At 38.6% G+C, this 55630-nt stretch overlaps 4 protein-coding genes across 7 annotated transcripts; 1 reads left to right on the top strand and 3 right to left on the bottom strand.

The window, feature by feature from the left end:
• The first annotated feature begins 1961 nt into the window (after positions 1-1961).
• si:dkey-234i14.3 (fibulin-7-like) lies at positions 1962-7023 on the top strand. Its single transcript, XM_066667571.1, has 7 exons — positions 1962-2168; positions 2600-2765; positions 3031-3201; positions 3862-4044; positions 5476-5613; positions 5954-6089; positions 6469-7023. The coding sequence occupies exons 1-7, from the start codon at positions 2103-2105 to the stop codon at positions 6827-6829; spliced, it is 1221 nt and encodes a 406-aa protein (XP_066523668.1). The 5' UTR covers positions 1962-2102; the 3' UTR covers positions 6830-7023.
• Positions 7024-7919: 896 nt separating this feature from the next.
• glg1a (golgi glycoprotein 1a) lies at positions 7920-27788 on the bottom strand. 3 transcript variants are annotated; one of them, XR_010802151.1, is made up of 28 exons: positions 27374-27788; positions 22276-22305; positions 21896-21982; positions 21435-21650; positions 20715-20918; positions 20544-20615; positions 20250-20436; positions 18965-19176; positions 18575-18696; positions 18247-18348; positions 17843-17996; positions 17342-17371; positions 16838-16975; positions 16434-16520; positions 16183-16245; positions 15958-16071; positions 15591-15679; positions 15296-15413; positions 15107-15199; positions 14610-14747; positions 14131-14254; positions 13546-13688; positions 13330-13431; positions 13121-13228; positions 12649-12769; positions 12465-12571; positions 11263-11513; positions 7920-8699 (listed from the first exon to the last, which is right to left on the bottom strand). XR_010802151.1 is itself a non-coding variant. In XM_066667569.1 (28 exons), exons 1-28 carry the CDS (start codon positions 27710-27712, stop codon positions 8612-8614), a joined length of 3552 nt encoding a protein of 1183 aa, XP_066523666.1. In that variant the 5' UTR covers positions 27713-27787; the 3' UTR covers positions 7920-8611. The 3 variants fall into 3 exon arrangements, 2 of the variants coding, with proteins under 2 accessions (XP_066523666.1, XP_066523667.1); XM_066667569.1 differs by having other exon boundaries at positions 11350-11513; positions 27374-27787; XM_066667570.1 differs by lacking the exon at positions 17342-17371 and having other exon boundaries at positions 11350-11513; positions 27374-27786.
• Positions 27789-30120: 2332 nt separating this feature from the next.
• Positions 30121-39513, bottom strand: rfwd3 (ring finger and WD repeat domain 3). 2 transcript variants are annotated; one of them, XM_066668368.1, is made up of 14 exons: positions 39409-39513; positions 38522-39306; positions 36291-36508; positions 35706-35962; positions 35492-35550; positions 35112-35327; positions 34671-34762; positions 34460-34574; positions 33735-33957; positions 33220-33370; positions 32772-32948; positions 32120-32334; positions 30951-31168; positions 30121-30863 (listed from the first exon to the last, which is right to left on the bottom strand). In XM_066668368.1, the coding sequence occupies exons 3-14, from the start codon at positions 36506-36508 to the stop codon at positions 30720-30722; spliced, it is 2085 nt and encodes a 694-aa protein (XP_066524465.1). In that variant the 5' UTR covers positions 38522-39306; positions 39409-39513; the 3' UTR covers positions 30121-30719. The 2 variants fall into 2 exon arrangements, with proteins under 2 accessions (XP_066524465.1, XP_066524466.1); XM_066668369.1 differs by having other exon boundaries at positions 38522-38756; positions 39472-39489.
• A 198-nt stretch (positions 39514-39711) lies between these two features.
• ticrr (TopBP1-interacting, checkpoint, and replication regulator) lies at positions 39712-53209 on the bottom strand. Its single transcript, XM_066669626.1, has 22 exons — positions 52161-53209; positions 51333-51579; positions 51007-51239; positions 50632-50860; positions 50255-50396; positions 50000-50130; positions 49548-49739; positions 49318-49463; positions 46519-46619; positions 46266-46356; positions 46062-46144; positions 45746-45973; positions 45560-45647; positions 45323-45398; positions 45079-45213; positions 44897-44987; positions 44725-44783; positions 44499-44633; positions 44185-44321; positions 42141-44040; positions 40923-41051; positions 39712-40613 (listed from the first exon to the last, which is right to left on the bottom strand). The coding sequence occupies exons 1-22, from the start codon at positions 52827-52829 to the stop codon at positions 40483-40485; spliced, it is 5373 nt and encodes a 1790-aa protein (XP_066525723.1). The 5' UTR covers positions 52830-53209; the 3' UTR covers positions 39712-40482.
• Positions 53210-55630: the final 2421 nt, after the last annotated feature.

Here is a 55630-nt window from a genome sequence, read left to right as displayed (position 1 = left end):
GATCTAGCTGAATGGCTTCCTCTTATAGGTTTAGAAAATCTCATTATTCAACTTGCCTTTTCCAACTTGAGTCTCATTTGCACTAAAAGGAAAGGCTCTCCTCCCTCTGCTAGCCGCCAGTCACTGGGGAAAGACGTGTATTAAGCATTTGTTAAATAGCAGCAGAAACAGCCTTGGGCCACGCTATTACTCATCTCCACGTCCCCTCTGCTCCTTCTGCTGGGAGATACGACACACTAGGAGAGACAGAGTGAGGATGAAATTCATTTTAAAATGTTTTGAAGATGCAGATGAAATCTAAATACTCTGTTGTGTTTACTACCGTGTCATCTGTAGTGCTCGAGTCTATGGGGATGGTGTTCAAGGCTATTCCTAAGATTATTGCTGGGAAACACATATGATATATGGAAGATATGATTCAAACATAGACTTCAACAAGAATTTGTAAAGTTAGTGTAAACACCAATAATCAAGCAATCATCACAGTTAATCACTTTTTCAGCCTCTCATTGATTTGTGCATATGAATGATTACTCACTCACATCCTGTAACATAAAACAACCTAGCCAGTTTGTATGGTCTGCCTAAGTTTGAATCTAAAGGATTGAATGAGTGGTTCTAACTTTTCTCTGCTTCTGAAATCAGGTGCAGAGACTTTACAACTATAACCTGCCTCCCCCTCTTCTGAGTGTCTTTAAATCACAAAGCTGGACCCATGGTTATCTGAGAGAGGGGAAAAAATGTTAAACAGAGAAAGAGAAAAAACAAGTAAAAATGGTAAACACGAGAACAAAGAAATAAGAACCAAGCAAAAATATATAAAAATAGAGCTTGCTCACTCCTGGGTTCTTGCACTGAGCTGTGTCATTTAAAAGAACAGGATCTGATCAGAGCTGTTAAGACAGAGCTTAAATCACAGAGGGTAAATCACAGAAGGAAGGAGCACCCCTGAAAACTTGGATAGCCAAGAAGATTGGGACAGTTCTGACAACCCACAGGAGCAGCGAGGGAAGCGATGTGTATGTTTTTGCTGTATTGTACAAAGATCAGCAGTCGTTCTTCATAATTATATACATTGCCTTGCATACTGGACGGAACACATCGCAGCACTTTGTCACCACCTTGCGGAAAATTGTCACACTGCATTCAACCTTCTTTTGTATGTAACGTTAATGAAAAAACAACGAATCACCCTGCAAATAAGGCATTTATAAGGACCGGTTTCTAACCGCAACAATAAACCAATGTCTCAGGCATTCAGGAATCCATTTTAAATACTGCTCTGGAAATTTTAAGAGCATTTAAAACAGCTCTCGTTCCCACGCCACCCTGTAAACACGTTCTGACTACGTTTCTGTAGAACGGCATATTTCAACACAGACTACTCAGCATTTTTGATTACACACATTAACGCTTTAATAATAGCCTAGACGTTTCCAAATAAATGTACTTTAATCCAGTACTTTAGAAAAAGCCCACGAGAGACAAATAATCCTAGTTCGAATGATATGAATATATCATTTATTAGCTGTTTTTTTCTTGTTCTGCTACAGTAGCGCATTTATATTCAGTGGTGAGAGCTAGTCATGATGTTAATGTTTTTCGAACTTTAATGGATTTAATGATTAATCTGTTTATTAATACCACTTTATTTGGTTTTATACAACCGTGTAACACGTTTAAAAAACTTCGCTTTAATCGTATAATGACAGTGGTGAAACGTGGCGACCGTTACGTGAATTTACCTCAGTTTTCTATTTCTGTATCTACGTCGAGAATGGTTTACCACCACCAGATTAAAGACTGGAGACTCTCTCTCTCTCTCTCTCTCTCTCTCTCTCTCTCTCTCTCTCTCTCCCCCCCCCCCACACACACATACACACACGCTCACTCTCTCTGGGTTGGGTTGTTTTTTTTTCTAAAAGGCCAATACACAGTTTCAGAGGGATACATTCAAGGCTGTCTCCGCCGAGCTGGGCTACTCTCTCCTCTCGTCGTTTTATTTTTGGTGTTGTCTCGGGGGTTAAGTTCTTGTTGTTGCTTGTTTACCTGGGTGTCTTAATGAATGTAGTGAGTCTGTAACGAGGCGGACTCTCAGCAGGATGTTCGGCGGGATGCTGTTGATGTGGGTAGTGTTGTTATGTCAGGTGTTCGGCTCTCAGTGTCAGGTGAGTGCTCAAACACACAGAGGACAAATAAGAACAAGGAGAACTCAGTTATGTATTTATCATTTAAATGCATTTTAATTTAATTTACTTAAACTAGTCCAATAGGTTTTCTAATCCTGAGCAGGTACAGAGACTGCACAGGCCAGAATAGGACCCCTGAGATTGATTCTTACTGTAGATTATTTACAAAGAAACAACCTCACTTTTCTCATCAAATATTCTGTGCTATTTGGGAAGATTTACATGATTTCAGCAATGACAGCAGATAGCAGTTGTAATGTGGTGAAAAAAAGGGAAGTGTGCTGGCGGTTAAATTTATTGACACCTTTTATAAAGCAGTCCAATAAAGAAGGTTAGAAGATGTAGATGTGGTATGGTTAGTTTCATGTTAAATATCTCTAACTGTATACGGTATGGTTTGGACTCCACAGGACTGTGTGAGCCGGCAGGAGCTACAGATTGCTCTTCAGCAGGTCCACAAGCTGCTCTCAACTCATGAGACTTCATTCTTACAGAATCTACGCACTATCCGTAAAAAATTGAACTTACTGCAGAGCAGCACCTTTAAACCCAGCGCAGGCAACAACACCAGCACAGGCAAGAAAAGCACACAGCACCACTACATATTACATCAAACACAGATAACGCTAGCTACGACTCCTGTACAGGGAATACTGCACTAACCCCATCTTAGAGATGAACATGTCTCTTTATTTTAGATGGGAAACACTTTATTAAACTGTCCTAACTCACTCACTCTCTCCTGCACATTTTAGCGAAGACTCCACGAGAAGCGCTATTCAGCTACACTGTGTCCTTGTTTACTTTCATAACTCACTTCATGTTTCTTTTTGCCTAGCAGCAGTATGTCCACCCCCAGAGTCAATAGCCAATGGCAGGATGCTGGGCAGAGTGTTTGGAGTTGGTCATGAGGTCCACTTTCTCTGCAGCCCTGGTTTTAAGTTGACAGGGGCACAGACCAGGGTGTGTCTAGACTCCCTCAACTGGAGTGGAGAGAGGGCAACCTGCAAAGGTGCAAACAAATCTATCAATTACTACATAGAATTTAAATAAGTGAGAATTACACTAATTCTATTTTTAGTAAATAATAAACTGGATAGTTCAGCTGTAAAAGAGGAACAGTTGTAGTTGTAATAGTATGTTGTAGGTCATTCACTTCTCAGCCATGTGTCTGGGATTAGACCGTATATCCCTAAACATATGATATTATCACTTTCTGTGGTGTAGACAAACTCTTCAGATGTCTTTTTCTGTTCTCCCTGTGTCAGCATGGGTTTCCTCCCATGATCCAAAAACACATGATAGTAGGTGGATTGGCTGTTCAAGTCAATGTCCCAATGTGTGAGTGTGTGATGCCCTTCGATGACCTGACACACTGAACAAGAAGAAACTTTTACAGAAAATTAATTAATAAATAATGTCTGTTTCTTATCAGCACTTCTGGGAATAATTCTGACAGTGTAAATTTCTCTGGAATGGAGTGTTCCACAGTGGAACAGCGTAATTAAACATATTTATATCTACAAGATCAAATAAAGAAGACATATGGAAAAATTAGTGGAATTCTCTTCATTATATGTTATTACACATTTTATTGCAGAGACGGTAAATAGTCTGATCATTTTGTTTTCAGATGTGCACTGTATAATACACCTCTATTTCCTTCCTTTAGCTGTAGCTTCTGGGATAAACAATGATGCTACTTCCTCAGTGCTCATATCTACTTCATCCTCGGCTCCATCCTTAATCTCAACCTATGTGCGTCCATCCCGCTGCATTGAGTTCCAGGGATCCAAGCACTGCACCTGTGAGCAGGGCTACAGCATCTACAGCCAGGACAGAGGCCTGTGCGCAGGTAACATCCTGGAAGAAGTTAATTGTTGAACCATGGGCTTTACTTAGATCCTGAAACAGTTTACTCCTTTGAATTTGCTCATGTTTATTAATTTGTATATAAACAGCAGAAATCAGCAGCTCCAAATCTGGACAGAGAGTAGATCTTAGCTCATAGATTTCATTGTGAACCTTTCTCACCTTTTCATTTTTCTGAATAACCTTCAGCAATTCCAGAGCACTTCAGGTTCACTGCTCCACAAGGAAAGGACCAATGTGACTTGCTTGAATTTGTTTGTGGCATTACACAATGTTTTTCTTAAATTACAAAAACATTAGAATACAAATAACTAGGACTAAATTGAATTTTTTAAACTCAATTATACATATATGTAATATATATATACTATTTTATTATTATTCTTTTTAATTAAATAAAAAACACGGAGAGGCCAATTTAATATTAAGTGTGCACTTTAATAGGCGCTTGAAGCAGGTGCCCATGGCCGCTCTCAGTGCTACAGTCAATAATTAATTAATCTGGTGTACCACCTCTTGCTGCTTCATGTACCACCAGTGATACTCATACCGCAGTTTGAGAACCATTGCTCTAAATCACTGGAATGCCACAGCTTGATAAATCAAGCTTGAGGTGCTGAACAGCTCACCTTCAAACACCACTCACACACATTCATTCATTCACATACACAGGGTGATGTAGTAGACAGGCAGGTAAGCCATCCACTCATTTTGTTCTGTCTGAGTGTAATGATTGGACAGGGTTTTTAAAGTCCTTTTACTTCTGCAGGAATTTTCTTTATGTCATCAGTGCATTTGTTTATTGATTACTTTCAAGATGTAAAGAACAATTGTAAATTTTGTTACGTAAATGTAACAAAACCTGTTACGAGAAATCACCTACTCCAGCTTTACAGGGGACATCAGAAACAAATAACGTGCATTCAGTGCATTACCAACCCACAAACTGTGAAATGAAATAACCCAGCTTATTGTTTCTCCAATCACATGGACACGTTTATATGTGACACAAAGACAAGGTTAAATAAAAGAACAACAGGCACAATAGTATAAAGCACCAAGGACAAATTCCAAAAACTAGAACCAAGCTAAAATGGTAAAAAACCAGAGCTTCTGCTTCTTGCTCCTTACTGCTGAGTTCTATCACTGCACGGAGCTTTGGCTCATTCCCATTTAAAAGAACTGGCGCAGGAACTGGTTGTTTTGAATTGGGCTGTTTACGCAAGGGAAAACTGTGCTGTTGTTGATTACTGTGGTATTGTGATCATTGTATAATGTCCACTTTTGAAGTACTGGAAATAATTCAGTATAGAGTCAATGGTATCTGCAATCTTTGGACATACAGTGCACATGCCCATCCGAGAGGAGTGCCAGTTTAAATGTGTAGGCCAACTTTCATGTGCCTGTGTTTCAGACATTGATGAATGTGAACTCTTCCGTCTGACTCAACCTGGACGTCTGTGTTTACACTCCTGCGTGAACACAGCTGGGAGCTACCGTTGTGAATGTCCAGTGGGTTATACTCTTAGCAGAGACAGCAGGAACTGCCAAGGTCTGTGTCCACCTCCACTTGGGTAACTATGTGGTCTCCTCCACTGTTTTCAGAGGTGTCCAACATGCTTGTGGAGATTTAACTGCTGTTTAAACATTGAGTGGGAAGGGCACCATTCCAAGTGTATAGCTGACACCTCTGTTTTAGTTAAATGTTCATGTGAAAAAAGCTTTACTTAGCACTGTGGTGGTTGCTCATATAAGAAGATTATTGTTTTATTTACTGTCAGCAGAGTGGGAAGAAATTCAGCACATTGCACGTGTTTTGCTGTTAGCCTAGTAGACCTGTTAAAAAACATGGGAATAAACACCACTTTGTTTTCAACACATTTCTATCGTAGATATTGATGAGTGTGAGAGGACTGCTCACAACTGTTCAAGTGCGCAGGTGTGTGTCAACACATTTGGAGGTCACCGATGTGTGGAAATAGACTGCCCTGTCTTCCAGAATGCCTCCTACGTCAAAACCTCACTCCTGTAAGTTGACGCGCATTTAAAACAACCTATTTCATTTCAGGGTTATTTCATTCAACTTTCTGCTATAGCCATGGATAGATACATAGTACTGTTGTTTACCAACCTCATTGAACAAGTAAAACACATTATTTAGATGTTAATATTTTTATGTGGAAATCAATTCATTATGAAATTTCAAATTCCGTCATAAATATTAATAGAATAGTTTTTTTTAATGACTAATATATGAATGGATGTCAAATCTATTACAGATAGTTTCTTCTCTAATATTTGGATAAGCTTCCAATTGTCCAATACATTGTCACAATAAATGCACCATTTTATAGTCTAAAATTTTTGACAAAAAAGATCACAGTACTTCCTTATCTCACCTCTACAGGCGTTGCGAGCGTAACCCCTGTTTCGAGGGGGACAAAGCGTGTCTGCAGGCCCCACTCTCCGTGAATTTCCACTTCATGTCAGTGGTATCCAACATGAGCGCTCCCCGAGTGCTGTTCCGTGTATCTGCAGCTCGTGTGCTGGGGGACACACTGCGTTTCAGCCTTCTGGGAAACCGAGGAGGAGCGCGCTTTGCCATTCAGCGCTCAGGAAAGCAGACTGGACAACTGCTGTTGGTGGAACCTGTCCAAGGCCCTGCCACACTGGAGGCTGAGGTAGAGATGACAGAACTGGAGAGGAGAGCAGTGCTGGGGCGATACTTAACCAAAGTCACAATATTTGTGTCCCCATATACCTTCTGAAATGATGAGTGAAGAGGACATAGACTGGATGATATATTTCACTGGAGATCAAAGCGAGGACAATGTTTTTGTACTTGTCGTACAGCTGACTTCAAAATTTGTTAAATTTGAAGGCACCATCTTCCTTTTGTGTTTTTACTTTACAGTATTACTTTACTAATTTTAATCTCTCTCTAGCTATATATACAAGAAATGTGTGCATATATATTTCATCATATTTTAAAACAAGCATTTTACCTTGTCTTTTTTAAAGCATATATGGAAAATCTAATTGCTGTTTTTGTTAAATGTTTCAAAACAAAACACAATGGCTTCTTAAATTTTAAGTGGTCACTTTTCATTTGCTTGGAAATGTCACTGCTGCCAAACCAAAAACACTACTCTACATTTTGGGTACAGTAAATCAGAACAGAAGCAGTCTCCAAAAGACATGTGCTTGGCTGCACTAAAAGAGGCAATGGAGATGTTGGTTTGAAAAAGAGAAGCCCACCAAAAGGAATTTTTCACCATAGTGCCAGACTGCCCAGGCACAACCTCGCAGACCTTTCCTCTACCTGTGCAGAAAGCTACATTGGGCATTCAGTGACACAGCTGAACTCACTCTCTCTAGACACTTACACACAGTTTCTAACTGAAACACCCATAACCATAGCAGTTCCCAAAAGAATGACCGAGTTCTGATGTTCCTGCCATACTTGTTACAGGAGTATAAGATTAAACATAGCTATGGTGGAAAAGCGATGTGGTTGATAACAACAAATCAGTGTTCAGATTGGTTAAACAAGCCTCGCAATCTAACGGTTAGAAAAGAGGGTTTGGGACCGGAAGATTATGTGTTCGATTCCTCCTCCTTCAGTGCACAGCTAAGGTGTCCTTGAACAACCAAATGTACACAATTCATTGTACAACAACAAATCTCATTTCAACAAAAGATTTAACGCATTCTTTGAAAATTATGAAACTGAACTGAGATTTATAGAGAATTTTAAGATATGGGTTATATTTGCACATTTGTAAGTATAAATATGAATGTGAAAAAATTAAATCCAAAATACAAACCAACAAATTGATTTTATTAACAATTCTCCAATTCAGTTTGTACAGAACAAAAGGAAAAAAAAAAAAAAAAAAAAAGACAAGAAATCATTATATTTGTATAATACATGGCTTAATTAGATCGGAAGGGAAAAATACTTTCACAAATCTGTTCATTAGGGGGAAAAAAGGCAAAATGGGTCATTGCCATTGCATTTTTTTAAACATAATTATGCATTTCCATAACCGGAGGGGGTAAAAAAAAAAAAAAAAAAAAAAAATCAATCAATCACATACAGCAGATGGTAAGCACTTATTGTATGACTATTCACACTGGCTGTGGATGTGCGTTAAAAAGGATATTTGAATAAGCTACTATGAAGCATGATTGCAGTGCCAGAATTACACTTAAAAAAGTAATTACTGAAATATATTCCACTGAAATCTGCCCCCTACTGGAATGGGTGAGAGCGGATGGTGTGCTTATAGATGGATTGACATTTACAGCTGAACCTAAACCTGAAGCAAATGCAAGTCCACTGACTCTAAATCTAAGATGGGTGCATTCTGAAGAAACCTGAAACTGAAAGCTCAGTGGACATTTCAGTGGACCAGACCTTTCCATTCAAATATATTTATCATACCACACATTTCCTTTAGAAATGTTCAGAGAAGAAGGAAACTGATTAAAGCAGAAACTAGTGACAGAGCTTTCAAGTTGGCCATGAGAGTTTGCAATACCAGTACTCAGTAAGACTGATCAAGAGGGGTGTAGTCCTTACGATTTCTTGCCTGTGAGAACAACCCATTAACTGTACAACGATCTCCAAGTTTTCTACAAGAAAAGAAAGAAAAACACAATTGAAGCCAGTTTCCTATTGGGGGGGGGGATATATATCACAGCTATATACAGTATTTGGACAGGTATATTTTTCCCTCCCCATGGCACAACAATATTTTGAACATGGACAGAGTATTATCCAAAGCATAGAATGAACTAAACCTTAAACCCCAATCCACTTTTATTTGTACAAAAATATACAAGTCTGACACTGCAAAATAGGCCGGGATGAACGGAGTCCATAGTAAGGCTCTTTTTCCACCAGAAGTTGGATAAATGTCTCCCCCTTTACAGAGGATAAAAGTGTTAAGTGGTGCAGCTGCTGTGGCTGTTAAATATGTACAAACATGGGTTTTATTCTTTTAAAGCTTCTACCCTTAAAAATGATGTTTTTCCAGATGTACGCAAATACCATACACGTTGTGAAAGGTTTAATATGCCAAGAGACTTGGACAGGATACAACAGTAACCTAATAACAGTAGTTGTGCGTGAACAATAGCAGGGAACATGGGAGCATGCAGATACTGAAGTGAAATGCATGTAGGGCAATATGTTTAGCAAAGGACTTCAGAAGTCTGGAGCTTTGCAGGCAGTAATCAGTACTTCAAGACTCACGGAGTTTTGAACGCCATCCTTACAATCCTTAATAACTCCTGCTGAACTGAACAGAATGGAAGCTTAAAATGCTTCAATTTCTCTCACCTTCAATGGAAAATAGTAAGACTACAACCAGGAGATACTAAGAACAAGGCAACCAGAAAACATTCCAATCAGAAAATAACCCAAAATCTTAAAGTAAATAAAAATAAATTAAGGCTACGATTAACCTCAACAAATACATAAAGACAAGGCTATGCAAGTGCACACGTACACATGTGCGTGCACAATCACCCACACACGCACGCACGCACACACAAACAAAATGTGCATTTGACCCATAGAGTTCAAAACAATGTGCTTTGCTGGGAGGCTTTGAGGATTGAGTATGAGCTTAATACTATTAGTACTGTCTTGAAACATGGCACTGTGAAAATTTCACTCAGCAAGCAGCAGGTCTTTAAAGGAGTTAGACACTTATTACGATAAGCTGACAAGACATGAGCATAAGAAATCACCCCATGCATCTATTCTACCTAGAAAAATATAATAATAAACACCACCACCACAGAATCCTATAGGTGTTTTGCAGTGCAGTGGGCAGGCCCCAGTCCAGTTCAATACAGGGTCAATACATGTCGGCCTGAGCTCCATGAATGCCCTTGTATCCAGTTCAAGGCCTTGCTCCATTCTCTAATACATATCAAACACAAGAGTGACGATCTCCAATCATATCTGCCTTGTTCATGTCATATTTATTTTCAAAATGTCTGAAAAATAAAGCATTCATTCTGTTACCACACTTCACTGTAAATTCCATTTATGACACCTGCATCCTGAGTTCCTCTGGCTCAGATAGTAATAGCTCCTTTTCTCCTCTGCTCATCTGTCTGTCAGTATTTATAAATACAGTTAGACTGAAAAGCCTTAAAGCCGATGTCTTCATTCAGCAACAACCACAAAACAATCCAACTTCAAACTACAAAAAAAAAAAAAAAAAAAAAGACAAACAGGTATCCTCCTGCAGAAAGTCCAACAGAAAAAGTATAAATTGAATGCTTCATGAAACACTTAAAAAGACATGATGTTTAACTAACCCTAGAACTGCATTAAAATAAAGCATTTTAGTCACTCAAACTGGAAACACGCACAAATAATTAACCTTTATCATAGCTTTGACCTCTGGAATTGGCTAATAGTAGAAGCTTAGTAGTTAAACCACCACCTCAAAATCAAACATGTCTACTTATAAATAATACCTTCAAGCAATGAAAGGTTTCATTTTCCATTGAAAGTTATCTGGATTTAAAAAAAACAAACAAACAAACAAACAAAAAAAAAACACATATTTACACACACTGTGCTGTGACGGCACTGAAAGCAACAATCTCTGTTAATGGAAATGGATAATCAAAAACATGACACCAGTGATATATACTGCAATTGGTGTAACATTCCCACCAATGTGGTGACTTCCCAAAGAAACATCAAAATATTTCTGGAATTTAGTAGCATGAACCTGCTGCTTCTGCCTCATCACCTCAGCAAACCACAAAGGAGCACATGAGCACTACAAAGCTTAAGCACATTAGTAAAAACTCCTACAACATCCAATACAGCAAAAGCATCAAGCACATGATAAATACACACTTTGCTTAAAAAGAAAAGAAAAAAAAAGCAACAGACCTTCACCAATAGGTAGAAAACAATGTGGCAAAGAGGACTTTAGCAGAACACACACACTCGCACGCACGCACGCACGCAAACAAGCCACAGTGAAGCAGAAGGATGATGAAGCAGGTGTTAGGCAGTCAAAAACATTGACAGTTTGAATAGAATAAAATCAGGTCCCAACATGGTCGTGGTCGGTACCAGGAAAAAGAACACAAAGTCTATACCCCCTCTTCACCATGCCATCACCAGCAGTCGGGATGGGTGGGGGTTGAGAGAGGAGCACACCTGCGTTTTCCCCCCCATGACGATTGGGGTAAGAGAAGTGGAGGACAGCGGTCAGTCCCTTCTCCTGCCCCTGGCAGCCCTCTCTACCTGTCTTTCAGTTCCTGGGTTACGCGCTTGGTTATGCGACCACACAGCAGGCCCATTAGGAAGAGCAGCACCACACACATGCCCATCATGGTCAAGATATAGCTCTTGGCAGGAGAGGAGAGGACCTGCGTAGCCAGGTCTCCAAAGCCTTCTGCTGGTGCAACCTAGGGGACATGAAAGAATTGTTAAAACAAGAGAAGACTAAGAATGAATGAAAGCTAATGTACATTCAAATAACCAGTGTTATTCAGTTAAATGAATACTGGCTTAAATGACCTATTAAAAAACTTGCACAGGTTTTTAAAGACTCCACTTTAATTGAAAAATTGCAAAACCATAAGACATATTTAAAAAAAAATAATCTTTTCCAAATAAATCAGGGAATTGCTTTTACACTGTCTGTATGTAGGTGAGTGTGTGTGTTAGATTTTGGCAGTATTTTAAAATGTGCATGGCATCTCAAAATGAGGATTGTATATAAAATTATGACCATGTGCTGTGTCAAATTTCTGTTCTGTGTCTGACTAAGTACAAGGTCAGAGTTCATTCATGTGAACTTAAGAGAGCCACAGGCAGGGGGTGCTGTGGGTGCTCATTGACTGATGTCACAGTCTGAAAACGAGTGGGGGAGAAGAGGAAAAAACAAAAAGCCCAGTAGTCCACCGCAGTTGTGAGTTTAGTGCTAAGTTTGGGTTAAAAGAGAGGAGTGAAGCTGAAAATCAGTAGACACTTCACTCGACTTTGTGCACAAAAGGTATGAGGCTTTATCTTCTAAATGTGTGTGATTTGTGCTGGAGAATCATCTGCTGTCGTGTGCTAAACCACAAGTGCCTGTTAGCTGGCCAGCAATGCATCTAAACAGTGTAGACCCTGTCTTATTTCATTTGTTTTTTCCAGCTATTCACCATTGCTTACTTGCTATCTCAGAAACAGGTTTTTATCGTCAACAAACGATGGTGTGCACTGGGCAGTGCTAAGCTGAAGTGTACTTGATTTTGTGCTCACAGATATGACCACATACCCCCCCACACGGTAATACAATATACTGCGTTTTGAGCCTGTATGATGGTATGAAAAATGTGGATAATCGCCCATCCCTAGTGTGTTTACAGTACCTTGGCAGCATAGCTCCACATGTCAATGCGGTCCTGTAATCTCTTCTTACACTCAGGTTGCAGTCTCACACGCTTATCCTGAAGAGCTTCCATCAAACAAGACATCTCTGAGGAAGAGAGCCAAGTTAGTATTTTCTGATACATTTTCAGGCACGTGCAGTACTCTACATTGTTATGTACTCACGTCTTCCTCTGCCAGGTGGGATAGCAGCACACTGATGCTTAATGTCCAGAGCACAAGCTGTATGTAGCACTGGATCCACAAATATATCAGCCTTACTCTCCTTCAGGATGTTTAGTACCTCCTACAAGCATATGAACAAACATTAATAGTCGTGATAAGAATTAAAATTCTAAGCTGAGATCAATAATAAATAAAATGCAAAAAAGTTGGGTATTTCTTATGACATTACTAGTAGTTGTTGCTGGTGGAGACATTTCTGCTTCTGTTTTGCTGAATTACCACCATCATTTATAATATTTTTAAAGTCATACAGACCTTTGCTATTATTTGGTCAAAATATTTTGCCAAAAATCCAAAGTGCCATTTAGCATGTTAATTGGCCAAGGTTTCTACACATCCCAAATTTATACACACTCAAAAAAAAACACAAGACAATGTTTTAAAAAGTGGATTTTCATAAATGATCACAAACCTTCTTACAGCCTTCGTGTTTGATCTTCAGTAAATTCACTTTCAGACACTCCTCCACCTGACCTGTCTGCTCCTGTGCAGCTACCTCTTCTGCACATAGCCGAGGGATCTAAAAAGAAACACATACCATTTTGTTGTATAATTGTTTGTGTATGTGTAATTAACATGATACATTAATGAGACAGTGCTGATTAAAAGCTAAGGGCTGACCTCCTCAGTGCACTGCATCTGTAGCTGAGGGTCTAGTCTATAGTCCAAAGCAGATTCCTGCAGAATCACCCTGATCTGATCCTCACAGTCTGGAGACAGACGCTGCACATAGTTTCAGAAAAGGTTATAATTACCACCACCAACCAAGTACTACAGGCCAGTACAATACTGAACTATTGTGTATAAGCCAGCATAGTGGAAAGCACTGGAACAGACCTGGTCAGCATATTTAAGTTTAAGGCAAGAGATGACCTGGCCCTCCAACTCATTGTCATCTTTTGCTTTGTTCAGAATGGGTTGGCAGAACTTAGGGATGTCAGCCTTGCAGGCCTTCCTCAGCACAGGGTTCAGTCGATAATCTGGACACAGGAAAACAAATTTCAAAATAAGCAAATAAGTGTTCACTAAAGCTGTTGGGGGGGACAATTTTATCTTTGTGAAGTATGAGTGAGTCTGCGTGCCTTCAGACAAAACAGATTAATTGTTTCACTGACAGTGCTTTTGCATATAGAAAAGGTGTTTCACAATTAGCTCCATTTTGCTGCTCTGCTACAGCGCTCAAAGTTAACTCTGACTGAAACATTCAGAGGATCCTCTAGTCATACCATGACCACAGGCATGTTTTTATGTTTTAAACCGAGATACATCTTTAAACTACATGCAAATCAGTTTAACAGTCTTTTGTGAGTGCATTCTGATTACAGCACTGCTGAAATGCAGCACACACAAACTCGCAGTAAGAAAGCTGCAAAGATATCTTAAATGTCATCTGAATGCTACCATACAGAGGCATGGACTCACCTGTGTTCTGGGTTATCTGTCTTTTGGTGATCATTTGTTTGCATTTAGGATCCATGAGCTCACTGTTCTTGTTCTGTTTCAGGCACTGCAGCATATTCTTAGAATCGGATTCAGAGCAGAAACGCTACAAAACAAAACATCACATCATTCACTGTACTATTTTCTGATCATGCCTCCAGTACTGCAATGTATTAGCTGAGATTTGAGAGAGAGAGAGATCCTCAGAATATTATTTCTGTCAATATTAAGTTTCTAAAATGTTGACATCAAAAAGTAATTGGCATCTATCACCGTTTATTCTGTATTTAATTGTTTAATGTAGCAAATGTAATAGCTTCTCAATTGATTCTATAGAATATTCCAAATGACAAAAACAAATAATAAAAAAATCTCATTGCAAACCAAATGTAGCAGACTTCAATTAATCACTGCAACTCAAAAATAAATGCAAAGAAAGTCTTTTACTTTTTCTTACTCACCCTGATCATTTGTTTACACACTCTCATGAGCTGAAAGTCGAGTTCAGGGTCTATCATCTCATTCTCCTGAAGTTTAAATATTTTCTGGTGACAGCGCTGGGTCAAATGTTTCTTACTTTCCTTCAAACACTCAATCACCTGCACACCCACAAAAAGAATTATTAATAAAGGCAGTGTCTTGTCCATACACTTTCACAACTCAATGTAATGCTGCCTTTTTTCAGTAAAATACTGTAGAGCACAACTTAAAATTTAACTGACCAGAATAGCCCCAAAAGCTGACGTTTTACATTTTGTATTGTTCATTTGTTTTGATTATCTTTATTGTATAACTTAATTGTGGTGAAGTCATAACATTTATTCCCCTTATTACTTATCACAAACCACGCATTTCTGCTGAGCAGAGACAATAACGAAACAAAAGCAGTGCTTAAATGAACATAAACATCCCTAACTCCATAAAGTGTATTCTGATGTGTTCTTTAACAAAGACTGACCTGAGCATTGCCAAACAACACATTCTGACAGTGATCTTTAATGTCCTGCCTGCAGCTCTCGTACAGATCAGGGTCCAGACGGATATCCTCTGACTGCATCAGAACAGAGTACCATGATTAGAATACATTCATTTACTGCACACCATAAAATGTTCCATAGAAACATTTCTAATCAGACAATGAGCTGACCATCTCCAGCTCTTCCACTCTGAGTTGCCTGCGGCATTTCATCGAGACACGCTGGTCTTTCACTTCCTGCAGGGTGTCATTCCTGACCGTAGTGCTCAAACAGATAACTACATCCACCCTACAGACACAAACATTACACTGTCATACTGCAGAAAATGGTTTCATTTAAGGGTAAAGTACTGACAGCAATACAGCCTAAATGAGAGAGAAGAATAATGTTGTTTAAGAAATGGGTTTTCATGATACACACACAAGATTTAAATATAAAAATAAAATTTGAAAGCTCCAATCTCACTTCTTCTTGATGTTGGGGCAAAGTTTGAGAACATCCTCCTTGCAGGCCATCTTGAACTTATAAGAGAAGCGAAAGTCTTTCATTTGGATCTAAGGAAAAAGACAGCACCAAGGAGTGAAGAGGATGCAAACTATCACACATACAACAAGCATACAATACAAAGGATATAACATATCCAACTCTTATAACACTAAGTCACTGGAAATATTTTTGAAATGTTGGATACGTACTTTTATGGCTAGGTTATTTCAAATTTCAAATCATTCTTGGCTGTTTGTATTCAAAATAGAAAATAAATCCACCAGAGCAGATACATTTTGCATGTGGGAATTTTACTGTATATTTTTTAATCTGTTTGTTGTATTACCAGCTGAAAGTGAGTCACTCCAACTGCACACTTTTCATTCATCTCCTTTTGGTGTTTGTTGAGTATTAAACACTCCATTAGATCTCCAGTGTCTATCTGATTGTCTGCTACCTCCTATAAAGAAAAGAAGGAAGAAGAAAAAAAAGGAAAGAAAAGGGTAAAGGGCTTTGATGTAGAAGTATAGCCAAAACAAAGCTTAAGAAGTGACTGGCCAGTTCGACTTACGTGGCAGTGTGACTGGATGACTGGTTCACAAGCTCGGATCAACAGGGCTTCGATCTGAATGTCCTGAAAAAAAAAATTATTATAAACTTTAATCAAAACAAAATTCATCAAGAACCATGAATCCACAGAAACATAACTATCACAGACAACAGTCAGCATAACCTTAGCTTCATAAAATTACAGTAATAATAATAAAAAAAAAAAAAAATAATAATAATGAGGGAAGGAAGAGGCATCTGGGAACTTCTTACCTCAGACTCCAGCTCAGTGAGGTTACCCACAACATCCCTACATTCAGAGCCCAGGTCCTCCAAATGATCCTGCAGACACTCCAACTCCTGCAAAAGACACACACTTTAGTTTACTGAGATTTTGAGAATAACTGAAGGTAATATTAATAAGAGACCCATGAGGGAGAAATTTTAGCATGACCCTAAACACCAAAAAAAGTAAACAATCCATTAATAGAGACCATGAAATATTTTCTTCTAACATTATGAATTACAATAATTATAGCCAATCAATAATCTGCAAGAGAATAATTGTAAAATATAAAATAATGATTCAAACACTCTCTGCATTACAGCTTTCCTTGTACTGTATGAATGAATTTTCCAGTTGCAAATATCCCTCTATGTATTTATTTATTACGTACCTGTCCTGGCTCTGTTTTTTCACTACACCACTTGCCCAGGTCAGTCATACAGCGCCTCTGCAAGTCTGGATCTAGCTTCACATCCAGTGCCCTCTGATGGAGGATTCGCTGAACTTCTGTCTTGCAATCACGAGACAACTGCAGATACAAAATGTAATTTTTAGCCCAACACTGGCATGTACGCGCGCACACGCCAGACTTTCTCTTTTAACTGATCAGTACAACACCAAAAATCACCCACATTTTATACTTGACTACTAGGAGGAGTGAACATGTTTGTTTATTGATTAGTCAGGATCACCCTATTTCCCCACAGCAAAATCACACTCAAACTACATTTAAATTGATATGTTTTTCTGTCTTTGCAAAATTCAAATAAATACACATTTGAAAATTTGTAAAGACAGAAGACTGACTTCATTTTCACCCTTTGCTCATCACAGCATGCATAATTTAGCCTGTGGACGTCTACATGAGCACCCGCACCACAAATATTGTACTTACAAGGCCATCACTTTGAGGTTCAGAGGAATCCTGTGGTTAAATTTGAGGTTAGACTCAGAGAGGTCCATCAACAGTGTTATATGAAATATAATCTGACATACAGCCACAGCAAATAAGTCTCCAAAAGTTGATTACACATATACGGCCTCTGTGCGTCAAGGACAGCATGGCAACACTGACTACAACCTGAAAATGTCAGCCACTCACACACAGCAGATGGACTGGGGGACAGTACAGTTGCCTTATACAAAAAAAAAAATAAAAAAAAAAATAATAAAAATTCTTCCCACTTGTAACAAATATCTTTCTAGATGCAGTGCACTGCCATGCAAGCTCCCTGGGAGTGTGTTGCTCACACCACACACATGTTGTATGAGTAAAACAGGCCTAAGCTTTACTACTTACCATTTCATAGAAGAGTATCTCTGTTTGTCTCTAAAGCACCTGTCAGATAACTGAGTCTGCTGTGTATGATGCGCGTTTAAGTTAAAGTGCTCTCACCCGTCGCCCCTGTTCCTCAGTGCGGTAGGCATGTCGGTACAAGCAGGAGAAGACAGCTCCAGGGGGCATGAACTCACTGGTCTCATTCCAAGCATGAGCATGGCAAATACGTGCAGCATCGTTTTGACACTTCCTGTACAGGATAGGGTCCAGCCTAAGAAATCAAGGAAAGGGACATATTGAGCTTGAGTAATGCTCAGTTTATTTATTTATATGTAATATATGTATAATTTATACAAGGTTACCAACATAATTTTTAAAAATTACAACCTTTCCCATTGAAATATTGGCCAAAAGTTGATAACATTACAATACTAATTGAAGTATTATATCAATCCATTAAAGCGTCAATTGCTTAATGGAGGACCACAGTATTAAAAGTGACAAAGGATTCAGATACACACTTCCAGTCTCTGGAGATAAAATACTGCAGCTCCAACAGCCTGTGCTCACAATCTTCCACCATCTTATCAGTGTAGAGGTGCTCCATCAAACAAGACAGGATCCTATCCACACACATAATAATAAAAAAAAAATGTTAATGAAAAATGAACAGGGATATTGTTCAAATTAACATAACTGAACATATCTGAGTAAAACTGTCGTTAAGAACATGCATCCTGTGACTTCTGGTAAATTTGGCTAACTACATTCTTCAGGTAGAGTAAATAACAGAAGCAGTTAGATTAGCACATGTCTGTTTGTGGAACGAGGTGGAGTAGGAAAACTCACATGGGATCTCCACTGCGGATGTGTTTACATGCAGTCTGGATGACTGATTCACAGGCCTCATTCAAGGCACGGTCAATACGGTAATCTGCCCCAGGATCTGTCTCCTGGATCAATGTCTGAAGCTGAAACATTAGTAAAACCACAGTTATTTATTGAAAGCATCTACAACTATTACATACATAATGCATTATTACATTACATACATTAACATTTAATTGGTAGTTTTTCCTCACAAATGTTTTGAACAAGATACAAAACTCAATGCTTTGTCTCACATCTAAACCTTAACTCCTTAGAACGATTGCCCCTAGCACAGTCCACTTTCAAATAATGGAAAATAATAACAAGTTACTCTTAAAGGAAGCATACACAGATCTGAACTACACTTACAGCTTTTTGGCACATGTTGTCCATTATGCCTTTGTCCCTGGAAACTCTCATGAGACAGTGGAGTGTTCGGCCCTTATGGTGTAGACCAGAGCAGTGTGTGTCAATCTCCCCCCGGCAGTGTAGCACAATCTCAGGGCTCAGGGAATAATCCTCCATCAGCATGCGCCTGTAATCCAACATTTCACCCTGGCACTCACCACTGACTGTGCGCCCTGAGAGAGAGAGAGAGACTTAAGAGTGTTCCTTTCACACATGCAGCATATGACAGGAGATTGTGTGTCAAGCATGTTCTCATCTCCATGTCAAGCATGTTCCATTTTCACAGTCGCAAACTGTTTATCCCTAACGTGTAAACACCAGAACATTTCTTGTTTATCCTGCATTTTTACCTTAAAATTACTGTAATTAAAATTATTGTAATGTTCCACAGAGCTGTAATAGGGTGAATAGAGCCTCTGTGGCGGCTACGCCGGGTCCTCTTTACTGCACTAAGCAACTTCTGAATGAGGGGGCGGAGGATTCTCGCAAGAAACGGGTAACATTTAACGGCACATAGCTCACGGGTGGATGGTTCCCGAGATACAAGAAAAATTTTGCTCGGTATTCAGAACATTGGACATTGATTCTGGTAACAAGTGCTGTACTGTTGATTGCTGTGGTTACAACGGCTAGTGTACCACCAAAGTTACACTTTATGATTGTAATAACACAGTCCAGTGTGTATTATAAGCCACATATGGGTTTTATCATATGGTAAACATTATTTTATTCAATTATACACATTCCCCGGCTCAAAGTCAGCTGGAGCCCCAGAGCCATTCACTACTTTCGTAAACATCACTCGATGAGCGAGTAGAGAGACAGAGAGATGTGTGCTCAGGGAGTGTGTGTGCTCAGGGAGTGTGTGTGCACGCGCACAAGTGAGTTGGTTGTGTTTAAGTTAGTGTGCAAGAGAGGGGTGTGCATGAGACTTGATTTCACGACATTACTGTAAATGTGAAATGCACCCAGCAGCATGTAGGGGAGTGCTCAGGAGACAAAAGCCAATTCTTACATTGTATTCCTTTAAATGTACTTTAAATCAGTTATAATAATATCAAAAATGTAATTTAAACATTTCCCAGTTTGAGCATTATTATTTCCAAATCTCAAGACCGAAACAAAAATGTCAAGCTATCTTTGTATGTGCACATTCTTTTTATTTTTATTTTTTTACATTTACTACATTTATATAAAGAAAAAAATAAATCATGTAGGAAATACAATGCAAAGTTTGCCACCCTACCTCTGTGCACAGCAGACTCCAAGCACAGAAGCAGGTAGGAAAGTTTGGCCTCTCTTGCTCGGGGCAGTGTTGTGTCTACACTGCACCGGTATTTGCGCAGATCCTGTTTACAGGCCTTGGCCAGTGAGTAGCTGACCTTATAGTCCTGGGCTATCAGCTTCTGTCTGGTGGAGAGGGCTTCTCTACACTGTGGACCAAATTTACAAAGAAAAGTGCATATTGTATCTCAATAAATAAATAAATATCAATACCCAACAATACAAAACAAACGACACAAAAAAAAAAAGTAAATACCTTTCCAGACATAGTGTCTTCAAACTTATGGTTGAACAGACATTTGTAGACCCGTCCCTCTCCTGCTGCAGTCTAAATAAGAAAGGACAATAAGATAAATCTGTACCCTCTGTTTAAAGCATTTGAAGATGTTAATAAAAAAAATTAATGTGTGAAATCACAAGAACATACGTTTTCACAGAAGCGCTCTCTGTCATCTCTGCAGGCAAAGTAGAGGTGTCTGTCCAGGTGAAAGTCATCTGAAGAAAGCTCAGCCACACGCATGATGGCCTTTTTACACTCTTCTCTAATTGTATAATGTCCTGGTTGTTCCTCCACTTCACTCACCAGACCTTTCTCTAGACAAGCTACCACCTCACCCTGAGAGTGCAAATCCTGAGAGAGAGATAGATTATTATTGATGATAACTGACAGCATTAACATTTTTAAATTGCCTGAGGGGGCAACCCAAATTTTGATAAACTTACAGAGAATACAAATATTTCAAGGTAGCAATAATTTGATAGCTTTCAAGCACTGGAAAGCTGCAAATAATCCTGGACAACATCTTTCTACTTTCTAACACTGACTGAATGAAAAAATCATGGGTAAACTATGCTCACGAGAGAGAAGTAGAAGAAAAGTAGAAAGAAAGAAGTAGAAAGAAAGAGAGAAGTAGAAAGAAAGACTTGTGTGTGGGGGAGGATGAAGGCCACATGAGGCCAAGAGACAGACAAATCCATTTAGAATCTTGTTTCTACACTTGGGTGGGCCATATTCATTCCCTCTGTTTAAATCATGATCTATTTCACACAGAAGATTTGATTCTCACACTCTTCAATTGAACAGTATTACTTGTGCACTATGATTAATCTATGTCTGACAAAGTCAATCCTCAGGTTTTAGACTCACCTTCTCGCCAATGTTAACGCTTCCACAGCGCAGGGTGTTAATGTCATCCATGCATTTCTCCATGAAGCCACAAATAAAGCGGTAGTTGCTGAATATTATGCTGGTCATCTTTGTGATGTACTGACTGCATTGGTATTCTGTAATGTTAACACGGTGATCCACCAAACATGACACCAAATATCCTTTCCCCCGCTCTTCTGCTGCACACTCCTTAATCTATAAGGAAGGGATACCTTAATTCTTGTTGACTAAGATCATTTAAATAAAAATTATATTGTTCCTAGAAACAAAGTAAAAGGTGGGCAACATGGCAAAAACATAATATTAAACCTCCCCAATTTAGATTTTACTGATACCCTACATTATATAAAAATAATAAATATACTATAAAAATAATAATTACAAAATAATGATAGCATATGAACCACTCATACTTTAAAGACAGATATAAGGGTACTCACCTCACTGATGGAGCTCTTGCACACCTCCACAGCCACAGACTCAAACTTTGGGTCTTTTGTCAGATTTAGTTTATAGTTCCACAGTAGCTAAAAGTAACAGCATTTAAATGCATTAAATGAACAGTTCATGCATACCAACAAGATGCACCTTTGCTAGCAAGGTTCAAGGGTACTATGAGGCTACTAACAAACAAGCCTGCATCATCTAAGAATAACTGAAAGAAATATTCAAGTTTAGAGAAAAAAAAATAATAATCAACACAGAACTAAGGGACCTTTCATTAGAAACTGCCAAAATAATGCACTGAGTCCACTTCAATAGGTATGAGTTATTATGGAACACACTGACAGGTAGAAAGTACTGACAAGCAGGTACTTACATGGTTGCAATCAGCTGAAATTTCAGTATCCTAGAGGATAAAGAGAGACCAAATTTGGTTACACAGAATAACAACACAGTATCAGCACATAAGATTTTAGAGGAGTTTTGCTAGATTCACACAGCAGAGGCCCAAATCCGAGCTGTTTCTTCATATGTAACACAGACATGTTGTTTGACCACACCAAAATAAAACCAAAATAAAGCATTGTATATGACCTTCAAGTGCCTGTCACTGATTTATGAGAAAATAAAACTTGTAAAAATTGGGAAGAGCTTTCTCATGAGTTCTTCATCAATTCTACATTGTTCATGTCTGTATGAAGGCTTGTGTCCTCTTTGGAGGCGTTTTTTGCCAAAGACCCAGCAATATCACTTTATGTTTTTAGTATTCTTTAAGATTTCAATTTATACCCTGGTTTTCACACTCAAGGGACGAGTGAGTGCTGCACAGTAAAACACCAATCCTCCAGTTCCTTTAAATTCAAAAATGAAAGTGCTTTAGATGAAACAGACAGACATTTCCTTCTGATCAGAGTCTGAAGCATTGTCGGTTTGCACATGCCCAATTCCTATTTCACATGCTTCTTTCTAGTCTTAAAATGCCCAATGTTCATTCTTTTTAAACAGTGTGTGGTATAACTGTGCTCCTGTTTCTGTCTTCATACTGGGAACAGTTTTCCTTTAACTTTGCAAAGCATGGTAGCTTGGATAGATAAGTTAACTGCTCAAACATTTAAAATGTTAAAAATACCCCCCCCCCCCAAACTGCATAAATATAATGATGCTCATAAAGGTCCAAATTCTGTATCATGTACATGAATAAATAGCTTGCGAATAAATAAAAAAAATAATAATAAAATAAAAAGTGTGAATAAATAGTTTCCTCCATTCCAAATAATAATATATTTCACACGGTCAGCTTTGCACATGTTGATCTTCCTCACCAACGCAAGAATGCATGGGTGAGCTACTATGGAATAATCCAAAGCCGTTTTCAGATAGGAACTATTGAAAATCTAACAAGATTTAAGTCAAATCTATGCAGAAATATTAAAAAAAAAAACCTTAAGCACCAATGTAATGCGACAAAAAAATAAATAAAATAAAAAAAGAAACTGAAATCTGTTCAAATGTGTTTTGATTCCACTTTTTTTTTTTTTTTTTTAAAGCTGTCATTACCTAAAAATTGTCTGAAAAAAAGACATTGTCTGAGATTATCTTCAGAACTAAAAATGCAGATATGAACAAGTCTTTCATAAAACCCCAGTGTTAATGTAAGGATTTAGATTGAAGAAGCTGATGTATAATCAGAGCAAGAGCGAACACCAGACACCCTTCAGCAAATTCTCCAACACCCTACGATTTCCTAGCATGGAGGAAAGTAGGATGAGAGCTGGCATGGCTCAAAGAGAGCTCAACACTCAGTAGATTACAAAGGAAGGCTGAGACCTGGAGAAATGCCAGCAATGTTGAAATTTCTAAGAGCTAAAATTAATTCAGTTACAAGCAGCTCAAGAGTTTATTGTTTAACCAGAGCCCTTTAAGGTTTGCATAATCGGTTAAGGATTGAACAAAGTTTAAAACTGCACCATGAGATGGGCACTGAGCATGCAGTGATGTCTAATGATTTTCCTCAATACATCATTTTGTTAGGAATTTATATAATTAAACTTTATATTATTGATTATTAAACATAAAATATTTTTAATTTATGAAACTATGAGACAAAATATTATTTGCCTATAATATGCATACAATGGGCATACAGGTAGTATCTCATCTGATGACGTACTAGGAAATCATGAAGTCAGATTACTTAGCTTAAGCCAATTCCAGGTTCAACAGTCAACAAACAACACCCTTACATGTCCGACATGGTGGCACATTCACAAATAATGCACATGACTCTGTTCCACAAGATCAATCAAAAAAAGACAAAACAAACAGTCAAAAATCCTTAAACCAAAAGCAGGTGCTAAACTGAATCTAGAGCTTAAATTGAATCTAGCAGCTAAAGTGTGCAGCCTTGGCTAAATACAGCTGTGGGAAATCTAGTCTTAGACCCCTGGCACCAGAGTGATCTCACACAACACCAAGCTCCTCTTACGATCAAGACCTCTATCCTAACACATGACAGTTCTCTAAACAGCTGAGGATCAACAAAAACACTCCACAAAGGCACCAAGAGGAAGACACAAGCAGCAAGACTGGAGTAAAGGCCTTGATGAGTAGTGCCTTGCTGCTAAAAACAGCACACAAATCCTATCAAAAGACAGAGCAACTTGTTTTGACCCCATTTACATTCTGCCAATTTCAACTCATTCCAGCATAAGTTATGGAAGACACAGCAAAACAATTTCTGCCACTTTAACAAGAATCTATCAATCAAGCCCTATACTTGATATTTGGCAACATGGGAGATAAATAAATAAACCCTCAGAAACCCCACAACCAATAAGGTACAACATTTTAATGTAACACCTACAGCTGGTTTACTTCAGTAATTACAGACTTGCTGCATTTCTCTGTTAAAATTTAACTTTGTTTTGAAACCCGTAATCAGTGTTATGGGTAAAAGTAGGGCAATGGGTCAGAAGGCTTATAAAACCTAAAATACTGAGTGACCTCATGACATGTGACATATGAGCAACAAGTTGAGACCAAGTCTCTACAGTTTTCCAAACTGGCCTGAGCATCAAAAAGAATGCAAATCAATTCCATTTTAGAAAAGATGTCTCCCAAAATGTTTCACTCGCTTTCCACAACCCTGCCAACATCAAACACTTTTCAGTAACTCCCTCAGCGTGTGCCAAAGCCTCTCATCAAGACAACCCCCTTCTTTTTATAGATTGCTGAGCTCCATCTTCGAAAGCACGGCAAACAAGAACAAAATGACCATCTCAGGCAGGAGAAGACAGTGAATGAAGCTTCACAATCCAACTACACATGGGTAGCAGTAACTCATCCCAGTTCTAGAAAAATGACTGACTGATTTAAGTCCCAACAGGACAACACACGCATGCTAAAACAAAAAAGCAGTGTGTGTTATATAATTATTATTATTATTTTTTTTAATGGAGAAAATTCTCCAGCAACACAAACTGATTCTCTACAGTTGCAGACATTAACAGGACACCATACAAACACACACAATGTGGGTAACAGTAGGAGTTAACACAGTGGTTTAACATTCACTGGCTCACAGACTTCCCATTTGAAAGAAAAACAGATACAGATGAACATCTAGCCCAAAAATAGCACATTCAAATCAGGAAGGATTCGTTTATATTCTGGGAACTTCAGAAGCAAATGATTTGTAAGATTATCCTGACAACATCTACTGAATGACTTTCAAACAGGTAGGTTTAAATGTCTGTCACTAAGATCTTTATATTGCCACACGTGAAAACAATATATAAAACTGACTGGACAACTTGTAAAGGTATTATCACAACATTCATCAATGAAATATTTGACACAAAAAGTAGGCCTTCACAATTCAGCAGCTGGGTGCACTTCATAAAGTTTATTAATTCTCATCCCGGACGCATTGTAGTCAATGAAACGATCACCGTGATGTTCCCGTTCGGATGAATCACACTCACAGGGACAGATTACAGTGTAGTGTCAAGATCATGTCGCCTTGTGCTTACCCACATCATTTGATGAAAACAATTTTTGCCTCCCTGTAGAAAAACAGGCTGATATCAGGGAGGAAAAGTGAATTAGACTTTTGGAAAAATAATAGAAATCACCCCTTGTATTAGAAATAACAACGGCCCAGTTTGACGAAAATGGTCGTGTTGAGCATCTGAACTTTGGTGAGAGAAAGAGAGAGAGAGAGAGAGAGAGAGAGAGAGAGAGAGAGAGAGAGAGAGAGAGAGATGCATGCTCTTTTTATTTTTTTTAATGTATTTATTATTTTTACACTTTGGTGCTTTGAAGAAGCTCTAAACACCAAATCATCAGAGTACGGTGCGGACTGGGCTGGACTAATGAAGTTACTGACGAGCTGAATATCCTTAGCGTTTCAGAAGTCAGACACAATGACAAGAGAGGCTCTGATTTCCACTGCCAACGCGGCAGTCGAGTCCAGTGAAAAAAATACTAGTGCAAAAGGAAAACAAAACTAAAAGGTTACCCTCGATCAAGACGCTTGACTTCCTCCTGAAAGAATACAAACACTTCTTGTGGTTAATTCTCGTCATGGGGAACCGCAGTGCTACCATCTGTAGCTAAAGCTGCAGGATCCAGTGGTCAGTTCTGAGTCAGAGCTGCAGCAGGCCTGGTCCTAGCCAGGTTAATTGTGGGTCTGGACTAGCCTTAACACATTAAACATATCGCTGTGCCTTTTTCTAACGAGAACATTAGCCAGGAAGTGGTTTCGCGGTGCTAGCTAACATTTAGCTTTAGCACGCTAAAGGTATTTGGACTGAGTCTCCGGGCTATAACCCAACAGCTACACGCTTCACACACATGAATATACTAACACAGGCAACGCCAAACAGGGACTTCCAAAGTCAATATCAGCCTTGAAACGCTACACAGGGTTGTTTCGATTATCTCGTGTTGACTGCGTTATCTTCAGCAGGACTCATGGACACCGACACTGACGGTAGCCCTTAACTTCCTCACACAAAAGAGGCACTATAAACAACCAACAGAAATAACATTACCGTCAACGACTCTAGTGCAATCACAACGGGCATTGTAGTTAAAACTACTCAGAGAACAAAGACGATAATATTAGGTATGCTGCATTTATATACACACACTTCAGATGTGATTCATACTGGAACCACTGAGCTCTCTCCTTCCAGCAGACTAGCACCAAAACACTAACATTAGCCCACATTGTTCTTCTGTTTGCGTTAATTATGAACATTACGTTAGCTTATAAAATCGAGTATTTCCACATCAAACGCCAGTGTAAACAGTGGTGAGGTGTGGTGCTGTTCAAGGTGAAGCGGAACTATTTGAATAATAAGCCTATTTCAGACTCACACCCTTGCCCGTTCATTTCCACGGCACTCCCCGGTCTGAGAGTCCACCGCCTCCATTCCCCCAGTCTCTCTCGCCGTGGCGTTTTTTCTTACCTCTTTGCGGTCCTGCAGGCACTCCAGCACTGCCAGGTTGTTGCTCCATGAGTGTTTGGGGCACAGTCGGGTGATGTCCTCCCGGCAGGCCTGCTCCTCCGACAGTCTCCATCCTCCTCCTCCGCCGCCCCCACCACCGACGCCGCCGCCGCGCCGGGGCTGAGAGGCCGCTGCCAGCCGCCCGTCCTGCAGCGCCGCTCCCCCACTTTTAATAATTTCTCCGGTGTCCGCCACATTGTCGTTTACGCCACCCTGGGACTTCGCTCCCTCGGTAGAGCAGATAAGAGCTGAGAGGGCCACGAAGAGCAAGGGAAGCTGCACACGTCCACACGCCGCCATCTTTCGTCAATTCAGCTAACGATAGTCAGCTACGGCAGCCGGACTACAGACAGCGTAGGGAAGTGTGTGTGCGCGCGTATACGTGTATTAGCGAGACACACACACACAGGCCACGTAGTGCGCGATCAGCTCGACTCCCACTTGACTTGCTCTATCTACTACATACACAGACAATTATACCCCATGACCGAAAATGTATGAATATTTCACCTGAGCTACATCAATTATATCAATATGGAGTCTGTCCCTTTTGCTGCAGCATGACCTACTGATCTGAAAAGTTTTATCGTATATTTCAAAACAGTTCTTCCAATATTTGGAAGCAGAACAATGAACATTAACCACGCTTGTGTTGGCTTCTTATTCGGATTTTCTTTTCCACCTTAACCAGAGTAGTTAATGCATTCTGTCGCCACTAGATGGAAACATAAGAACATGACTTCCAAACCGTGAAAATCTGTACGTTTGGCTTAATACCTAAGTACTTGCATCTTCATTGTCCAAATGTCTCAACAATCAGAAAGTCAGTTTGGAGACATAATATCAAAGTCTATCAAAATCCTGAAGATTAAGACATTTTACAGTGGAATGTTTAATGGCGCCCTCTCCAGGGTGTATTCCCGCCTTGCGCCCAATGATTCCGGGTAGGCTCTGGACCCACCGCGACCCTGAACTGGATAAGGGTTACAGAGAATGAACGAATGAATGTTTAATGGCCCTATAAACATAACATGTGATAGAATGTGTGGGGAAATTGCACTTGACTTATTTCCTAGGAAATTATCTCTTTGTTTTATTAAAATTTCCAAAAGGCATATTGAAGGCACAATATGAAAGACTATAAAATAATTCTGCAAATGAAGAAATTTTACTTTGGAGATTCAGATATATTAAAACAAATCCAAATATAACCACGTGTAATAACTGTATTATGTCTATTGTATTGGTTAGCACTACACATTTATAAGAAAATTAGTTTTACTTTAATTAGCATCACACACATAGTTCAGTTATTTATCCATAAATTATATTAAGTGCTGATGAAATTAAATCAAGTGCTGAAATTTGAAAGCAACAGTGTTTGACCCATGCATTCGGGGTATAAAAATCTTATAGCCAACATTTATGCCGTTTTAGGCATAATGGAAATAGACGAGTCTGATTCAGGAAGCTGGACAACACCTACCAGGGACTCAGCATAATAAATAATGACAGAGTTTTACTCTGACACATCCTTTACTGTTTTCATTTAATACATTTATTCTAGTAATAGGAACATATTTGAAAGCCATGTTGGCATAGTTAATATTATGTTTTGTGAAATGTATGAAAGCAAAATCTGTTTGATCAGTCAGAAAGCTCAGTTTAATACTCTAACCTCGGAAGTTAGATGCCCTAGCCACACATACTTAAGTCGCATGCTATGTTCCCACGGCCATTACAAAAACAAAAAACAAAAAACAAATATATGTATCTGTAATGTGCCTTTCAGATTTGATGACACTCCTGACAATAAACAGAATTTCTTAGGAATTAAGCCAAATATGCAGTTTCTATCAGGACACAGGCCATGTTTATAAGGCCAGTTAAAATCTACTGTAACAGTTCTATATCTTGAGGATTTTAAGTCTTTTATATTATGTCTCCAAACTAACTTTCAGATTGAGACATTTTCGACTGCATGGAAGTCATGTTCATATGTTGCCATCTAGCGGCGACAATAAATGTTACTCTATTTAAATGTGGAACACAAAATCCGAATAAGAAGCCAACTTGTTCAACATGTACTGAATAGTTCTGAAATCAGGTCATAGCCCTATAACCGAGGGTTTAGACGACGCTTATTGGAACTGGTGAACAAAGGCTCATTTTGCAGCTGCTCCAGAAAATCTCATTCATTCATTCATTCATTCATTATCTGTAAGCGCTTATCCAATTCAGGGTCGCGGTGGGTCCAGAGCCTACCTGGAATCATTGGGTGCAAGGCGGGAATACACCCTGGAGGGGGCGCCAGTCCTTCACAGGGCAACACACACACACACACACACACCTACGAACACTTTTGAGTAGCAAATCCAGAAAATCTAATTACATTTCATAATTTTCTGAAGATGTTAAACAAAGTTGTGCATGCACTACTAAATGTGTGTACACACAATGGAATCACTTTAAAACAATTCTAGCCTACAAACGTCTGGACACTTAGGTGCTTTTACCACTGCATTATGGTATCTACTAGGCTCGACTCATCTTTATTTAATTTTCCATTAGACAAATTGTGAAAGTGTGTAATTCAATGCCTGCTTGCACCTGATTCCAAGCGAGAAGAGAATTGATTAAAAATGAATTGACGACTGAAGTGCATAAAAATAATGAGCAATTAAATCTATTAATCTGATTGAGGGAAATAAACGTATTTATTTAACATTACAACCACAGAAAAAACATTTGTTTAAAAATATATTTACATATATATATTTGCCTCAACACACAGACACAATGAGAAAATATAAAGTCATGTCACTTGTATTCACTAATCATGTTAAGACTGACGTAGTGTGACAAGTATAAAGATGAAACAGAAAACAACTAATAGTTAAACAATATCAAAGATGAAAAATGCACCAACTCCGTCCCATTAAAAATCTCACAAATATGGAGCTGTATTCCAGAAAATGAGTGGTTAAACTGTCAGTGCAAGCCATATCTCAAAATACAACTGTCTCATGCCATTCCTTTTATACTCCCTTTATCACAGTCAGAAACAATGCTTTGAAGAGATTAACATGATTTGTATGAAAAGCCAGTTAAATTCTATCAGTTCCTCTTTGACAGAAGGTCTATTTCTTCAAACCTCAAATCAGTAACGGCATCCTCAAAGAGTCCATTATTTTCTAAGACAGCTCCAGTAAGGAGGGAAAGGAGAGAGGGGGAAAAAAAAAAAAAAAAAAAAATTAAAAATAAAAAAAACACACACACACAACACTCTCTGGGAGTACCATACTGCTCATTCCCACTTATAGATCTTCAGCATCTTCTCAGTGAGAGAGGCTAGGTAATGTTCCTGGTTCATCCCAAAAGGGCATATGTCCAATACAGGAAGATCTGCAGGCAGCTTCTGTAGCAAGGCACCTCTACCAGCATCCCACACCTGGAGAGAAAACAGCAGTGCAAATTATTACACTTTTTCCATTTAATCATTATGAGGAAGAGAAAGAGGGGAAAAAACACCACACACCATGGTTGAATTGGATCCCTCGTCTCCTGCACACACAAGCGTGGAGCTGTTGCCAGCAGGGCTCTTAAACACAGTGTTCTTTGTGAGCAATTTACAGGAAGAGCCAGCAGTGAAGGTCTGGACAGGAGCACAGAAGCAGACAGGTGCTTGAGAGGAGTTTGTTTGAGGGCTTCGGTTTAACTCCATCAGAACACAGCGCAGAGAAGGGTTTGCACGACCTGATCCATCAAATAAAACAAACAGTCATGATTTGTCTAGTGGCTTATTTTTTCCAACCTCAGTCCTGAGCTAATACAACCAATTCAAAGCTCAGAGATATTTAATTATTAGCTGATAAATAGAAGGATTTTGCTGTGTTGGAATAGGAAAGATGTTAAAATGTGTATAATGGAGGTGCCGAGGTCAAAATGTAAGCTCAGAGGGGATAGAGCCTTTTCAATTGCTGCGCCGAAACTGTGGAATAACCTACCATTTTACAGGGTGGGCCATTTATATGGATACACCTTAATAAATTGGGAATGGTTGGTGATATTAACTTCCTGTTTGTGGCACATTAGTATATGGGAGGGGGGAAACTTTTCAAAATGGGTGTGACCTTTTTGAAGGCAGGCTTCCTCACTAATGATTTTTAAAACGTGTCTTAAAACCCATTTTTATTCCTTGGGTTTCAACACAGCATGAGACTTTTGCTTTGTGTTATTAGTTTTATTTTATTTGAGTTACTTATTTCTCCTTATTGGTTAGTTTTTGTTTTATAAACATGTCAGTACAGCACTTTGTTTCAGCTGTTGTTGTTTTTTAAAGTGCTCTATAAATAAAGTTGAGTTTATGTGAAATTCACCAGAAAAACCCAATCCTGATTTATAGCGATTTAATGCCCCAAAGTGGTTAAAAATGTAACTGAAGAATCAATACTTGTATACCTACAACAGTAGACTATGTTTTACCAGTCATGTATGATATTTTATAGGATGGAATGGTGCAAATTTTGAGCACATGTGCTTTAACATAACTGTTTTTGAGATCTGGTAGACAACCAAATGCTAGTAATATTCTACTTAGGTTAACTACGAAAAGCTACACATTTCAAATACATTCTACCCAACTACTGTGTTTTCAACATTTTATATACAAACAAACATATTCTCTGCCTCTTGGTAATAACTCACCAGGTCTATATGTGACCAGACAGTGTCTGCTCTCTGGTTCCACTTGTATATCTGTGCAGCCCCCAGATTCTAAAGGCAAAACATGAGGTCTGTAGGTGGTGCCATCCACATGCTCCCAGAAACATCCCCCTTCAAGAGAACCAGCAATGAGGCCCCCACAAGGGAACAGACTGGATGCTGCACGGGGGAGGTAGGACAGGGATACAACCGGACAACTGCAAAGAAAACAACAAGCTTAAGTTGAGACAACTAAGACATTCAAGGTTTGAGAGAAATCTATGATGCCTCTTCAATGTTATATGATGAATCCTCTGGCTAATACATGTGAATATTAAGATTCATTAATTAAATTAAGAGCATTAAATATGCTGTAGGTAAAAACTATTGAATTGACTATACACAAATATTCCCATTGTTTAAAATGTAATAAGGGAATTCTCTATAGGTTGAGTTGACACAAAACATATCAGGTTGTTTTCAATCTTATTTCTGAGACAATTGAGTGAAGTAACCATACAGTTCTATGACAAATGCTGGGAATTACTGTGAAAGAACTATTTACAGACTAGATCTTGCAGTTCCATCATTATCAGTGACATTTCAATGACAATTCCATGACGTCCCTAGTCTCTGACATTTTTGTTGGAGGTACCTGGAGCGGAGAGGTGCAAGCTCCTGCACATGAGTGCTAGTGTCCCGCGTGTCATACACCAGCACAGAGCCATTGCTCAGGCCAGCATAGATGTAATTGTTGTTGTCGTGACACCAACTGCAGCTCCAAACAGGTTTACCCGTGTTGTAAGCCTGAACCACAGTGTTGGTCCATAAACTTAAGGGAGGGTGGAAGGGGGGGGAGGAAAAAAATAGAATAAAAATAAGGACACCTAAAATTCTTAATAAGACTACAATTAATTAATAATAACAACTGTAGTAATTTGTCCATGAATTTGTTTTGTTTTCTATTCATAAACGTTCTATACATCATTATTTAATTACAAAGTCCTTCATAACAATGGTGTAAAAGCAGGAAAATTTAAAGCTGTGCATGTGGGTGTTTATAAAGATGCAAAATACTGTATACAGCAAAAATAACATAATACCTTGTGAGTTTGACAGTATTGTCAAGAGCTGCAGAAAGCAGCAGGCTATCTTGCTGTTTGTTGAAAGCAAGACCTCTGATCTGTTTAATGTGTATAGGAACATAATGACTGGCTTTCAGATTGACAGCACTTATCTTTTTTACTCCATACCCTGCAAATATGCAGAGAGACAAAAAGAGGGAGAGAAACAGAGTGAAAATGAGCAAGGTCAGAAAATCTGTATATAAATGCTTGAATGATAATCAATTAATTAATATGAAAATTAAAAAAATACAATATCCTCCCACAGTCCAAAAAACTCATGTTGGTAGGTGGATTAGCGAGTCAAAAAGTTTCCTTAGGTGTGAGTGAATGTGTGTCGCCCTGTGAAGGACTGGCACCTCCTCCAGGGTGTGTTCTCCCCTTGCGCCCTATCCCTAACTGAATAAGCGGTTACAGACAATGAATGAATGAATGAATGAAAGAAAGTACTATAGGCTGCCACAAAAATAATACAGGTTTCTTCAAATGCTCACCAGGGACCAGGGTGGAATGAGGGGAGGGTTGAGAGGCCAACAGACAGCTGATGGGCTCACAGTAAGCTAGTACACGACAGCCACCAGCTTGCGACACAAGAACAGCTTTTGCAAAGACATAATGTCCTGTGCTGGATGACTCCTGTGTCTGAGACAATGAAGACGGAGTGATCTGGGAATGAGATGAGCTTGATGCAGTCTGAGCCATCAACCTCCTCAGCTCCTGTACAGAAAATGAGTGTTATGTGTTTATATATATATATATATATATATATATATATATATATATATATATATATTAGTAAGTGTTTGTTAAAGACAAGCAAACAATAAATAACACCAAACATTAGAATTAAACACAATAGCATTACTCCAGTAAGTGTGATATTCTGTGTGTGAATGTGTTGGTTTAAATTTTCCAAATCTCTCCTCGTGGCAGTCCGTATTATTTGAGGTTATCATCCATTACCTAGTTTTACCGGTTAATAAATAGTGATCGGAAAAAATCTCTTAAATTTCTTATTTGTTTTATATATTTTTTTTGTATTTACAGTGATTATATATAACATTTTACAAGCACCATGTTTACTGAGAAGCCATTAGTTTTTCATAAAGTTTTTAAATTGGTAATATTATTATGGCTGATTGGTTGTTTGTTTGTTTTTTTCCCTCCAAAAGTAAAACAAAAAGATATGGCAAGAGGTGTGTGTGCGCAGTTCTTGTACCTGAACCTCTTTCCGGAGTTTCCCACATTCATCTGTTACTACTTGTAACTGTAGACGACACTGAGCAGATTCCAACTCTGCTCTCCTCCGCAAGCTCTGCTCCTGCTCTAATGATCTTTACAAACACAAGCAAACCACATCATGATTTTCTGACTCAAGTCAGGGGAAAAAAAACAGAACATTGAACTTTTGAAAATTTGTATTACTATACCTCTTTAAACTCTCTTGCTCAGTGTTGTCCAGAGCCCTTAGTTTACGTGCATAAAGCAAGACAATATCCGTCCGCTTGGCCTTCTTGTTGCACTAAAAGAGACAAAGAATTTCTCAAATTTAAACTGACTTTTCACTGTCTAGGAATTTCCAAACTGTCTCCCTCTGTTTTTCTGTACTACAAAATTATGGGGATTCACTGAGTAGTTTTAAAAGTGCAGCACGAGTGGCCTGCTTAACGAACTTTAAATTTTCCTATATTTACTTTGGTGTTTCAGTCCAATGTTAAAGCACATTACTAATACGATTTCACCATCTCTACTTAGAAATAAAGAGGACAAAATGCACTGCGGCAGTTTATGAGACATGGGTTGTTTGTAATATTTATGTTGTGTACTGCAAACCTAATATTAGTTCTATTATGTATCTAAGGAAAACTGACCTGTGGACATTTAGCTCCCTGGCCCTTCAGCCACCGGTCAATACATGTAAAGCCGAACAGGTGGCCACACCGCAGAGTGGCAAGGCGATGCTCCCCTGAAGTGGTCCATGGTTCAAAACATATAGAGCAGGTCTCACCCTCTCCTTCCTCACCGTCATCAACAGTATCTGAGTGGACAGCAGTTGCAGAGGTACCAGAAGTCTCTGCTGGCACAGTCTGCACAAAAATTATTTGAACATTACAATAAACATAAGAAAACTTCAGAGTAAATCCTCAACCAGGAGGATAATTTATATTAAAATACCTATACCTAAAGTATGAATAAATTAATTCATGAATCATTACATTAAATTAGACACAAAAAAAAAGTGTGTGTATACCTGAGCTTGAGACTGCAGTAGAGGTTCGGCCCTATTAACCTGAGCAGCAACAGTAGGATCTGGGCAAAAGACACCAGGATCATAGACACTTTTTTTATTACATAAAAGACTTGGGCAAGTCAATGCAAGACATGACCACATAATTTAATTTAAAAATAACACACAATTCTGTATTATTTTCAGCATAAAAAGCATAATTTGAAAAATGGGGCACCTGTAGCACTAGACTCCTGAACTGGAGGTACCACCACTGGAGTTGGCTGGCTGCTATTAGGCACAGGGACAGGTTCTGCATTAGATCTTGAATCTGTGCTCTGTCCATTGTTTCCCTCCTCTTCAGAGTCACTCGCCTCCTCTGTGCTGCCCGAGATTGGTTCTGTGTCACTTCCTGCTGACACCCTGAGCAGGAAATCCAAAGGGCCTCTGTTCAGAAGTGTAGTCTGAGTGGAATACTGGAACCTCAGGCCTGGTCTGTACAAAAAGTTCCAGACACAATGGGGATCACACAAATATCAGCTTGTCCAGGCCTCCTTATTTCCCAGGGAAAGGCTGAGACAATAATAATGGATCTGTATGTACAGCTGCTACACAAATATATTAGTTATTTATTATATATCTGGTACTGTGCGTTAACGTTAGCAAAATGGACAACATTACACTGCATAAATATATAAAATAAAAATTTAACAAATAAATTAAATAAATGTCCCCTCTTTCAATATGTTTAGTACCATGTCCTCCTCAATGGTGCTTATCCCCACAGCAACCAGCGGTTCAGCTGTGTAATTTCCTTCCATACCTAGCTCGCCGTCTTCTCCTGACAACCTGAGTCGCTGCAAGTCGTGGCCTGTCAGCTGGACCAATGCCTCCTCCTTCAGGCCTCCTATCACTTTCCCCTTCATCCTCCACTTCTGTGCTGCTCCCAGAGTCAGGAATGATTATGGGCACCTCCACCCCTACTGAGCCAACAGCGAACCCTCCTGCTGCTAGCTGTACATCCACCTCCATATCCTCCATCTAGAAGACACAAAAACAATACATGGTAGCTGGTGACATTACAAAACATCACCAATTTGAACTATGTGCTTCGGAAATCACAAAAATGATGAAGGAAATTTAAAATGTTGGTAACATACTGTGTATTCACACATTTTTGTGTTTTGGGACAGAATACAGCTTAGCTGCACATCAGTTCAGACAAAACCATTTTTCATTTCTTCTCACCTTCGTCTAGCTCTCGCTCGAGTTTTTTGTCAACCACCAATCCAACAGGTGTTTGTACCACCTTCTTCAAAAGACCATGTGTAAGTTTATGAGCTGCAGTTGAGAGTCAGGTAAAAACAAATGTGATCTCTACAGTAGCTTGGATATTTATGTCTACATTTTGTCGTAATTGCTGTGCCTCTCTGTCCAATCAATGCTCTACAAGGTTTACAAGGTTTACACGTCACTCACGTTTAGATTCCTTGGAAGTACAAGCAAGCAGGTACTTAAAATAAAGAAAGAAAGAAAAAATACATTTTAAAACATAAATTAATAAATAACCTGGTTTGAGGGACCAGGTGCCTAATGGAAAAGCAAAAATGCATAGCCAAGTAGGTATCATGCAGTGGCAAATCGCTATTAGCAATAGAGTACTGAGTCATAATAAAATAATAATAATGATAACAATAATAGGTTACACCTATATAACACATTTCACAATCCCAAGGTTGCTTTACAATGTCATGTGAAAAATATGTACACATTGTTTAGATGGAGTTAAAGTATTCAGAAAATAGGTATGTAAGAAAGTTCAAGTGAATTTGCAGGGTGTCTGCTGTAGTCAAAGAGGGCCATAACTCCAGCTAGCACAGCCTACATCTCCAAAGATTCTGTGGCAGGTGAAATAATATAGGCTAGAACAAACCTAGCATTAACCTCATAGTCACAGTTTTTCGGGGGACAGGACTGAAAAACGAGAGGACAGAGCAGAAATAGAAAACAAAATTTTATTATGTGTATGTAAAATAAAACGGTACATTTACGTGGCCACAAATCAAATATATCCAGCAAATCGTGTCCTGTGACCTACTTTCTATGACTTTACATTTGGACCAGTACGTCTAGGACAGTGATTTTTAAAAACACCAGCAGCACTGTTGTGTCTGATCCACTCGTACCAACGCAACACGTCTGTGTCAATCCACCACCCAACATATACCCGCATTTTGGAGGTAATCTTTAGCTATTAAAGTATACAGAACAAAAACTGTTGGTCATTTTGGAGCAACATAGTGCACAAACATTGTAAATGGACAGGATAAAATAGACAATCAGTGTAGAAAATTGAGGAGGTATGTTTTGGTTTCTCTATCAAGATGTATTTCTGAAATATACGGATTTCTGTAAACGTTTTAAAAGAAAAAAACAAAACACAAACATTAATATAAATATGATCATTGATAAATAGGTTTACCCGTGTTTAAAATACATTTTGTGTGATGTCATTTCAGGATCTTACACTGGGGAGGTGCGGGGTGTGTTTATAATCTTATAGATACATGGGGTTTACTGCGTTAGCTTCACTCTCAGCTCTAGAGGGACGGGCTGGGAAAGAGGCAACGCTCCTTATGCAGCCATTAAGTTGGGTTTGAGACCATCCAAACAAGTACCAGCTATCCGTAAAGACTTCGCTGGAGCGGTAGGAAACAGGCGAATATATTTCACTCTATTAAATCTCTTTTCTCCGTGAATAAGACAAATGTTTGAGGAAAAACATAACATGTGAGTATGTAGCTGGCTGGCTAACATTAGCCACAGGGCTAAAGGCACAATCGAAGAAAAACAACTGTAGCCGCGCATTTATCTCAGTTTTTAAAGAGTGTTCAGAGTCGGTTTGTGGCTCTCACACAGTGCTGAGATAATGATTTTTTTTTACTACAGAGACACACCGTGTTGTGCAGTCTAGCGGCTAACGCTTAACACTGGTGAAGCGCCTGCGTTAAACCGACTTCAGCAGAAACACACACAAACATTACAGCTAGCTACCTTTTAAACGGGTCTCACTTCACATCGACCGCTTTAATCCACCATCATGCGATAGCCGAGCGGCCCAGGCCGGGAGCGGAAACAAGACTGGAGATAAAGTCTGTGGATCTCTGTGTTTAATCCTGGTTTGTATTCAGCTACGAGCTCTCGGGTCTGCTGCAGGGCTCCGGTCTGAAGTCCGCGCCACTCTGTAGGCCCGCCCCCAGTGTGCAGGGGTCCTTCTCCGTCTCTCCTCCTCAGAGTGTTCAGATAAAGTATTATAGGCTGAAATTATGCATTTCAGGACTGATATAATTTAAAAAAGAATCTATTGGAGCGTGTATTTATTTTCATTTTTGCCTCGATCAATTACTTATCCTAGCTGACGTCTTATTCAGAGACATTAAAAATCTGTGTATGGACAATTTGTCTATATAATGTATTATTTTCATAATAATGATAATTATTATTATTAAAAGGGTGCGGATACATGTACAAAGAAAATCAAGTTTGTTAAATTAATGTGACGCGAACACAAGGGCTCATCTTCAACAGCTTACTTCCTACATAGTGCACTATACACTGGCACACGCAGCCTAGCACTGTTTATCAACCACAAGTGCCATTTGGGATTAAGCCACAATACTCTACTGAAAATACTGTAAACATTTTTTAACTAATTTAATTTAATTTTAACATTTACTTAACTTTAAAAATGCACTACGTAGGGAGCAGGGATTCTCGAGGCGAGGTCGTGTAAACAAATTAGACTATGCGAATGAGTGCGGATTTTTCAGCTGCGTCAACTGCAAACAAAAAAATGGTCAGTTTTACACGGGTCTCATCTGAACTGCGTGCTGCAGCCATCCACGAAATTGTTAAGATTCCAAAAATAGAACTTAACCTACAGAAATGGGTCGTTGTCTGCCGCAGCATTTAGTCAATTGTTGTTAAAGAAAGACTAGACCTACTAGGAGAGATATGCTTGAAATTCTACGTAGGGTCCGCTGATTTTTCTGTAATGTAGGAAGTAAACATTTAGCTAGAAAGTTTGTTAAAGGTGTGATTCTCTTGGTGCTCAGTAGACGGCGACAGTGAAATTCGTTTCGTGAAATGTACTTACCTTTCTAAAATGCATTATTTTCTTTAGTACTATAAAATGCGATTATTGTATAAAGAATCACATACTTTATGTACAAATATCTTTATTAAAATAATCTGATTCTCATTTTACACTTATTTCACATTATAAGACAGTGGTTTGGGTCAAGGTTCAACATTTTTGCAATTAAACATTTTTCCTAGTTTATTCATAAAAGTCTCCTTCTACCTACAGTTACAGAGTGAAATGGTAAACCCTCACCAGATCTGCATTTCAAAAAAATTTAACACAGTGATATTTGTCCTCCAGTTGCAGTATAAACTTTGGAATAGATTGTGAAAAGTCTTATTTTTCAGGAAATGAGGCATTGAAATAGAAATGTTAGATTTACTTATGAAATTGAAAGATTTGCTCACTTAAACATCAAATTAAACCTGCTTTCTCTCACCAAAAACTCTTCTCTACTGGTGGGCCATCTATTTTTCTGTTGGCTAGCTTCCAACAGACTAGCTGCCAAAAAAGACATCCATTATAACTGGAATCAAGAAACTGGTAATTCAAAGTGTGTGCAAAAGCAAATAAAAAGGGAAAAAAATATATTTAAAAGACAAAATGTTGAATAATCAACTGTTTGGGCAATATACAATTTTAAAAAGTGGTCAAAGGCCACATAAATATTCCACCTGCTAAATGTAAAGAAAATACTTGGTTGGCCCCTTTTGAAATGTCTTTTCACACAGATTGTAAAATGCATGTCGTAACATAAAATATCAATTTTTCTTAAAAGAATGAAAGAAAAAACAAAAACAAACAAACAATGATAAAACACATACATAAACATAGAATAAAGCCCTCAGAAATGTCATTGCATTTGTGGATGTTAAGAATCCAGTAGTCTCTTCCGGCTGTATGTCCTACTGCACCCCTGATGTCTTCGTGGCTGGCTAAAAGGTGAGACATCTACGGCGGATACACTCCTATTACCATACTGCTCAGCATTTCCATTTGATGCTGTAGAAGCAGATCAGATGATAAAAAAAAAAAAAAAAAAAAAAAAAACACAACAGTTAAGACTTAAGTGCAAATCAAAGTGTAGGAATTATTATTAAAGCTGAAGAAAAAAAGTGTGAATATTAGGTAATGTGATAGATTGTCTTAATGGTATTTAACATGATAAAAAAACTTGTTAAAATAGCAGATGCTACTTATAACTGTATAATGAAAACAATGAGTAATGAATACCAATATATTCCACATAACATTAAATATTGTGTATTTGTATCAGTGACCATTTAACAATATTTCTTTAAATCATCTCACCATCACACTGCGTGGTTTCCTTGGTAACACTGGCCTTTGCCCCTTTGTATAATAAGGGTGACTGAGTAAGAGCAAGGATTGCACTAACAGACACTGGTTTCTTCACTTTAGAGCTTGGAGGTGTAGCCACTGTGGAGAAACATGTCATTAGCCATAGGTTCCATAAAGTTAAATAATTTAAGTTAAGGATTCAGCCAGCACTAAATCTATGATGGTAAAACAATGAAGAGTTACCAAATCAAACTATTATAAACATCTACATTATTTACTTCAATTCCTGATTACTTTTGTAGTGCCATAAATGGGGTGGGATGAAAAATAAATAAATAAATAAAACACAGGCTAGGAATGGACAGAAAGTTCTATCCAGATCCATGACCAATTCATAATAAAATAACTGAAATAATTACTGTTCATGTAGTGTTTTTTTTCAGTCATAGCAACAAACTAATTCAGTTAATACAATAGCGTCATTTGACAAAGCCATTCAAACTGATTGTTTACCCTGAATACACTCTCCTCTCTGAGTGAGAACGAGGACAGTATGCTCCAAAATATGTAGAAAATGCATTTGATGCAGAAAACCAAACTTTTATAAATGAATGGACAAATCGGTTCATGTTCGATCTTCCTGCAGACAGTACTAAACCAGTGTGTTGTCCATGTTCTGAAAACATGACACAAATAAGCCATGTGAAGTGTCACATTGAGAGGGCATAAATCTTAAAGTCAGGCCCTTTGCTGGGAAACAACGCCAGGAACCGGACCTCACAGAATTTTCTATGAAATACCATACTGTTGTAAGCCAGAAGGGCAACCTAGTTGTTCGCACATTTAGGTAATGGACATTTTAAGTTTAATGTCAGTATCAATAATAAATGAGTGCATAGGGAAGTTAAATGTGTAAAGTTTTGTGGGTGTAAAAAACTGACTAATTATTAGGTATGGATAAAACTGAGATTTAAAAGATTTAAAAACACACACACAGCTAAAATTTGACCAAACTAGGAGCCAAAAACAACAGGAAATTTGACCTGGATTGCCCATAGTTACAAAATAATTAACGTACTTCACAGACCTATATATAATTTAAAAGGCCAAATAACACTTTCTAATCCATGACAGTTCCTCATATATTGCAGCAACTTTTTTATTGCTTTCCTGAACCATAAATGTACTATTCTATCTTTGTTGGAGAACAAAACTTTAACATCATACCTATTTTGCATTTGGAGACAGGTGTCAATGACTCCTTGAAATCTTCTGTCCCCTGTAATCTGAACACACCATCAAGTTCTGGGTCCTCCAGTATATCAGCCTCTCCCTTTATGATAGTTTCTTTGGTCCCAAACATATCAGTTCTTGCTCTTTTCTTGCGGGGCCAACTATTTAAGTTCTCTGGGGTTGCCCAACCTCGGCTTTGAGGAGATGGGGTCCAAGGCACATTTTCCCCAGCACCCAAGGGAGAAGGGCTATTATTCGGAAGTCTTGTGGGGGTGATTGACTGACATATGTATGTCTGGACACCTCCCTTCCCAGGTGTATCATGTATACAAACTGATGGGGATGCCCTGCCAGGTTCTCGATGTTTGGAACAATGTATAAGGGGGCTTTCAACCCTTGATGCCTTGGCAGTCGTAACATTTGAAGCAAGGGCTTTGACTGAACATTCATTTGCTTCACCTGAACTGAAAGAATCGGTACGTTTAAACTTAAGTTTGGGTAATCCAGTTGCCTGCATTTCCAGTTCTACTTGATAAGTAAGTGGATTGGGTTCAGGACATTTCCTTTTGTGTCCTGCTGTTCCTGATCCTCGTGGAGTGGAAAACCTAGGTAGCCCAGGTGAATATCCAAGACGTGCTGCTGCTTTTCTTTGTTGCCGATCTGGAGTTTGACGAAAGCCATAACTTCGCTCTTGAATCGCTTCAGTTGAATGAGATGGTGTACCAGTGAATTCAAAATTCTCTGACGGTTTAAAGGGTTTCCTCAAGAAGGAGATGTTCATCTTAATACCTCCAGTTAATTCCGTCTTCACTACAGAGGCTTCTGCAATATCAATGCTCTCTTCTGTACTGGTAGCACTAAACTCAGAAGATTCCAATTGTTGAGAGTCTGAGGATGAGTGCTGCTCCAACATTCCCTTAGTAGGCTCATTCGGTACATCAGCAGCCTGTTCTGTCCAGTGTTCTACATCTAACATTTGTTTATCCCCAACTTGATCTCCTGAAGTCTTTGGAAGACTACTACCAAGAGACATATTGCCAGCTGAGTTTGCCATAAGAAATGGCTCTGATGGTTTCTCTTTCACTGACAGAGGCACATCTTTGCTTGAGGAAGGGCTTTTGGATAGAGGGGATTTTCTGTTGAGATGGGGTAAAGCAGCATTGCTTTTAAGAGGAGTCCTACCAGAGCGAGTACACATTCTGTTTGTTGTTTCAGAGGTTTTCCTGGGAGTTAATTTGTCTGGTGTAGGTGGCGATAAATGATCAAAAGAATATACATCAAGACTCCGTGCTTCAACCTCCTCAGGTAAGTTTAATGTCCTCCTAATGTTCTTTGATCTCTGTCCCAATGTGGGTTCTTCAAAGTCTGTGTTTTCAGATGCTATGTGTGTTTCTGTGGATCCCTTACATTTTCTTTGTGGCAGTTTATCAGGAGTTTTATCATCGCCATGAAATCTAGAGGAATTGCTTGGTGTCATCAATTTTGGAGAACACCTTTTAAATAACTGAGGAGACTCTGGGACCTTAAATGTTTTTTCTGAAACATACTTCTGGGGAGATGGAGACCAGGTGACACACTTCTTTGGTGTTCTCATGTTGGGGCTCTTAGGAAGAGAGCAAGACATTGCAGCATTTTCCTTAAAACTCTTTACTGGGGTTCTGAGAATACCCTTTAGTGGGCTTTTCTTGGGAGTCTCCATTAATAGGCTCTTTACAGCTGGGGATCTAAATGGGCTTCCTCTCAAGATCATTCCATTCTCCCCAATAATAGAACCTGGGCTCTTAGAAAGAGGAGAGCCTTGAGTCTTGGAAGAAGAGGTTGGTGTCCTGGGGGTTCTGCTCCCTACTGCAGTACCAGATGTGTGAGGAGATTTTCTTGGAGTTTTATTGACATTCTGTGGGGGGAAACAAAATCAGAAATGTCATGTTTATTTGTGAAATTAACCTAGTCCAACAGGCAGTTAAATACCAAAATTAACTATGCTGTAATCAAATCATCTACCCCATAACATGCTTACTTATGAATGTAGATTCATTACCTCAAAGACAGAATCATTAGAATCAAGTCGATCTTTCCCACTGTCCCTAGTTCCCCGGGAGGATGTGGAAGGGTGTATAGGAGACTGAGCAGCACCAAAAAGAAGTCTCATTGGAGACTTTACAAAACCATTAACCCCTAACAAGCAAACAAAAACACATAAAAAAAGTCACAATCACACTAGTGGTGTAAATTCTGAAGCTAAAAAGGTTTTATTTGCTAATTATCAGTAGTTATCCTCTACAAGCACATATTTCCCAGTACGAATATACGCCTGTTTCATATTGTCATAAACATAAAAATATTCTTGCTTACCTTTACCATCATAAAAAAGGAGCTGTGAAGATGACAAAGCTTTGTCCACATTTCGAGACCGTGGTTGTGAGCTTGAGTAGAAGACACTAGAATGCCTCCTAGCAAGACTTTTTATTCTCGGACTTCTTCTCAAATCTACAGAAAGATTATAAAGTAATTTTTTAAAACAAATGTGAGATTTAAAACTTTTATGTACAGCTTTACTGCATTAAAATCAGTTAATGACCTGTAGCAGGTTTGATAGGAGACTCCTCAATAATGGACATATCGGTTTCATCAGACCTCCTGACAAGAATGAAGATATACACTTATGCTTTGCAGAACGTTTCAGGTTTAAACATTCAACAAAATAAAAAATAAGCAAGAGAGAAAAAAAAAATAAATAAAAAAACACAGACCTGCCCCTCTTCTGTCTTTGCAGCAGGCGATTTGATACCTGCTTATGAAGAGGAGTCTCTGCTACTTTATTTATTAGCAGACCACGGTGATCTAAAAGAGAAACCCAAAGTGAAGTTTTCTAATCAGGACTTACATTCCTATGTCACACCATTAATACAAAGAATGGAGCAATCTAATTTACCATCATCCATCTGTGATCGTTTCCGTTTCTTCATTCCTTCTAATGCTGATACAGACTGGCTGCGAGGCATTTTCACGTTCTTTGAGGGAGAGACACACTCTTGGTTGAAGAGATTTCTTCTCACCCTTGTTACCTCTATGAAAATATGATATATATATGATAATTTACATAGCAGAACATATTTTTATTTGTTTATTTTGGGGGAATGGGGGTTAGAAATAGGAGACAATTTTCCACTACTTACCTTGAACTGCTTGTTTTTGTGGTGGCAGATTCTCCACATGTCTTTTTTCTGAAGAAGCACACATCTTTGGCTTTGTCTTTCAAACCGGATACAAGTAATATCAGACCAGTTTTACACACAGAGGAGAAGAAAAAACAAACAAACATGTGAATAATTATTTTCCAGGTAAATCTAAATTATAATATAAATGTAATATAAATGTTTTATATATATTATATATTACACATTTTATCTCACCTGTCTAGTGGATTTTCTAGGCATTTCAATTTGCCGGAGTGTCTGTGAAGCTTCTGTCATACTCTTGTGACGTGAGAGCATGCTGCTTCTAAAAATAAAATAATGAAGCAAATATGATCAATAATTTGTGAAACAAGCATATCTTACACATCTTGCATCTACATTACTGAGTACATCAGTACTCACCTCCTCTTTTTAGCAGAGCGATTGCGTAACTCCTCAAGCTGATTTCCAACACTAGAGACCATGCTCCGAGTGGCTGAGAGTGAAGAGGAGCTTACAGAAACACTTTCCTTTGCCATCGAGTCATCACTAAAAAAGTCGGTGGGCAAGGCAGCTACAAGTACCTCAGGCAGCTGGGTGCCAAGGCTGTGATAGATGTCTGCCAGGACTGTAGGGATATCTTTTAAGTACCTATGATATCATATGCAACAATATCATTTATATGTCCAGAGTCATGTTTAATATAAACTTTCATACAACTTCCATTAAAAGTACATACAGTGGCAGAACCTCCTCCTGCATAAACCTGGACAGGTAAACGGCATCTTTTGTCAAAGATATTATCCTCAGCATACCAGCCACCTAAGTGAGGTACATCACAGCAATATTTTTCACCATTATTTCACACATAGAATGTGAGAATTTGACAATAACTAATAAATAATGCCTTGAAGAAGCACATAAAATGAATGCAAATTCTTACCTCTTCCACCATGTGTTCCACATCATCTGTAGCTTGATCTGAAGATGGCTGTCTGCACACTTCAAGTCTAAGAAATACCTGTATCTGACAACTTAACCAAAAAAAGAAAAACTGTGGGTTTTACTCAATGCTACTAAAGAAGCCAAATATATATTTTTTTAAAAATTCAGTATTTTCAGTTTTATGGGAATCTTTATAAAAGAACTGTATCAGTCAAACCATCTAGTGAAATGAAAGAAAAAATAATACATACTCCCTGGTTTTACTCTCAGAGTCAGGAGCACTTTCATAAAGTTGTCGAATAGACTGAGTGCTTTTCCAAAGGTTCTTCTTGATTAAATTTAAGAACAAAGCCTGTCAAGAGACACACAAAATACATTTTCAACAATGAGAGTTCTTAATTAAGGCAGAAATCTGTAATAGATTTATTGTACTAAATCATAAAATGGCCAGTAAGTGTCGTCAGAGATTAAGAAAAAATTCCAAACTGAGCACTGGTGTCTCTGAGAGCAGTGCTGCAGCCAGCTCATCCTAGAGCTGAGCTCTATTGGAGTTTTGGCCTGAGATCTAGCCCTCGGTCTAATCACGTCACAGTAGACAAACCCCAGGTTGCCAGGTAAAACACAAACAGCACACTACAGCCATGGAAGCGAGCAAGTGAAAAGAGATAATGTTAGATTATATCATACATAAAAGCCTCTGCAAAAAAAAAAGCCTCCTCCTAAAAAAAATTCTATGACCCGTGTTTTCCAAAAGGAAACACTTGTGATGTGTTTGAAAAATGTTTTAATTTTGAATTTTTTTTCCCTTAACAACAGGTAAGCAAGTAATTTCTGAAAAACTGTAAAAGTATACACGTGTATATGTATGGATAAAAGTTATAAAGTCTTGAATGGTTTGCGTGTTATAAACTAAATGAGTGAGTACTGAATACAGATAACAGATGATTTGTTTGTGTGTTTTAGACAAATAAGTGAGTAATGACCACAAATCAGGTATGTAAACTCTGTTGTGTGTTTTAAATGAATAAAATGAGTACTCATAGCAGATAAGTGTTGTGAAGTTTAACCTATAAATATTCACCTATTGAAGGGGGAATGGAAAAATCAGATAGGAAGCTGCATGGCAAATAGCTCCACTATTAGCCTCGTAAATTGACCCATGTAACAAAAAATTTGAATATGAAAATTGTGAATAATATGCAAACATTTGCCTCTTAAAATAACATTTAAGGTGGAGAAAAAATGAATATCTAAATTAAATCCTCATCTGGTGAATTTTTTGTGGAAATTTGGTGAGGGGTAGTTCTTCTTTTGCCCTTTGTTAATTTAGGTCATTGTTTTAATGGAATGATGTACACTTTTCTATTTAAATAGACGGTTTATGGTATAGTTTCAATTTAACTCAACCTGGCGACCCACATGGCCTTCACATCTGGGGCAGAATCTCTGTTGTTTTGAATAAGAAGTGCAATACTTATTTTAAAACACTTGCTGCCAGTATTACAGATAAGGCTGCTGCAATAACCGCAATATGGTAATACTGGGCTATTGACCAGCCAACCGTAATGGAACAATCTCCACCGCAATTTATGTTTTCCCTTTTTGATTTTGCGTGGTCTTGTTTTGGGGGGTGTGTGTGTGTATAATGAAAGTTAAAAAAAATTCATTTAAAAAAATTATAAAAAAGGTTAAGAGTTTAATTTTCCCAACTTTTGGCATCTGAATGGCAGAGCATCAGTCTTTGTTTTACAAAATAGACACAATGGCAGCAATCCTTGCTGCAAAACCAAATGCAGCTTTACCAGTTTGGGAATATATCAGCTTTCAACCAAATGTAAAGGGTAATCCAGGCAATTCAGATCAGGCAATATGCAAAATTTGTGCCAGAAAAGTCACTGGGAAACAAGAAATGCGAATTTGAGATCTCATCCCGCTACCTATACACCAACTATCGAAGCCCAACTGCCTCCTCCAGCACAGAGAGATGCAGCAGCCTCAAAAGGCACAGTTCAGGCCAGTTCCAGGTGACAATGAGGAGAGTAGCATTAGAATCCGGATAAATTAAGTAATCTGGAACAGTTATATTGCATAGTGCAGTATTAAGCGCCTAGAAAACACCACACAGGAAATTATTTCACCGCGAAAGCCCCAATTACAGATTGGTCCTTTAAAATGTTGCATAAATAGAACCACCATATTTTCAGTCATGATGCAGATCATAATATTTACAAATCATTTAGTATGAAAATCATCTTCAACCATCAAATCCACATATACACACACATATATATATATATATACACACACACACACACACATATATATATATATATATACACAAGAGGTCCTTGGGTTACGATGTTTTGTGGTTACGACACATCTCCCATTTACGGTATATATCCTTGTTTCGACTTAAGTGGTTTTGCATTGTAAACACTTCGTGTTTGGTGTGCGCGGCGGAAGAATACACGGTTACCGAGGAGGACGACGTCACCCTAGTCGCATTGTATGCCATTTTAGCTTGCTGCTACGTCGTTCTCTCTCACATGTGCGTGTGTGTGTTTGATTTTGTGAAATTTTTGCCCCAAGCATAAGGCAGACTCTTCTGATGGCAGTGCATCAAAGAAGAGGAAAGCCATCACCATGGAAGTGAAATTAGATATCATAAAACGATTCGATAAGGGGGAAACAGCGATAAATATTTGCTGGTCGCTTGGACTTAGTCGTTCGACTGTCGCTACGATTTCATTTAATTATTAAACGTATTTTATATGTGTTTTTTGCTAATTACTTTATTAGGATAGGATAAGTGCTTACAGTATGTTATTTACCTACAGTATGTACGTATGTTCCGCTTTACGACGCGACATAAGAATGGATCAACTCGAGGACCCCCTGTGTGTGTGTGTGTGTGTGTATATATATATATATATATATATATATATATATATATATATATAAACACCCAATGTTCATGTTTGTGTTTTAATGCCTAAGCATCAAAATTGCGAGTCCTTTTTCATCAGGTTGACAGAGCACTTCTCACTCACCTCTGCATTAGTACTACATTTGATGAAGGTTTTCACAACTGAGAGAAGATTCTGGACATGACCAAGAACAGGAAAATTCCAGTCCTCTACAGCCTGTTGATATTTCAGTTTCAAATGGGAAAGCAGCTCCTCTTCGCATTTGAAGTCTGTAAAGTGATTCATATATGCATTAAATATTGTAATGATGCAAACCATCCTACAGAAATGAACCTAAAGGATTTCAAACATACATATCAGGCCTGATTTAGTCCTTTCACCAGATGATCTCCTGCCATGCTTCTCAGATCTTCTGGAGGTGCTGGAAGGGTCTACTTCTGCTTGACTCTTCTGCTCTTTTATATTAAAGCGAGCAACATTCAGCATCTGAAGAGAGCGACTCATTGATTTCATCTTCTGTCTTACTGGTGTACGTTGAGCCCCTTCTACATAAAGAAAATGGAACAAACTCAGAATGTCTCAAAATGTTATATACATAGTATATATGTATGTATGTATATATATATATATATATATATATATATATATATATATATATATATATATATATATGTATGTGTGTGTGTGTGTGTATTTTATACCAGGGCAATGCTCTCAATCAGTCAGGACAAACAATAATTTATGCACCTTGTTACATTAATATGCATTGTTATGGGACCACTGGTGTGTAAAATGACATACTAACTTTTTTTTACTTTAGAGGAGTTGATTGTTCCTGTTTTATTGCTTTGATAAAGCTCGGCAAGAGCATGAGTAAGCTCCAATTGCGTCTCTTCCTCTCTTTGCTCTTCCTCCTCTGGTGCAGCATGAAGAAGCCTATGGATGTGAAGCAGCCAGGCTTATGTGCTTTAATAATATAAAATCTGATATTGGCTTAAATAAGCATATATATCTTTGCCATTTCAGAATTAATGGATATAATTAAAACAAACAGAATTACCTCATAGACTCCATCAAATGACAACTTATTCCAGATTGGTCAGACAGACAAAACCAGCCTTCTGTAAGATCTGTTGCCAGATTAGTTGATTTCTGCAGCTCTTGATGTGCCCATTCAGTAATCTGATGATTATTCAGTTCTTCTGCAATCAAAAATTTCAAGTGGTTAAAGGTTATTTTAAAATGCACTAAATTACATGGTAAGAACTAAGCCCTTCGTGGTTAGCGATTAGCACTAGAATTCACATATTTAACCATGGCAATCTAAGTCAACTAACAATCATTATCAGTACTCAAACTATCAGAAGTCAGAAAGATAGAAATTTATGCAAGAGAAATCATGGCAGCCTAAAAACCCATGGTTATTTTAAGACATACCTGTGCAATCATCATTCTCCATTATATCATACATCACATTGAGAACGCTGCTGACAATGTCAGGAAGGTCAGTGGTGTTGTCTTCACTTTCTGAAGAAAAGTGATTGGTGTTATGCACCTCTTTACACCGAGTGGCCATAGGGTGGATTACTGTCAGAAGAGCTGTATAGGGTGACAGCACTGACAAAACAGCAGACTGGACCAGACCTCCCTCGCTGAGCTCTGCTAGCTGTGAAAAAAATGCAAGGTGTTGAAAACCAGAACATCAGCATGTTTCAGATGAAAAAGTATTTAGTCTCTGACAGTCGATATTAAACTTTACGAAAATTAAGCATCAAGACAGACAAGTCTTAATGAAGCAAAATGTATTCTTACCATATCAAAGCCCTGAATGGAGAGCTCCTTTAAAAGGCACTGAAAGGCAAATTGACGCTGTTCTGGTTTATCTAGGCACATCAGGACCCAGCACTCTGATGCTGACTGATGGAGGGAGCTGGTGTCCAAACTATGGAGCACGGTTTTCAGATTCACTTCTACAGGAGCACTCAGACACCTCTGTCTGCATGACACAGGCTCAAAGGAAACACTGCAGAACTGCTTGTCCTCATCTGGCATCACAAGAAAAAGAGTTCTTTAGATATTAAAACAGCACAAGATTCAAACAGCAGCCAAAAGTCAAGATTTTAAAAAATATGAATTACCTGCACCCCAGAAAAGAGATCCGATTAGGGTTGGGAAGGATTGCTGGTATTTTTTTTCAGATGACAAAATGTACTCTGTACTTGAGCCATATGGAAATCCTTGTATTGCCACATCATTCATAATGCTCAAGCTATCATGGCTCAGGGTCAAAGAAGGAATCTGCAAAGGAACCACCTTTCCAGATACCAGCTGCAATACTTCTGCTACTGTCTTTAAGCCCTTGTAATCATCTGATCCATCCATACACTGCGGAAATATTAAAATAGAATAAAATTTTAACAATTTAGCATAGGCATCTTGGCATTTTTTTCTGACATTTGACAGAATTTGACATATTATATATTGTGTTTATCATACTGTACTTTTCTAAATGACTTTAAAGAGACTTTTTTTTTTAAATATTCAGAATGGGAGTGGCACTTGGCAGAAACACTTCCTCACTCTATGGTCATATGCTTCCCATATTTATGAGCAATGCATGGGTGGGCACCATCAGGGGGCTTTAACACAGGTTGGCTGATTTGCAGTGCCTCTAGCAGAGCTGAACCATACAAGCTGTGCAGAAGGAGAACTGACCACATGTAATATATTATTTGGACCATTTGCAATAATGTGCTCAAATATTAATCAATATTGGTATAGTTTATTACTACAGAGCAAACTTTTCAGCTACTAATTAAAAGATGTTTGTGTGTATTTACTTTTTTAAAGGATCCTAATTACAGTCAAACTGATCAGTTCTCTTTAAATATTGATATTAGGAAAATGATGCCCCTATTGCATACTTATGTGAACTTATGTTGTGAGGAATACAGGTGAAACCTAACCTTGTGAAAATTGCAATCGGCCCAATGAAGGACAACTTTCCGCTGTATTAGTAAATCTATGATTCGCTTTGGCAGGACGAGCTCATGTAAATCCCTCGTCGTTTCTCTGGTGTTTATGAAGTCTTCCAGTTCTCTCCCTGAGTGTGGACACGAGGACACCACAAACAAGACGTTCTTCCCAAGACCAGAAAGATCGTCTTCACTCAATGAGATGTTGTTGTTACTGCGCCCCGACCTCCTGGGTCTCAGACTGAGTTTCGTTGGTGATGTAATGTCAGGTCTGTCCCAATGGAAGTCAAGCAAGATTTCCTTCAGGTTTTTGTGCAGACAGCTGGCTGAGCTGGCTCTGTGCCTCTGTCGATCATCTGAAGACATGTCACTGGCGGTGAACTTCACCAGCTCCTCTTCAAAATCAGTGAAGGCTTTCTCCTGAAGTTCTTTGAAGTCTGTGCTTCTGCCCCAAAGGCTTGTACTTCTTACACTTTTGGAATGGAAAAACCTGTAACCCCATCGCACCTTCTCGAAACCGTGTTTACTCCCCAAAGAAAGAAGAACTTTCAAAATCCACCTCTTCACAATGTTATGAGGCGAATCACTGGAGACCGATCTCTGGAACCCTTCAGAGGAATAATCCACGTCGATGGCGAAAACCACATTATGAGAGGCCATCACTCCTCACTAAAGAGATACATCAGTGGTATTAAAACGCTCAGTATCGCTTAAACGTCTACCCCGAGTCCCAGACTGGTTATAAACGAATGTGAGTGGAGATATGTCCGATCCTCTCAATAACAACAAACTAAAGCGACACACTAACGTTAGCTCAACCGCTACAATAGCGTTAGCCGCGGCAGCGACTCGAGTTTAAGCAAAGATATTAATGTTAGTTTGCTGTAAAGCAGCGCTATCTGATATATTACCGGTTCAGTTAAAACAATCACTTAATACAACCATAGTTATAAAAACGACAAGTTCGTAAAACCTCGAAATAAAGCTCTTGTTGTGAAACGCTAAAGTTCAAATTGCCATTTCCCCCATTTTGTCTGAGCTCAAACTGTTCGCGCTCCGCTCTGAGCTCCCCCAACTCCAACCGCCATTGGCCACAACACCGCGAGCACGTCACACACTCCGCGGCCTGGGATTGGATCACAGGAACACACGTTACCTTTAGTCACGACCTTGGGAAAGTGTTTAAATGTAGTGTTTTTTTTTTTCACAATAGAGGGCATTCATCAATATACAGCACAACAACAGCAAAGCCACATAAACGTGTGACAATGGGTAGAATCCCTCTACTGCTCTCAGTCTCCTGAACATATTCTCACCCAGCTGCGAAAGCTCAGGCACTAGCGGCTCTGTCTCAATCCCACTTTCACTTAGTGTTAGGGCACTATCCTACAGTCTTTCACAGACACTACTAGGGGCTCTGTCTGACTATCCATAAAACAGAACAGAGTCATACTCCTCTTATTTTGCTGAGTACTTGTTTGTGCAAGTTCATTTTTCAGCGAAATGTTAAATGTAACATTAACTGGTAAAATGTCCTGGTTGACTCGTGTTCCTTTATTGCTTCCTTCTGGAGATGTTACAGTAATTGTAAAAGGTTTGTCCAGAAGAGTGTGATATAAGCTTTTTCCCCATTCTGTGTTAGTTACAAGGCACTCATTATTGTTGATGCAAAATCAGATCAATCCATAACATACCTTATTTTCACAATTAAAATTGGTTTAAAAGCACAAATTCAGAAACTTAGGTTGCTATTTTTAAGACAAAACACAAATGATTCAAAATTGTGGAAACTTTGAAAGAAAGGGATTGTGTAATTATACACATGAAAAATTTTGATTTTTAATTATTCAATCATTCCTTTTTCAGTAAGTGTAGTAAATGTTTAGATGTCATTTAGTATACAACCTCAGGCTGTTTTGCCTACCATCAGTGGTACACATACCACAGTCTGAGAAACACTGGTGTAGTGGTTGCATCAGTGACCAAGGTGTGGGTGCCTTGTATATATATCAAATTACCATTGATGCTGAGGCTTATATTGGGATATTAAAGAGACATATGCTGCCATCAAGGTGATGTCTTTTACAGGGAAGCCCATGGTTATTTCTGCAAGACCATGCCTGCAACTGCTACAAGTGTGGCTTCATAGACACAGAATGTGTATGTTTGGCTGATCTGCCTGTGGTACAGATCTGTCTCCTAGGATACATCACGCAGAGGAGAATCAGACAATGGCAGTTACGAATTGTTGAGCTGTTGAAGTCTTATATCAAGGAAAAAACGGTAAAATTCAGTTAAATTAAATAAATAAATAAATAAATAAATAAAGGTGATGTAACACAGTGGTAAACATCCCTCTGTCCCAACCTTTTTGTAGTGTGGGTGTGTGTTGCAAGCATTAAATTCTATATCTTTTTATATTTACAAAATTCCATTGAGTTGGTCAGGGACAACATCGGAAATATATTCTTTGTGCTTTTGTGAGTTAATTAAAGGTACAAGAGAATTATGAAAATCATCAATACTGATTTGTATTAGAGTTTATGGAAAAATCCCATCTTTTCTGCAAATGGGGTTTGTATAACAATGATAACCATTCAGATTTCTGTTTAGTATTTCAGGAACAAGAGAAATGTTTGAAAGTCCACTCTCACAGGCCTTGTACCCTGTTCCCCAGGCACACTGGGCTCAACGTGTTCAAAAAGGAAATCCAACCATTGATAGCACTGGGTTGATTCTTTAGTACAAACAGAGCTGATGAAGCCATGGTGAAGGGCCCCATGTCAAAAAATGGTCAATGTGGTAGAGGGATGACAACTTTAGCCATGTATTCTACACAAGTTTGTGAGTGTTTTTAATGCACTGAACTGGTGCCATACCTGAAAAGGGTGGTTATAGCACTGTCATGATCACTTTCCTGTGAGAAGGATGAGCCCCTGCCCTAAGGCACACTGGTAAGGGAAAAATCTTGCAACCATTATCATGGCATGTTTGTGTTTTACTGGATCCACATGTAAGGTGTTCAGTCACATCTGGAGCTGATGAAGGGGAGTGGATGCCCATTGAAGCCCTGTTATGTAACATGTCAGTATCCTTTGGGAACAGAAGGAAAACTGCCATCTTTAGCTTAGTGATGTCATAATCAAAACCCATAAGTCTTATATCAGCACAGCTCCGTGGGCTAAGTGGTGTTCTGAGAAATGTGTTTACTGCCTGCCCTAATGTCTCAATGAACATTTGCCTTTGGGAGAAGCAGGATGAAAGGGGATAATTGCTGCAAGATGGATAAGATGAGACTGTTCTCGATTTAGGTATATAGAGAAGGTATAAAAGTGAAGCTAGTAATAAGAGAAGTTTGAAATGTGTAGTGTGAGCATGATTTTTCTTAATTGGAACTTTCTATACCAGAATATTTGAAGTGTATACTTTCCATTATAATGGTATACTTCTTGTATACTTGC

The sequence above is a fragment of the Hoplias malabaricus genome, chromosome 4 (assembly GCF_029633855.1).
Source record: "Hoplias malabaricus isolate fHopMal1 chromosome 4, fHopMal1.hap1, whole genome shotgun sequence".
Taxonomy (NCBI): Eukaryota; Metazoa; Chordata; class Actinopteri; order Characiformes; family Erythrinidae; genus Hoplias; species Hoplias malabaricus.
This window is presented reverse-complemented; position numbering and strand designations above follow the sequence as displayed.

Bases quoted from the DNA above. Each gene is read 5' to 3' on its own strand.
- ticrr (XM_066669626.1), bottom strand. From the start codon at position 52,829: ATGGCCTCTCATAATGTGGTTTTCGCCATCGACGTGGATTATTCCTCT. The intron at 41,052-42,140 runs GTATGATGTTAA...GTTTCTCCACAG, and splicing joins TGTCTCCAAATGCAAAATAG to TGGCTACACCTCCAAGCTCT. The intron at 40,614-40,922 runs GTGAGATGATTT...CTGCTTCTACAG, and splicing joins GGAAACCACGCAGTGTGATG to CATCAAATGGAAATGCTGAG.
- rfwd3 (XM_066668368.1), bottom strand. From the start codon at position 36,508: ATGGAGGATATGGAGGTGGATGTACAGCTAGCAGCAGGAGGGTTCGCT. The intron at 35,551-35,705 runs GTGCCCCATTTT...TCTTTTGCCCAG, and splicing joins TCAGGAGTCTAGTGCTACAG to ATCCTACTGTTGCTGCTCAG. The intron at 34,763-35,111 runs GTCAGTTTTCCT...TGTCTCTTTTAG, and splicing joins AGGGAGCTAAATGTCCACAG to TGCAACAAGAAGGCCAAGCG.
- glg1a (XM_066667569.1), bottom strand. From the start codon at position 27,712: ATGGCGGCGTGTGGACGTGTGCAGCTTCCCTTGCTCTTCGTGGCCCTC. The intron at 21,983-22,275 runs GTAAGTACCTGC...TGTTACTTTTAG, and splicing joins TTTCAGCTGATTGCAACCAT to CTACTGTGGAACTATAAACT. The intron at 18,349-18,574 runs GTGAGTTTTCCT...GTGTGTGGATAG, and splicing joins ATCCGCAGTGGAGATCCCAT to GATCCTGTCTTGTTTGATGG.
- si:dkey-234i14.3 (XM_066667571.1), top strand. From the start codon at position 2,103: ATGTTCGGCGGGATGCTGTTGATGTGGGTAGTGTTGTTATGTCAGGTG. The intron at 5,614-5,953 runs GTCTGTGTCCAC...TTTCTATCGTAG, and splicing joins AGACAGCAGGAACTGCCAAG to ATATTGATGAGTGTGAGAGG. The intron at 6,090-6,468 runs GTAAGTTGACGC...TCACCTCTACAG, and splicing joins TACGTCAAAACCTCACTCCT to GCGTTGCGAGCGTAACCCCT.